General features: G+C 38.0%; 2 protein-coding genes across 3 annotated transcripts; one reads left to right on the top strand and one right to left on the bottom strand.

Annotated features, from left to right (window-relative positions):
• Positions 1-5,800: 5,800 nt before the first annotated feature.
• Positions 5,801-21,793, top strand: COPB2 (COPI coat complex subunit beta 2). The gene is made up of 22 exons (XM_080410340.1): positions 5,801-5,936; positions 7,539-7,676; positions 8,300-8,386; positions 10,144-10,270; positions 11,332-11,480; positions 12,618-12,764; positions 13,305-13,404; positions 13,538-13,680; positions 13,899-14,098; positions 14,654-14,764; positions 15,037-15,125; positions 15,213-15,319; positions 15,610-15,753; positions 16,437-16,567; positions 16,871-17,078; positions 17,311-17,421; positions 18,237-18,451; positions 18,727-18,819; positions 18,900-19,080; positions 19,218-19,286; positions 20,934-21,026; positions 21,445-21,793. The coding sequence occupies exons 1-22, from the start codon at positions 5,934-5,936 to the stop codon at positions 21,538-21,540; spliced, it is 2,742 nt and encodes a 913-aa protein (XP_080266466.1). The 5' UTR covers positions 5,801-5,933; the 3' UTR covers positions 21,541-21,793.
• A 484-nt stretch (positions 21,794-22,277) lies between these two features.
• On the bottom strand, positions 22,278-28,125 carry MRPS22 (mitochondrial ribosomal protein S22). Of its 2 annotated transcripts, none has more exons than XM_080410341.1 (8): positions 27,967-28,125; positions 27,583-27,737; positions 26,655-26,819; positions 25,308-25,451; positions 24,743-24,826; positions 23,665-23,810; positions 22,714-22,822; positions 22,278-22,453 (listed from the first exon to the last, which is right to left on the bottom strand). In XM_080410341.1, the coding sequence occupies exons 1-8, from the start codon at positions 28,085-28,087 to the stop codon at positions 22,361-22,363; spliced, it is 1,017 nt and encodes a 338-aa protein (XP_080266467.1). In that variant the 5' UTR covers positions 28,088-28,125; the 3' UTR covers positions 22,278-22,360. The 2 variants fall into 2 exon arrangements, with proteins under 2 accessions (XP_080266467.1, XP_080266468.1); XM_080410342.1 differs by having other exon boundaries at positions 27,887-28,012.
• Positions 28,126-72,089: the final 43,964 nt, after the last annotated feature.

Raw genomic sequence — 72,089 nt, forward strand, 5'->3', positions numbered from 1 at the left:
CAATCCCATAAAAGTAGTTTTAACATCATTACTGTTCCTTTGACACAGATTCTAATGTAGCATATTTAAACATTAATACTGTTTTGTTCATTTTAGCCAAATAAAAGACATTTTGGTTCTGTATTGTTATGTACATTGTATATGCAGAGATTATATCAGAGGCTGAAACCTCATCTCTGCATCTGGAAAACACAAAACTGCCTGATCAAGAGAAAACAACTTTGTTCATTCACAACTAAAGGTCAATTATTAAAGTCTGGCCACTAACCTTTCACATTGACTAAGTGTCCAGAGTACTGTTCTTAAACTCCCCTTTTTTACCACTTTGTATCTGGATAAAAAATAACTCTACATCAATCATGCCTAACATCAATAGAAAACAAACACAGTATTTTCAATCCAGAGTGCTGACAACAGATCATTCTGATGACTGGTAATACTATGCAATAAACATTTTTTGCAAGTTTATGGAAAACCCTATGCTGAATCATTTTCCATGCGCGCTCCAACACTGTGGTCAACAGTGATAAGGTAGTAGTATATAATGGCAATTCAAAGTGAAAAGGAATCAATAGGTTTGTCCTAAAATCATGAATATTGCTATAGAAAATTTTAAGTAGCTATTGGTCTGACATTCCTTAGATAAGAAGAAATCATTTTATAGGTTTTCTAATTCATGTTATCTCAAAACTATATTCAGGGCAAACTAAACTGCTTGCTGCATCAGATCTTAGAAACAGTTTGACAGATAGGTTTAAAGAAGAGCACAGAAAATTGAATAAGTTTATCTGGAGCCTCAAAACTCAATAAAAGAATATTAATACCAACATTCAACTATAGTGGAAGGCATTGTAAATCTGATAAAAAAACAAATTTTATGCTCTGAACTTGGAATACCTGGGAGGATATGTACTGCTGCATTCCAAACCACTTCCGTGGTTTTAAGGCCTGCCCTTTTGCCACCAATCTTAATGGAAGTGGAACCATGTCAGAATTGTGCCTATGGCCTCCAGAAAATAAAATGCATAGAAGAAAGAACTAATAAATCAGAAATATTAGCAGGTCAATCATTCCTGCTAAATGATTACATAAGTGACATAAAGACAGCACTTACCTAATGAATCAAATGTACTCAAAAAATCTGTAGCATAAAAGGGTAGGAACTGGAACCTTTATGTCACGTACACCACTTTGTTCACTCTCAATTATAAGAATTTTTTGTCAGAGTTCCCTGGTTTTGGACATCTCTCTCCTCATTATTAGCGTGTGGGCAACTTACTGTGCTATCATGGTTAATATTTTATGTTGTATTTTCTGCTTAAATGAAGTCCATATCAGATGCTGCTAAAAATATTGATGATTATCCTGTTGATGATTTTAAGGAAGTTGGTATTTTGTGCTCCCTTAATACCTTTTTAGAGATGACTAAAACTGTCTAGTGAAACTTGAAAATACAAGCTGACATAGGTCCCTTGTCCAGATAAAAACTTCTAATACAAAAAAAAATCTAAACCCACACAGCTGAAGTTTGGCAGAATTATAAGTTGAAAAGGCAGGCCTGTAATGAAAGTGTCAGGTGATATTATTTTAGATGACTTCAAATATAAAACTTCCAATCCCTTCTTTACGTACTGCAGTATCTATTTTCTCTGAATGTATCACATATGATTGTATTTGAGACAACAACCATTTTTTGAAACTATCAGTTTATGCACTATCAGGCTGCTACTGGCAGGTTGCAGGTTTTGAAGAGAATGGGATTGTTTCTTTCTAATATGAACTCTATGGTTTTGACAGTTCTGCTAAAAGTTCTAATTTCTTTACTGACATTTAATTCATCATTATCTTAGTGAGTTCAATACTTTGATCTCTGTATGCATCAGGACTGTATCCAAGGTTAGTGTGTTTCCAAGAGAGTGAGAAGAGACAAAGGCTGGGCATCTCGGGCAGAGAGACAAACTGCATTCCCCAACAGCGCTGTATCCCTGATCAGCAACAAAGTGAAATACTATAGTTTCAAGGGAGCTTTTAATTCAGATTTACAGTGGGGTTTGTCTCACAGCTCTGCCACCTACATGTTAATAACACTTTTTCTTTAAACCCACTGTGTTCCATCAGTCTTTACTATCTTCCAAGTTAAGGGTGCAATGAGTTTTACTTCAGTTAACTGCACTGCAAGTATTAACTCCTGGCAATGAACAGCACTTCACATTAATTTTGCATATGAAATAAACACTTTATAATACTATAGAGGTGACCTAAATACATAAAAGCCTCTGTATATTCTAAAAGAAAGGATCTAATGAGAACAATACAGCAATTCAGGATAAAGATAACACACAATACTTAGGGAATTAGTAAGCCATCCATAATACTACCTCAAGATAATAAAGTTAGTCAAGCTCAGAAATGCTGGCAAACTGAGCCCCAAAGTGAAATGCAGTGATCCTGGGAGGTGCCATATATCCCCATAAAGAAAATAAGCCATGGCTGAAGCCTGGAGAAACAATTTACATAACAGGGATGGCGTCCTGGGTAGAAAAATCAAGGCAAAGAATTACTGGACCCTCAGGACTGAGCTGCCTACTGCAACAAGAGCAGCACACACTATATTTATTACACCAGGTATAGATCTAAGAGCATCTGTTAGATTTTTGCCTGAACATGAATTTCCAAGCATATAGAATGAACCATATGGATATGGCTCTGAATTCCAGACCTCTAGTCTTTACCTCAGACAAAAAGTAAGTGGACTGATGTTTTATTGTTACCTTCCCCTTCTCTGTTGAAGTTAATTTGGTACAGTGAGGATAAATTATAGGTGCTTGTGATCGGTATCCTAGACTACTTTAACCTTTTCTTTGGAAGAACAATATTGTACTATTTTTTAAATTAAAATGCTCTATCCTGTTTCCAGGAAACTTTATATTGCATACAAATTCAAAACCTGCCAATAATTTCATAGCTAGAAGGATCTAAGCTGAAATCTCAGAAAAATAAGGTCAAATGGATTGGCTATCCAAAAAGCAAAAGCCTTGCAAAGAAGAAATTACCAGTAGGCTGAAACAGTACCATAGTTGCTTCCTCCTTACAACTGTCATATCTCTTGCTACAGTCCCATTATAGCTGCTGTGTTTCTAACTAAATCACCAACAATAAAAATGTGTAGAATTCCTCTACTACAAACTCCAGTTCATTTTTTAGCTTTCAAAATTTAATGTGTTAGAATGCAATTTCTCCAACAACCAGCGCTTAGCTGGCCAGTTGTTTAGAGCAGCCTTTTCTTGTAATAAAAAAGCTACTTTTTAATGCTTTGTGTTGAGATGTTTCAGGAGATTTAAAAGTAGCTTTGCTACTTTGCTACAGGAAATGTGTCCTGCAACACCATATTACCAGTTCCTTTATTATACACTTCATACATGTGCATAACCACACTTCACAGAAATGCTGTTTTTTTTAAGAAGGCAGTTGTAGAACAGTACTAGATACTGCATTGTAAATATTCTGTACAGCTTTATTCTGGTCTCTTAAGGAAGCAATACCTGTGATTGCACTCTACTGATCTTTAGCCATCTCATCATTTGCCCTACATCATTCTCTTCTCCCCCCTTTCCTTTAGTTTTAAACATAACAAGTAACTACAAAAGTAACAGGAGATAGACAAACCCAAATTTGTGTCCTTCATCCAAGATAAAGAAAATGCTAGATTTTTTTCAGGCCCAGGAGGAAGTAGCTAAATGCCCAGCATGCATGTATGTTGCTCCAGGTAAACTGCAGCAAGTGCTACTGCATAGTCAAGCAGGCAGCAGCATGAAATGGGCAATGAGGAACTTAGAGAAGGGCAATACCCCCCAAGAAGCAAAGTTTCCTCTGTTCCTACTCTGGAAGAAAATTTTGTGTTGGGTTTTTTACTTGAAAAGTATATTTCAGTAAATAGGCATAAGAATAGCTGTTGGGTCACATAAAAGAAACCAAAGTAGAGATTTTGGTCTTATTTAATGTCTGTATTGAAATTCTTCTCAGAGATTCCCCATGGTTCTACCTACTTCGTATATAACCCCCAGTGAAACAGTGGCTAGTACAGAATGTATAGCAAAGAATATGAAAGGAAAAACAAATACATAATAATATTTCCTCTGTATGCCCATTTAATTTCCAGTAATTTGTGGATCATTGTTTTCTCAACTCAGAACTGGTATCCTTGCATCTAACAACTGTGAGGGATATTTCTTAATGTCATTGCTTTATTTCATTGCTTTTCTCCTACTCTAAGGTCAGCCTTGGCTTACACCCTGTGCCTCTTTCCTACACTTTAGTTTTTCTATCATTACATTTTCCTGAGAGAGGCTAATAGCAAAGTAATTTCTTGACTAAAAAGCTCTATTCCTTCATCCTTCACTTACCTTCCTTGCTGTCTTTGATTGCCTTGTAATACCCTCATGTACGTCTGAACAGGCCCTCATTGAGTGTTTTAAGCAAAAACATATGTGTGCTGTTCATCCCGACTACCGACACTCTCTAATGTGGATATCCTCCCCCTACATCTCTTCTTTCAGTGTTCTACTCTGTTTCGCTTTCAGTGTTCCGCCTTAGCTGTCTAAAAACCATGAATTAGACTCAAAAGTCATAAATTTTACTCAATTACTTTTAAGCTTATCCAATTTCTACATCCTGAAAATCTGTACTCAAACATTTTGTTATTCTACCGTCGTTAATATAATGAATTCAATGTGAAAAAAAAAAGCCTTAAAGAAAGCTGAAAGTCAAAACTCACCGATAATGGTTGACAACATTGTGCCCCTTTTCTTGCTTCAGGCATTTCTCTTCTCCCTTATTTTCATCAGGCTTGTCTTTTTTGGAATTTTAAGTATCTATCTGTTCTGTCCTTGCTGTCTTGGAGTGAAAAAGAGTCACCCTTTTGTTTGTTTATGTCCTTCAAACTGTAAACACTACAGGAGGATGTAATCCTTCTTACTGTGTTGTAGGATAGAGCACATGGGGCTCCTAATCCCCAGGTGAACACTTGTATCAAAAGGAGTATTTTCTTTAAATAAATCCCTATGAATACAAATATTTTCTATGTTATTCCTTTCCTTTACACAATGAAATGTGGGGGTTGCAATTTTTAATTAAAGATGGGACTTCAATCTGGCCGCAGTGCTAGGAGAAATTTTCTCAACCGTGGTTCCTTGTGCTTTGGTGCTTCCCAAAGTCTCACATTCCCCGTAACTTTTCTGCTGGGTGCTGTTTGGGGTTGCAGTATCTGTAGCTTTAGTTGACAAAAGGATGAAGAGAAATGTGTCACATAGCCTTTCACATCCACAAGGTCTGCAGGACTGACCAGGCTCCTGTCTTTCAATTGAGCCGGAGAGGCAAGCTGGGCTCCTTCCAGAAGCGTGCCTCAGGGCTGTCACCTGGCCAATGTCACCATTACACACACTGAGCAGGCAAAGGGGATGGGAGGATCCGACCCTTCTCTGGGTCACTCACAACTGGGCAAAGGCCGGTAGCTCTCCACCTCCACCATCACCAGCATCATTATCTGCATTATCTGCATTATCAGCATCACCATCTAACTGAGAGGCCGAAGGTCGCGCAAGGCGCTGTGGCTGAGGGCGGGAAGCGCCTCACCTCAGCTCACCTCAGCTCACCTCAGCTCAGCTCCCGCCCGCCCCGCGCGCCCCAGCGGCCACTCCCCCTCCCTGAGGCGCGCGGCAACTACAACTCCCAGCCTGCCCCGCGCCGCACCGCCCAGGCGCAGCCGACTACATATCCCGGCACGCCGCGGCGCCCTCTGTTCCCGCGAGACCCGGGAGCTCTGGCGTGGCTCTCGCGAGAGCGGCGGGCCCGGAAGTTCCACGTCGGAGGGTCGGAGGCCGCCCGAGCGCAGCGATACCTCAGCCGTCGGTGCTGCCGCGGGGCGACGCGGGGCCATGGTGAGTCCGTAGGCACCTCCACGAGCGGAGCCCGGCTGCCCGGGGAGTGCGGCGGAGAGGAGGTCTTGCCCCGGGAGCCCGGCCTGGCCCGCAGCGGGCGGCGGCCCGTTGTAGGGGGGATTGGGGGCTGCCCTGGTGGGCGCCGCGGCCGTCGGTGACCGGCAAGGCCGTGCAAGGCGGCAGTGCGAGGGGCCGGGAAGCGCCGTCCTGAGGTGTTTTCGTGCGGGCTCCCTTAGGCGGGGAGCGGGGGAGCGATCGGCCCGGCGGGGTGGGGGCCCGAGCAGCCCCCAGCAGCGAGACAGCGCTGGGCCTGGCCCGGGGCGTGGCGCCGGGCGGGGCCGGCCGGCGGTGGCTGGGCAGGCTCCGGGGCCGCCGTGTGCCCTGGGCTGCCCCGGCCCCCTGCTACCTGAGCACGTCGTAGTGCTGTTTTGTGCTTTCAGTTAAGTAACTTAGTAAGAAGAAAGCAGTTGTAAATCCCCTGGCATCACTGTGCCTGAAGTAACGGAGCAGATCCCTTGGGCGGTGTTACCGCTGTGGTGCTCATCAAACAGACCCAGCGGTTGTCACAGCATTTTTCAGTCGGGGTCGCAGTTAACCTTTTCGATCGGCTGTAGTCTGGGCCTTCGTACCAGTAGGTAAGAGCAGTTCCAGGGATAAGCTGAGAAGCCCATGGAATTGTCCTGCCAACTTTTCCGGTATTTATGGCAGGAGAAATAAACCGCAAGTTCATTCTACTGTCAGATGTCACATCTATAAATCACAGGTACTACACAATAGCTAGGTAACTCTTTCTTCTGCCAGTGTCCAACATATGTAACTGCAGCAGTTATTATTGTTCTGCTACTAAACACATGCAGCGTTCTTTGATCAGATAATATTCATTAAGTTCTCGACAATTAAAACGTCAGCAGCATTAAGTGAGCTCAGTGGTCTCAGAGTATCTAAACATATCTATAATGGCTCTGTTAATTTAAAAAATAACTCTGCTGTACTTCATGCCTTTTAAATACTCTTGCTTTACATTGCCTGTGATGAAAGCGGAAGGTCAAAGCCTTCTTCATAAGAGAAAGACTGAAAATTTTCCCTCCTCCCAGTTTTTACAATGTAGTGTTCTCGTCTAAAACTTATTATTAGAATTGTGAATGGAAATAAATTTGTAACTGTCAAATGTTGCTTGTTCCATTATGATAACTGGCTTTTACACTTGTTTATTTTGAGGTGAAGTAGCGGGAAAATTCATTTTCTATGGTTGTATCAGAAGCAAATTCTTGTTGCTTTGCTTCAGTAGTTAGGGACACCAGGAATATGTGCAGCATGTTTTGGTTTTATTTTTTTACTGTGCTGGAGATACTTTTTACAGTATGAAAAAATGCTGACTTTCACAGAAGTAAATTAAATAGACCCATTGCCATTGGTGGCATTGCAATGTTTCCAGAAACCCCTACAAAACCAGGTAAGCAGATGGATAGATAATAGTAGTAGTCTTCTGTTTGCCTGAAAAGCAGGATTGACTCCTTTTGTTTTAAGGTTTTAACTTCCATCATATTTCTGTGCCAGTTTCATGTTGAATAACTTGTTATTCTCAATTCTTTCCCAATCTAGCCTCTCCGACTTGATATAAAACGGAAACTAACAGCTCGGTCTGACCGAGTGAAGAGTGTAGACTTGCATCCCACAGAACCATGGATGTTGGCTAGCCTTTACAATGGTAGTGTCTGTGTTTGGAACCATGAAACACAGGTGATGCTTTTGGTTTTCCTTTATTATGAAATCTTCATAACTGATATTGTGTAGATGTATAAATTGTATTTTCAGTACTTGATGTACAAGAAGAATCTTAAATCGCTGCCACTAATTGTACTCTGTCTCATTAAAAAGTCACTATAGTAATAGACAAGGAATATCTTTAGCTGTGACTTTAATGATGTTTCATTTCCTAGAGGTTTATTTTTCAAGGACTGTCTCCTTTGTGGATTCCTTGCAAACTAATGCCTTTCCTTCTGAAGGATTAGATGCCTCTGTCTTGCACCAACCTTCTGTATTTGTGAAGGTTGTAGGATCTTTTAGACCTCTACTTGTCTGTCAAGTATGATTGAAACTGGGCAGCAGATCCAAAAAATATTTGGAGGTGGGGCTGGGTTAAGAATGAAGGGAGAACATAAAGGTGATATTAAAACATCAGAACAAGCAAGTATCTCCCTCCTTGGACAGGTGTATTCTTTTTAAGAAGTGGACATGTAGTGTTGTAGGATTCTTGGGGAATTGCCAAAGGCAACATACTGGACACTTTTAAGGAAAGACAAAGACCTGATTTCAAATCTCGTATTTTCACCGTGCTATAAACTTACTATTTTTATCTTTAGACTCTGGTGAAGACTTTTGAAGTGTGTGACCTGCCAGTGAGAGCTGCTAAATTCGTGGCAAGAAAGAACTGGGTTGTTACAGGAGCTGTAAGCTATTGTTGTCTTGTGATTTCCATATGCAGTAGTACTTTAGTTCATTTTCATGCCATTCCTTTGTGCATCGCATAATAATATGATTTTATATGAATTTGTAGAAGAGAAAGGAATACTTCTCTACAGTTTCCCAGAAATTTTCTCCTTTAAATAAAATTAAAATTTAAACTTTCTTTCAAAGGAAAGCTACCTAATGTGGTGACTAGTTCTGCATGTAGTGCAAGGTAGATCTAGATTCAACTTTTACTGTCAACTGGAGAACACTCAGCACCTAATTTTGACTATATATTCGTAGTGCTACTTTAAGATGAAACTTTTGACTATCCTAGGTAAGATGACTTACAAGTTACTTTCTACTTGTGTTCTTGGTTATATCAAAGAAGTTTTTTGGAGTTTTACTTGTCTCTAGAAAAATACTCTGCTTTTATTCAGTGAGTCTACTTTGAGAGAAATAGTTTTATTCTAATCTTAATAACATGCTTTTCTTGATGGAATGAATAGGTTTTGTTGAAATTGAGGTAATGCCTAAAATTTTTTGTCTCAGATTTTTTTCTAGTCTGCTGCCCTATACGTGGAGTAAAACATTTATTGTCACTTCATTGTCTTATGCTGCTGTGACGCAGTTACTTCCAAGTGTGCATAAGTTAGCTGTGTTTCCCAAGAAGTACAACACTGCCTCTTTGGCAGCACAAGAGTTCAGACAGCTGTATGGGAACTGGTGGAAATTGGTCTCAGTTTTTATTTTTATGTGCTTAATTTCACCTGGATTAGTTTCTTGATCTGATTCAGTATGCAGCTGTTTCTGTCCTAGCTTTCCCATGAGAGGCTGCAATGCAGTGGCCAGAAACGGTAAGGAAAGGGCCAGAAACAGCAAGGAAAGGGCAAGCCAACTGTTTTCTGCAACAGGGCCAAGTCTTAGTGACTATGAAAATGTAATGTTAGTCATTGCTTATTTGTGTTTCATGTTCATCATGCTGATAGACTGGTCTCAAAAGAAAATAAATTTATCTTTTTCCACCATTCTAAACAAGTGTTTTCTGTAGGTGTTGCTACTTACAGGCACGTGTTTGAAAGAGGAAAAGGCAAGAGTAGAAAAGTAAATGCTTTGGATAAAACAAGCAGTGCAGAGTTTATCACTGTTTAATTTACTCTGATGGCCTTGTAAGTTGTCACTTCTGAAAGCTTTACCTCATGTTTTATTCCTTGTCAGATAGTTCTTCAAATAACTTTTTTTTAAGGGTTTGGAATAATGCTTTTATTAATACTTTATCTGAAATAACTGTATCACACACACACCCCAAAAAAAAAAATCTCAATTCTAAAAAATAGTTGAAATCACCTATCCATTTGACTTTGAGCTACAGCTCCTTTCCTTTTGGCCCCACAGCATTAACGTCATAGTAAATCTTATGTTAGAGAGCCTTGCTTTTCATTTCATATAAAGCATTAATAATTTTAAAAGCTTTTTTTCACTTAATTTTAAATCAAAAAACTATTTTTAAAATGAAATTTTAGTTGAAGCTTTTTCCATTTCATAAATGCCTTGGAATAGGGTTGGGTAATTTATAGACTTCTGAATCAAAGCAGAATCTGTATCAGTAGCAATGTACAGAAAATACATTTTCTTCTAACAACACTTTGTTGTTAGAGGCTCTTAAATGATCAAATGTTTTTTCTAGCTACCCTGCACTGAATATAAGGTGTATTATACGAAGTCCAATTTTAATTTTGCCTTTTCTTCCCTTTCATAGGATGACATGCAAATTAGAGTTTTTAATTATAATACCTTGGAAAGAGTTCACATGTTTGAAGCACATTCAGATTACATTCGTTGTATTGCTGTGCATCCCACACAGCCTTTCATACTGACGAGCAGTGGTAAGAGTTCTTTGGTATATTTTTATATTTATTAACCAGCTATTTTTAGGCTTCAATTTTCTATCTAGTAAGGGATTGCACGTTCTTTTCCTTTTTCTGCTGAAACAGGAGTCCTTGAGGTTATTTCTTTGCTGCATGCATTCATGTTTTGTAACTGAATAGCAACTGTACTTAAAATATAATATCTTATGTTCTTGTCAGAGAAGAGCAAAGTATGTTGTTGTTTAATATCTGCCAGAGGAAAGATTCAAATATGTGTGAATCGGCTGGTTTTTGAGTTTGACACGCTGAAATTCTGTTTGTGTTTTAAAAGAAAAATGCATAATGGAGTGTTTTCAGCTGGCAATCTGACTTGAAACAGCAGGTAACTTTCATGTTTTTCCAAAAATACTTCTGAGTTCTCTGTTATTTGAGGCAATCTACATTACTCAGGGTTGGAAGATCACAGTATCCCAAAGGTCTTGCCCAAGGACACCTACAATGTGCCACTCAGTACCTTTCATTCCTGGAAACCTCATTAATGCAATCAGAGCTCTGCAAGAATGCAGAGAGCCTTGTGAGTCAGAAGCACCATGTCTTCTGTGTTTTGCAGTTGAAGCTAGTACACTTACACTCAAAATAAAGGTATTAGGAAGCCAGCTTGGGTGTCTGGTTCCTATTCCATAGTGCTCATCAGAGTAGGTGCTGCAGAAGAAAACGTGGGTCCAATTCCTTAATATCTGCCCAGTATTTTAAGATTAATAATTCGATACCTTAAATCTTAATCTCCATTTTTAAGACTGATTTATTTCTTCCTTAGTTTTATCGCTTTGTCATTTTACTGGACAATCTTTTTGCGAAACTTGTACTCCTTGTGGTCCTTCTGCAGGGAAGGACTGGTGATCTTACAGATGAAAAATATCTTGAGTATTAGCAGTGCCTCCCTTCAAAGGGGGATGGATGAGTGAGCCTTTAATGTGAAGTTGTTAAGGATTATGTAGTGTCAGAAGGTAGGTATCAGAATATACTCAACTAATGGAAGCTGGCTTTTTTTGTTTCTTGGTTGTTTTTTTTTTTTTTAGATGACATGCTCATTAAACTCTGGGACTGGGATAAAAAGTGGTCTTGTTCTCAGGTGTTTGAAGGACACACCCATTATGTCATGCAGATTGTTATAAACCCAAAAGACAATAATCAGTTTGCCAGTGCCTCTCTGGACAGGACAATCAAGGTAGAGAAACTGTATTTTGTGGTGGTTTTTGTCAGTTACTAAGTAATTACCAGAGTACAAAACACAGTAATACTCCATGGACAATGGGTCAGAACTTTTAAAAGTAGGTGCAATAATAGAATTCTTATTGAATGAAGACCTGAATGTTAGTCGAGTTACTATGCACCTACTAAGTAAATCAGTAAATTTACAAGATTACCTGTCCTCTCTAATCATTGAAGTGTGGTTGTCTAAGTGCTGCATTTCCATTTGGATTCCATTCAGAAATATTGAGGAGGAGTAATGGTTACACTATCAATGAGTAGTTTGGGAGAATTGAAACTGTATGTATATAGCGTGTAAATCTTTTAACTGTGCATTTAAAAAAGTAAAAGCATTTTGCCCATTATTTTCCTGTCCTTGGCTTTCTATCTAAAGGTATCTTCAACCTTCTCATGGTAGACCCTGATGAGTCTTATTTGCTGTGAACTACTACTAAATATCTGGGACTACTGATTTACAGTTATTTCAGCAGTGAGACTTCCTCGCATTCCCTATAAATTATAAGCATATTGGCTGTAAAAAGCCAGTTTTGATTTCCTATGTCCTCAGATGTTGAGATTAGGTGCATATGAATGTTGATTTGATGTGGTAATCGTGGGAAAGTAGCAGTCCGTCTGTAACTTGATTTGATTCATTTTGAGTCCTCATTTAGCATGAGATTTGTTCATTTAATGTAACTGGAAAAAGTAAAATTCAGGACACAACTGGGGCAACCCATGTATGCACAAATAGTTGACTGCTTTTCCTAGATCTAATAGTTAATTGTATAAACAGATACTACTTCATATAGTGTCTTACGTGGTTTTTTTGTCCTTAAGAAAAAAAAAAATAGCTCTGTAGTTTTGAGCTGTAGAGCACAGCATGTACAACTCCGTTATTTCTGCTTATTTGGCAGGGAGGTGAGGATTAGTAGTTTGGTAAGCAGTTCTTTACCTAAGAGAACAGCAGTGTCTCTGGAATTCCATATTGTATATCTCTGGAATTGTAAAGTAAACCTGAATGCCTACTCTGTTTGGCAAGGTTGACCTGGATGCCAAAGATGGATAACTACATGTGGCTGGGTTTGATTGGGTTTTGGGGTTTTTTTTCTGGCAGGTGTGGCAGCTTGGCTCTTCTTCACCCAACTTTACTTTGGAAGGGCATGAGAAAGGAGTGAACTGCATTGACTATTACAGTGGAGGAGACAAGCCATACCTCATCTCAGGTGCAGATGACCGGTTGGTTAAGATCTGGGACTACCAGGTATGTGTTCAACTCTTCATAAACATTTGTGCAGAGTGCCATAGCAAAACAGTTAGTTGTGTACATCAGTTATGTAGTCTAATCTCGGTTGTCTCAAGCGGAGTAAACTTTGTTCATTCGCAAAGTTGTGGAAGAGTTCTTAACAAAGACAGTATTAGGTCTGTCTTCACCTGTAACTAGATTCAGTTGTTCTGACTTTTTGCAGTGAGCTCTGCTTTCTATCTTGCTTTAATCTGTTTCTGCTATATAACTCTGAGAGAGTGTATCTTCTAGGCAGAAACCCATCTGAAAATAGGAAAACGGCTATGTCAAGGGAAATAAATGTTTTCTTCTGTGGAGGAGATATCAACTCTACAATTATAGTTTCTAGTATATCTAATGCTGTTGTTGCAGCATCTTGGAAATAAATGTTACTGGAAGAAATCTAGAGAAAGATGTTTTCAGGTCTATTTTGGATATGGGAAGAAATTTTGGAAGAAATGAAGGTGTAAATTTAACAACCTTTTTATTATCTGTACCTGTACTTCTGACTCTTTGCAGAATAAAACTTGTGTACAGACACTGGAAGGACATGCTCAAAATGTGTCGTGTGTCAGCTTCCATCCTGAGTTGCCTATCATTATCACAGGCTCAGAAGATGGTAATTTTGTATTTTCTGATATATAAAGGACAGGGGAAAACCTTACGGGAGAACTCTTCTTGTGGTGTGGCTACACACCTCCTGCCCTTGCACGGAGAGAAGAGATGAAAGGCATGTGTTTCTTTTCCTCTAGGAACCGTGCGCATTTGGCATTCAAGCACTTACCGCCTGGAAAGTACCCTCAACTACGGTATGGAGAGAGTGTGGTGTGTGGCCAGTTTAAGAGGATCCAATAACGTGGCTTTGGGATATGATGAAGGCAGCATTATTGTTAAGGTACAATTAATAATTTGAAATGAGAAATGGTGATTCATCACTGTCCCATGTGCAGAGCAACTGATTTCTGATTCTGTGATACATAAAATACTGGAATATTTGGCATTTAACTGATGTTTTCAGACAGAGCCAGGGTATTTTACTAGGTATGTTCAACTGAAAAGAAAATCAAGAATGTATTTTCTCCATCTACTGAATTTCTATGCTACACTTTCTAGCTTGGTCGTGAAGAGCCTGCCATGTCCATGGATGCAAATGGAAAAATTATTTGGGCTAAACATTCAGAAGTCCAACAGGCTAACTTGAAAGCTATGGGAGATGCTGAAATCAAAGATGGAGAAAGATTGCCGCTGGCTGTAAAGGATATGGGGAGCTGTGAAATCTATCCTCAGACAATTCAGCACAACCCTAATGGACGGTAATAGATTTTAGAATAAGATACTTAAGCATTTCTGATTTCTTTTTTTTTAATATTTGAAAAGTTTTGATCAAAAAAAATTTGTTGCGTGTGTGCTGGTAGAGAACAGGTATATCAGAGCCAGGCACTGTAGTCGAGTAATAGATGGGCTGCACCTGTAAGAGCTCACAGCTTAAAGAGAAGTTGGACACTGTAAGTAGGCAAAAAAGTATGCAAACAAAATGTATACGGTAATAGCAGCAAACAGCATTCTTTGATCGCTTCTCTTGAGTTGTTTTTTGTTAACAGATAAGCTAAATAAAGAGAAAAGTTTAAGGCAGACAAGGTATAAGAGCTGCTCAGTGGAGACCAGAAGGAATAGCAAGTAGCTAACAACATGACACAGGGAAAAACTGAGTTCTGTGACATTTTTGGAATATATGAAGCTTTTAAATTCTGTTGGATTTGCAGTCGCTATATTGGTCTAGGGGCCGTTTAACTGTTAATTTGTATCCTTGATCATACCTGTGTTCAGTTCAATAGGCATCTGACAGATGCATCTTTCTTATGCTCTAGGTTTGTCGTAGTGTGTGGTGATGGTGAATATATCATCTACACAGCTATGGCTTTGAGAAACAAGAGCTTTGGTTCTGCACAGGAATTTGTATGGGCACATGATTCTTCAGAGTAAGTTTTGCAGATTTTTTTTTTCTTAAATTTGCTGATGATGATTTTCAAGCTGTACAGATAGTAAACTGGCCTGAAGATATCCACATACACCTGTGTGGATAATGAACTTTCAATAACTGTCCTGCTTCAAAATTTTCCATTTATAGCACTGCTAATTTTCGAAGACAAATCATATGCAGTTGTCTTGTAGTAGCTTACAATTTTAATAATCTGATACTTTGGAAGCTGAGTAATTTTATTTTTTCTTGTACAATGCAATCTCCATTTAGATATGCAATCAGGGAAAGCAACAGTGTTGTAAAGATCTTCAAAAATTTCAAAGAGAAGAAGTCTTTCAAACCTGATTTTGGAGCAGAAGGTGAGTATTTACTTACAAAATAGATGTGTTGGCACATATTTTGTACAATGTTGAAGAAATTTTATTTCCACCTTTATTTTCTTGCAGGTATCTATGGTGGTTTCCTGTTGGGGGTCAGATCTGTTAATGGCTTGGCGTTCTATGATTGGGAAAACACAGAACTGATTCGCAGAATTGAAATTCAGCCCAAACATGTAAGTGAGACTGAAGGTGTTTACCTGTCTGTGCGTACTGGTTTGTTTTTTTGGTTTTTTTTGCAAGGCTGCTGATTTTCTTAAATGAAGCCAACCTGTCAATCATAAAGTAATAACTTATTAAGTTTATCTGCCATGTAGCAGAAGGGGGAAAAAAAAATCCCTGTATGTGTTGGCTTCTCAAGTCCTAAAGCTTTTTTTATATTTAGTATGTTTTAACCTTAATGTATATGTCCTTGTTTCTTAACCTGGTGTCTCTAAAACTGTTGTTATTAATTCTGATGATGCAGATTTTCTGGTCTGACTCGGGTGAGCTTGTCTGCATTGCTACAGAAGAGTCATTCTTCATTCTGAAATACTTATCAGAAAAAGTTGCAGCAGCCCAAGAAACACATGAAGGTGTCACTGAAGATGGAATTGAAGATGCTTTTGAGGTACCTTCTATTTTAAAAACGGATTAGGGTTAGTGGTCATGTAAGCAAGTCTTCCCAGAGTATAGCAAACCTAATCCTTTACATAGTCCTATTAAATTTTAGTTTCCAGAACATTGAGTACCACACAGTATATGTCTGCCTGAGGAGCACTTAATCATTTTATTTAGGTTCCCTGGGGAGAGTATCCCTGTTGAATCCCAGCATGACAGACCTTGATGCCTGCGTTTCTCTTCAGACGTATTTACTATTCTTAGAGTTACAGAGGTTATTTTTAAAACACACTTGTTTGTAGTATGTTTACATAGCTTCATTTCTTCTGTAACTCAAATTTTGAAATTATTGAAGTTTGAGAAGTGAAAAAAAACCCTCATGCTGTGAAATGTCAGAAAGAAAAATTTCAGAAGGAAGGTTGTCTTTGATTATTTTGCTTAATGCTTAGTTTGGTGCTTGTTTCCTAGTTTTATGATTGGTTTAGTTAAGAATTAAGGTAGAGATTTCCTGTGTTACAGGATTTTTCTAATACTAAAAGCATTATTTATGTATTTCAGTCTGTATCTAAACTTATAGTTGGGCAAGTTGCAAAAATTTACTTACGTATGGAATATTGCATTTTCAAATTAAATGTAATAGTCTTACCGCTATCTAGAAGTACCTTGATATATCTACTTAAACTTAATTTGCAGGTTCTTGGTGAGATTCAGGAGATTGTGAAAACAGGCTTGTGGGTAGGAGACTGCTTTATTTATACCAGTTCTGTGAACAGACTCAACTATTATGTTGGAGGAGAAATTGTCACTATTGCCCATTTAGACAGGTAAGTTGCTGCGTCAGGTTATAAGCACATGTTAAAGGTTTTTTCAGTGATGTTAGGACCAGGTGAACCTCATCACCTGCTTGCTGTGCATCACTGCTTTTTCTTAAATATCATGCTAATGTATTCTGAGGCAGTAATACAATCTTGGAGGGAATAAACAGTGTTATGTGAAAGTGTACATAGTAAAAGTAGAATTTTCTACCTGAGTATTGTTGCTACCATAAGAACTACTGTTTAGGTGGTTTTGTGTAGACTCTTTGGCAATTAATATATTCAACGTGAATATTCTTTGTTTTGTTTCAGAACAATGTATCTTTTGGGGTATATCCCTAAGGACAACCGACTTTATTTGGGTGATAAAGAGCTAAACATTGTTAGCTACTCTTTGCTGGTCTCAGTGCTTGAATATCAAACTGCTGTGATGAGAAGAGATTTTGGTATGGCTGATAAAGTTCTTCCCACAATTCCGAAAGAGCAGAGAACCAGAGTTGCACATTTTCTTGAAAAACAGGCAAGAAAACTGCTTATTGGTAGTAGTATTAGTATCAAAAACTTGGTTTATTCACTTCTCTAATTGAGTTGCTAAGCAAAACACAATCGTCATCTGTAAGCATAAACTCTTGTTAATCATCTGTATTTATTTGAGAATACTGTGACTTCCTGTTCAGGGGGGTTTTGTTAGAACATCTGGGATGCTGGTTGACCTGATGGATCACAGCCTTACTTTCAGATTTATATTTTAGGGCTTCAAGCAACAAGCTCTTGCAGTATCTACAGATCCAGAGCATCGTTTTGAACTTGCCCTTCAACTTGGAGAATTAAAAATAGCATATCAGCTTGCAGTGGAAGCAGAGGTAAATGCACAACTTCTAGTGATTTGTACTAATTCTTAGTATTAGCATGAATCTTAAGAGACCCTCTAAGAAAAGACAAGGGTATGTGGGGACAGCTCCCTGAACACCGTATAAATGCCTCCAACTTCCTTGATGAGGCTCTTCTGCCTGTAATTCAAAGGAATCTAAGGTGTGGGATGGGGACAGAAGAATGTTGTCCCCTCAGAAAGCTACGGGAACTCCTGGAGAACACAAAACTTGACCCAGGAACCAAGCCTTTATCTCCAATATTTAAGAGTGAGAGGAGGAATGATAGGACTTGAAGCCTGTAAGCCTTTGTTCCAGCTTTGGCAGACTTAGACTGGTGCACTAGGAAGACTGACAGGTAGTGATGTGTCCCGTAGCTATTATGCAGACAATTGATGTCGCAGTTCCTGTTGTAAAATAATGAAGCTAGTGATGAGGAATGTTAACTTGGTTACAGACACAGATGCCTTTCTTACATTTTGATGGTTAACTTGGGAGCTTAAGAGATGATTACTGTTTAAATTTCCAAAGTTATTTCTACCTCCTCCCTCCATGTTTAATGGAAAACTATCTATTTTATGTAATGGCATAGCTGTGTAATGATCTGCGTATAACACTGTGTCATGCTGTGAAGTAGCAGTAATTGTACCTCAAAGTGAAGACAAGCGTAATGATACGGTACAGTACGTTCACAAGTAAACATGTTTTCATATTGAATGCTCTAAATATCTTTAAGTGTTGTTAGAAATGTGAGGGTTATTTTTTGTGGGTTTTTTTTCTCTCTCCCTCTCCCCTTTTCATATGATCAGTCAGAACAGAAATGGAAGCAACTTGCTGAGCTTGCCATCAGTAAGTGCCAATTCGGCTTAGCCCAAGAGTGTCTCCACCATGCCCAAGACTACGGAGGACTACTGCTTCTGGCCACAGCCTCCGGAAATGCCAGCATGGTGAATAAGTTAGCTGAAGGAGCAGAAAAAGATGGCAAGAACAACGTTGCATTTATGAGCTACTTCCTGCAGGGAAAGTAAGTAGCAAGAGAGAGATTCGGTTGTGTTCTTTTCTGCTTTCCCAAGTGCAGGGAACCTCAGGTTCTTTAAATGGTTAACTACAGCTAACAGAACTACGGGGAGAAAGATTGTGGCAGGTACCTTTTCAGAAAAGCTGATTCTATTTTACAGTGGCTGCTACTTTTAAAACCTGAAATGAAAGCACTTTAATGGAATAAACAGGTGATCTGATATGAAATTTTGTCTTTATTTTTAAATTTACTGGTTAAAATCACACTTTAAAATCTTTTAGGCTTGATTCGTGTTTGGAGCTCCTGATTAAAACTGGGCGTCTCCCAGAAGCTGCTTTTCTTGCACGGACGTACTTGCCAAGCCAAGTTTCAAGGTAACCTCAAAGCATTTGCAGAGCATGAATAGTGTTGTCAAAATTTAGCTGTACGTAACAAATATGGTTTGCATCTCCAGGGTTGTTAAACTCTGGCGGGAGAGTCTCTCTAAAGTCAATCAGAAAGCTGCAGAGTCCCTTGCTGATCCAACAGAATATGAGAATCTTTTCCCTGGATTAAAGGAGGCTTTTGTTGCTGAAGAGTATGTTAAACAAAGTCTTGCTGACTTGCGGCCAGCCAGGGAGTACCCCCTTGTCACTGTAAGTCAGAAGTGGGAGTTCTTATTGTCTCTAGAAAAAAAAAAAAAAACCTATGTTGCTGTGTAAAATCAGCTTTAAGCAGATCAGTGCAACCACTTAAACATTCTGTGAACGTGTTTTGGTCTTTTTACTGTTAGCCAAATGAAGAAAGAAACTTACTTGAAGAAGCAAAAGGATTTGAGCCTTCTGGAGTAATGGCATCTCAGGTGAGTGTTACTACTAAATGATAAATTCTAAGGAAGAGGCAACTCCTGCCACTGTATGGCAACATCTGCCCTGGAGAATACTGCAACAATGGACAGATCATTGCTTTTATTGGCTCGACTGTAAGCACTGCAGTGCGGAGTTCCATGTTGTTTTGCCTCGGACTCTTCTTAATCTACTTCTGTAACTAATAATGACTTACTGACTGTGAAGTTGCTTCTTTGGCGTGGTTATTGGTTAGTTTGGGTCATCTTTTGTTACTGTGAGTAGCCATAGAGTCTTACCATTTAATTCATCCTGCAGAAACCAGTTTCAGTTGCACAGACAAATACTAGTTTTCTAAAAGCTCAGTAGTTAGAACCTGGAAACTCTAGCATATTACAATTAAAAATGCTTTCTATTCTTTGCTAGTGTGCATGGTTATGGAATAAGTATTTCATAAGTAACGGACTAGGAATCCTGCTCAGTTACTTGCTGATGTTCCAATCAGTATCTGAAGTAGCTGAAACTGAATTTTTTTTTTTTTGACCACCTCAGTTGTCCAAGTATTATGCAGAAAACACATGACTTGGTATAAGGTATGCACATAGAGAATGAAACAAACACTTAAAATGCTTTTCAGGGCTTAAACAGAAGATGACAACTTCAGATTATTGCTTATGTCAAATACACTTTATGTTTGAACATGAAAATCAGAATGAGAGTTCCTTAAAGACAGTCACGTTGGTGCAGCTCTTAGAGGCTGTAAGCTTCTAAAAGAACTGCGCTGGAAGAAACGGTGACAACTCTCCATTCTGTCCCTGTACTGTTTCCTCATAGGAGATGTACTGCAAAACTTCACTGACTGCTCAGAGAAGGTAGCTTACTTTCAAGTAGCTTTAGTCACTGCTTTGTGTGTATCAAAGCAAGTATCATTAAAGCAAAATCAAACTTGTGTGCACATTTGTTGAAGATACAGAAATGGCATTGCAAAAGTTACCTAACCAAGTTTGAACTCGCTTGTATTAGAAGCTGAAAACAAGACCACAAATGTTAGAAGCATATATTTGCATTCAGCTAATGATTGCATGGAAGCCCTTAAAGCAATAGCTGTCTTACAGCTGAGGCTGAATAGGGCAAGTTTTGCAGGAGATAATTGTATAATTAATTTAAATATGGTTAATTGAATGGTACCATTGCTTTGGTACCAACTGATGAATTAACTGTCGCACAAGTTTTATATCAAGATAAGGGAAGGATGTTAAACCATTATAGGGTATGGAACACAAAGCCCAGCAACAGCATTTACTGACTTTGTCACAGCAGTTTCAGCAATCTCAAGTAACTTGTTTCCTGCTGGGGACTTTGAAAGTCACCTACTTTCTAACAACACTTCAGTATCTCAATTGAACAAATACAATGAAAACAACCTTCAGGAAGTATCAGTTGCATTATCAACTGCTTCAAAGAAAGCAGGCAGGGAAACTGTAGTCTCCAGTGGAGCAAGGACTAGAGTGCTTACTGCCTGTGAAGGTGTGGCTCAAGAATTACTGAGGGCAACATTGAAACAGAACCACTGGGAGAGGGGGTTTAGAAGTCTGCTGCTGTTACTTACTTTTGTTGGAAATACTTAATTTCGTAAGAACTTAAGGAGTTTTCTTTTTGATTAGAAAAAGACTGAAGAACCAGTTCCCTCTCCTAAACAAGAAGTGATGAAAACAGTTTTGCAGAACTCTGATCTTCTTCCAGTAAGAGATCAAAAGGTACTGAAATACATTCTTATGAAGGGAAATACAAGCACTAAATTTTGAATTAGACTTCAGCTAATAATGTGATTGCTGGAAAATATCGCCTTCTGTACTAATAGACCCAGACAGCTTAGAACCAGTAGTGTATGGATCCCTTCCACACTGCACAGTAATATAGACCAGTTCCTGCAGCCTTGTGGACTTACAAGGAAGGAAAGGTGAAATCCATACACAGCTGCTCAGGCCATGGTAAAAAGTTGCAGCTCCAGGGTGCTTTCTTACCAAGAAGGTAGCTTTGCTCTACAGCTTATTTTAATATTTTTTACCCACCTGACTACCTCTGCTTGGTGTTATGCAGAATGTACAAATACATCACATGGAATCATGTCATAACTGTATCATATCCCCTTGATGTAATCATGTCTTTTTCTAGACACTGCTGGACTTGGAAGATGACTTGGACAACTTGGATCTGGAGGATATTGATACCACAGATATCAATCTGGATGAAGAGATCTTAGATGAGTGAATGTACTTTTTAGATGACCACATCAATTACTCCAAACAGGAAGGAAGTTCTATGGACTAGTTGTTTCAAGTTATTTTGATTTTTATACTTTGTGGACCATGTACATTTAGAAAGAAGGGTTAACCCAGCAACTGTACAAAAAAAAAAATCACCTTCCATGAGGTTGAAATTAAAGATGTAGGCCTGTTCCAGTACATACTAAAAAATGTTTTCATTTATCAAGCAGTTCAATAAACCCTCTTAAAACATTGTATTCCTCTGTTCTCCATTTATTAGCAATTCTACTGTTCTTAATTCAGTACTGTATATTGCAAGAATTTGAAAGAGGAGCATAGTAGCTTAGGCTACTGGGAAATACACAACTACATACCTAAGCCCAGATGCTGAGACTAATGCTGTTGGGCTTGGATCTGTTAAGCAGTAGCTGAGCTCCTCTTAGCTCTTTTCCAGACAACACTTTAGCTATTAAAACAGTAATGTGTCTCAAACAATAGATGTGGTGTTATATGCTCTCCTCAGTGAAGCTAAAAAGACCCTGCTGACCCTGCCTTTATTTCAGTAAGGGAATTGGGGGTAGCTCCTTACAGTGAAGGAATTCAACTAAGGGTATATTAGAACCTGAAAAGCTAGAAGTTGTGTAGTAAGTGCTGTAAGCTCACTCACAGAACTTCTGAAAATAACAAGCAACTGTACTGATCCTTATCTGTTTTAGTAAAAAACTTTTTATAGAACAGTCAGTTCTTTAAAGCATTTATTGTAGAATCCTACAGAGAAAATGTTTATAAACAGACTTGAACCTTAGTTCAGCATAAGCTTTATTTCATGAGCCTGTAGAAGTAGCCATTGCTTCTTCATAAGCCTGGAGGGCCAGTTGTACATAGCCTTCTTTCTGTGATTCAGTTTTCACAAATACCTGTAAACATGGCAAGAGAGTGATGTACAGTTAAGAGCACAGTTGCATAATAAGAGTTCATCATCCCAATGGTAGATGAGCCAGCTACAACTGAAATTCCAGTACAGCAAAATTATGAAAAAAAACCCCACAACTCTGCACACGCAAATTCTAGGTAAATACTTGTTAAGGTAAGGAAAAATTTGATCTATTAAATAGGCTTCTGCTAGTTAAAAGCCTTCTCTTCTGTAGTTAAGTAGCTCTAAAGTAGAAAAGCATACCTTGATCAGATCAATTCCTTGAAGTTTCTGTACTTTAGCTTCTTTTGCTGATTGACATTCAGGATGAAGCATATGATACAGTGTAATTAAACTTGTAGTATCATCCAGCCTAAATAAATCAAGCAGATTATACAATGTAATTAAACTTGTAGCATTACCCAGCCTAAACAAATAAAGGCCCATTTATAGCAATTACTTTCTCTTAATACTTGGACTATTTGGAGAAAGTGTACTTTGCACACCACACTTTCATAAACATCTGCTTTCACTGAGTGTACAGTCAGAATATACAGCTAAACAGGCATCCCATCAGCTATTGTAATGGCAACCCATTCATAAGAAAAAAAGACAAGAAGCACACAAGCACCAAGGTGCACTAGGTAAAGGTATGTAAACTTATGCATACTACAGTTTAAGCCTGATGTTCAGCAGTAATAAAGTAATGATGAATGTTATATATAATATATAAACATATGTATATATAAAAAAGTAATAAAAAAATTGAAGCTCTGTAAAGTGAGTGTTTAGCAGAAATCCATCCATTTAAAGTGACAGCATACCTATCTGCTCCTAAGCTACACTAGGAATTGCTCTTAAACCCAGTGTGTCAATCTTAAAAGGCAGAACTGAGCTCAGTAGTACAAAATTATTGGGCTTTAAGATTAGCACTGCCCAGAGCTGGAATTGTATTGAGAATTACATGGGGAAACAAAAATACCCAGCAACCGCAAGAGGCTCATTTCTGCAGAAGCCTAATTTAATACCCTACAAGTTCATAGACTGTAGCTGATGCTTCCATTCAGCACCTATATAGCTAAAAGTTACAGCTAGCCTAAAATTTGATGAAAATGACACTTTTATACATCTTACAGAAATACTGTTTTTAATTTCAAACAGTGGTACTTGTTTTCTGATTAGACAAGCAGAATTAATGTGACAAACACCACTTACAAGTCTCTGTGGATCATATCTATTAGTAAGCCATCCGTTTTCTTTCTGTTTACTAGATACCATACCATTCCTCCAAAGTGTCTTGTTGAACGGAGCAGATCATATTTGGCATGTTTCTCAATATCATCATATGTCCGATGATGAACCTATAAACAGAAAGGGTTTCTGTTTTAGTAAATACAGCTTGGTAACAGTTTCTCCCTTCTACCTCTCACTTGAGTTTTTAACCTATTTCCAGACCTCCCTGATGTGCAGGAGTGAACCAAAGGCTGAACCATGCTGCCTGAAAACTTTATACATGATTAATTGAGGGATAACCCAATTCTTTGTACTTAAGCATATACATTTTTATGTTAACAGAAAGCTAAATACTAGTATGTACTGAAAATCTGGGGAGGAAGGGACATAATCTCTGAACCTTCATTTCACTCACTGCTTTTCAGTTGTAATCTATTCTTTAAAGAGAAAAATGCTAGAGCAAAGAGATGAAATTGTGCTTTGAACAAGAGGTACTTGAAAAACCACGTAACAGAAGTTACATTCTCAGTGACTAGAGAAATCATCACAGTTTAAAGAGAAGTAAATGTTTTAAAGGCAAGTGTAGACTACCATGTTCACCAGTAACTACAGTTACTAAATTTAGATTTCAGCTATAAGTGTATCTTTGTACCTGCGTCTTTGTCAAAAATAATACTTTATATACAGTGCTCTCAGGTGCACTTACTCAGTTATCTACCTGGTCCTTTCAAATTCTAACATAGTTAGCATGACTGTAGTAGCACAACTCTGGTTGGAGCCACTTATGGGCATTATCATCAATACCTTTATAAACACTATTTTTATGTATCTGTAGTTATTTCTGTACTGTTGGAAATTTCTTAAAACAATCTTGTTTTACTTCTTGGCAAGAAAAAAGCCTATAAAACTAATCACAATGATAGCAGGTGATCTATATGGGAGGGAAAAAACACATATAAACGCCACCTTTGATCCCCATATAATACTTACATTTACAGAACAAAACTAAAGTTCTTCACAAATACTATTTTTTTGCTAGAAAACTGAAAAGTAAACTCACTCTGATATAGTCAGGTGAATCTGGCTCAAACTGAGCAATGCACATGTTAAGGAGATCCTCGTGACGGTCTTGCCGAAATACATTCTAAAACAACAGTTCAAATTCAGGAATAGATTCTATATCACACCATTCCAACACCAAAATAAAAACAGCAGCCACATTTCTGTTCCGGGCACCACTTAACCGTGAGTATCCCCTTAATCACAAGACAAAACAAAAGTACAGTAAGTGCTGTGATAACATTAATACAGTGTTTCTTTTGTTTCTGAAAGGCCAGCTCACGTTTTCAGATCAAGCAAACATTTTCATCAATGCATAACAATTAAATGTTGATTTCTAGTATGACAGAATATTTACACCAACCCAGGACTGACCTGGCCCTAACCTGGAACTTCACTGTAAGTATTTTAACTAAGTCATAATGATAAGCAATTGTTCAAAACAGATTTCAAGCAGCTTAAAACATGCAAGCAGACTGTCTTATTCAGACCTACTCTGTCCAAATCGCATTATCAGAGCTCAATTCAGTAAAAATGATCAGTTTTCAAAACCAGGAAAACCTTACCGGAAGGTGTTCATCCTTGAATATCACCGGGGGAATAACTCTGCGCCCTTCTTTCGGGAAGAATATTTGTATCATCCTGTCTCGTTCATCCCAGGTTGCTTTGCGTAATACACCATTTGGTTCTCTAACTACAATGAAACGTTCCTGGAAAGAAGGTAAAAAAAGAGCATTATGTCCCAAAGGGTTCTCTCTTCATAGCCAGAACCACCATGTAAGAGATGGTTACTTAGCAAAGTCCTTCTACACCTGAACTCACACTAACAGTAGCAACAATCAATTAGAAGCTGGTATGTGCTAGATTCATCCTTTCTCCCTTCGTACCTGCTAATTAAGTGCTACATTTACACCTTAATTTTACTGTATGACACAACTGCATGCGCCTACACTGAAAGCTACAGCCCTGTGAAGTTTAGACAAATAACTAACACCCAGAGAAAGGAGTTAGCATTGCTGCTGGCCTGACTTTATGCATCTAATAACACATACTAAATTAAGAATGCAAGTGTCTTGAACTTTTTTATTTCAGAGGTAGGTGCTAGAATCAAGTAAGGGCAAGTGCAAAACAAAAAATACAACAGATAAAACAAGATAATTAAACAATATACTCAGATCTGTTCACAGGCATAGTTGATTTGAGGTGGCAGACAGGAAAGCTTGATGGGATGAGGAAGTTTTTAATACATTGAGGCAGAATAATAAATAGCAGGTTCCTGGAGAAAGCTCTCAGACAGTGTAACAGGTGGAAGACTGGGCATTTCATTGCACAGGATCATCACTATATGCATATTTGAACCATGAAGACTTCTTAGAATCATGAATATTTGTCAAGATTTTTTCCAGCCTCTTACTACTGATACTTGAGACAATCTAGATGTTTCATTATACAAAGAAATCTTTATCCCTATACTCCACAATTCTATTTGACAACTGTTTATTCAGGTTTTTTATTAATTCATTTATCATTTCCTCAGCTTTCCACCAGATCTTTACCGCTGTGAAAGAGCTCCATCTTTTGGTCTATGCACAGTACTAAGTAATCCAATTCCACATAAAGCTTTAAGGAGTAATGAACCCAGCACTCCTAGCACATCACAAGCATCTGCTTTTAAAATAATTATCTCACAGCTTACACACACACCTGCTTTTGAGTACTGGAATGTCATTTATTGTTATCAGTCAGAAGCAAACATTTAGAAATAAGTGTCTTTGTACTACTTGTACCAGCCTGCATCTACAACTCCTCTGCCTTTTTACAAACTGGTGTAACTACATTTTATTAAAACCTAAAGATTATTTTAAAATTAAAAATTAAAAACTCTTAAAATAAATTAACGCATTGTTACTTACACGATGTGGAACAGAGTAAGTTAAGTCTGTAAACACATATTTTGTAGTTTCAGTTCCTTCAAGGAATTTATCTTCTGCTAACACATCATCAATTGGCTCTCGTTCATTCAAAACAGGGGGCATGACTAGTTTTTCTTTAGCTTCCTCAATGGCTTTTCTTGTGGCCTTGGGGAAAAAAAATAGTTTAATTCTACAATTTTTTAAAAAGTCATCCTATTGGAAAGCTAACATACAATTTGGGGACAAATATTTTCATTTGGACAGAAGTTTTTTGAAATCTTTTTTTCTCCTTTTGCAGTTGAGAAGTGAAACACTAATTCAATCTCCAGATAAATGAATTGCATGCAAACAATATACCACTACTGGAACTTGGGCAAATTGCTGGAGGAAGCTCCAAAACTAAAGTTGACATATGCTACTGCAAACACCAAGTTTATTTCAGGTATTTTTCCACCATACATTTCCCCCAAAAGCATGAACCACAAGCAAAGTGTATCTATAGCTGCGACTGTGGTTACAGAAGAACAGGCTTAGGGCCCCTTCATCATCCTGAACCACGGCTAGACAACAGGAAAAAAAAATAGTAGTCAAAAGGATTCCCAGGGCTATCATTTAAATACCAGATGAAGGCATTTAACACAATTAGGAAGCATAAGAAAAGGGGATATTAAAGAAAAGCTATCACTACAGAAAAAGAAAAGCAAACAATTTCCTTCCATATTTCATAAAAATAGAGAAACATTGGATAAATAAATCTGGCTCTTTAAAATGAAGAAACACTAATTTACACTAATTTAGGAAATTACCTGAAACAAAGTAAATAAACCGAAGTGTTTCCAACAGCAGCATTAAAGGAAGGGGAAAACGGCCTGTTACAGGCTGTTTGCTAAAACCAAAACTTGACTCAAAGCGAAGCAGAGCAGCCTACCTCTTCCAGCTGAGCTTCTGTCATCAGCTTGTACTTGGGCGGTTTAAGCTCCATTTTCACCGGCCTAAACACCTTCTGCAGGTTGAGCCCCGTCATTTTGCAGAGCAGGCTTTGAACTACTTCATCCGTAAAGGCGGGCCTGCCGCCTTCCCCTCCTGCGGGGGCACCACACCGCCGTCAGCCGCCCTGCCTGGGCCGGGGGGGGCCGCCCGCGGCCGAGCCGCCCCCTGCCCTCACGCCAAGGCCCCGCGGCAGCCCCCCCCCCGCCACCCCACCCCCCCCCCGCCTCCCCCGCTCGGCCCACCATGAAGGGCACGGGTGGCCCAGCGGGCGCTCCCAGTCCCTACGGCGATGCCGGGTGTGGGGGCGCCCCCCCTCGCGTACCGCCCGCGGCTCCCGCCTCCTGCCCGAGGCCCCGCCGCGCGCGCCAGCCCCACAGCGTTCGCGCCACACGCCGGAGCCGCGCGAGCCCCGCGGCCGAGCCGCCCGCGCCGAGCGCCGCCATCTTACGCACTGGCGCCCGCCCCTCCCGCCGCCGCGCGCGCCGGGACGCGCCCCGAGGCACGCCGGGAAATGGAGTCTCCCCCTCAGCGGCCCGTCGGCGGGCGGGGGGCCGGCTCAGTCAGAAAGAGCTGCGGTGCCCCGGGCCTTTTCCCCAAGGGAATAAAGCGCAAAACCGCTCCCAGCGCGTTTGCGTTATTAAAGTGCTGCTGAGGCGGAGGTGAGGGCCAGGTTAGGGCGGGAACCCGTCCCTGTGCTCCAGTCAGAGCTGGCGGCGGGAGCGGGAGGGAGGTGGCGAGGGTAGAGGGGATAGAACAGGGCTTTTAGTGCGGCGAGAGGCTATTAGGAAAAGAGGTACTGAGGCCACCGTGCACGCTTACCGCTGGTAAACTGCAACTGCTTGGAGACGAGGAAGGGTGTGAGGTGGAGGCGGGTGCACCGTACTGGCAGCTGCCTGGCGGGATGCCCCTCCAGCCTGCTGCCTGCCCTGGCTCTTGGGCAGGCTGCCTGAGAGGGAGAAATACAATGGTAATCTGTAAAAATTCAAAACCTCACGTGTCTCTGTCTGCTGCTTTGGCACTTGTGTGGTGACTGAAAGGACAGTCTCATTGTCAGGTGGCAGGTTTTCTGTCTGGCCCATAATCTGGGGGAACACCAAAGGATACAGCAAGTATTCCTGGCTCAAAGTACTACCCCTGGCCTCCTGAGTCTGGTAAAAACAATCACTGCCTTTGGTGGTGGTGAGTTCAGTCGTCTCATGTTCAGGTTTTTGTAGAGGAGGGAAAACACATAATGGTATTCAAGCCTAAAACCAAAATTAGATCTTCTATCCAATAGATAGAGCAGAGCAGATCTAATAGCTGTGAAGAGGGAGCGTGCAGTTGAAATGTGTATGTCATTTCGTTAAAATACCTGACTTCTTACAACTTAAGTATTTCAAGGGGTTGGAAGTTTATTATTACTTGACGTTTATTTTCTGTAGCTGGTCTATACCTTCTATTTTGAATTTCAGTCTTACAAACTGTGGTTAGGGGTGTGCAGAAAGAAAGCCTATTGTCAGCTGGCAAGCCTCTGTACAGGGACCCTGAATGCTTTAAATTTTAAAATGTTCAAAGCCACACATTGATGCAAGCTGGCTGATTTCTTCCTGTTGAAACAGTAAATATTTCATCTCCAGGAGGGAAGGTATGGAAACACAAGCAATGAGCTTAAATTCTGTAAATTTCCAATTGTTTGAAAGCTTAGTGGGTTGTTCATTGCTTTGCCAAATCAAAGTCTAAATTATGTTAGTTTTGAAAATGGAGATCTGGAGAAAAGGAAGACTATAGCATAGATTGGTTTTCATTAGAACAAAGTTAAGCATCAGCTGAAAAATATATTTGTTTCTAATAATAGATCTTCATTGTATTGGGGAGTATTCCCATTTTCCTCAGCCTTATTCAATATCCAATCCCTGTGCTGGATTGAATTTTATATTCAAGTTTTTCAATATCGTGGCCTTTGCATTGTCATAAAAGCTGCATGAGGGCATACTCTTCTCGTATTTGTATTGGTACAATTAAGTTGAAGTCACTGAGAACTGAAGAGTGGAAATGAACCCTTAATATTATTTTCATGTAATTTTGTGCATAATTTATTTAAATAATGCTAAAAAAATGAAAAATATTTTTTAGGAAATGGAGAAGATGATGTTTTTCAATTCTTGCTTGGAAGATCTCTGGAGTGAGAGCTATACCCTATAAGGGAATTGGGAAGTTATTTGGCGACTTGCCTAAAAGCCACTTCAGACCTGTTCATGAGTTTGGATGGCAAGCCAACATCCATTTTAATTCACAGAAGTGCTTAGAAAAACAACAGAATTTATTGGGCTGTATCCAGGAGAGGTTAAATTCACATTCATTCTGTACTGGAGTAGTAACAGCTGCTGTGAGGATTAGCCTTTTGGCTGGTGGGATGAAAGGAAATACTAACTAACTATACTGTAGATGGTAGTATAGCAGGTCAACATAATTTATAAAATAATATCAATTTATCTATGATATATATATCAATAATTGATTATATTTTATTTATGGTTTATATTTTTACTGAGGTAACAGTTTTAAGTAGGTTGTTTTATACTGGTATACTTAGAAATACACCAGCTTGAGGAATCAGTGGTGTAAAAATTGATAATGAAATAAAGAATATTTCTTAGCTTTTGTTACTGTTTTGAATCCTGCATCCCAGGACAGTTGCTGTTGGAAAATTACAACCATCTGATGATGGGTGGATGTCCCCTGTGAAACACATTGGTGGTCTAAGTCTGGATTCTATTGGAAAAGTGTCAATACGAAATCACCTCCACAGTTGGCATTAATTTCCTTTTTGTTGGTAGTTTCAAGAGAGCAAAAAGATCAGATGGCTGCTGTGAGCGAACCAGTTTGGTTAACATCTCAGGGAAAGTGAAGGCAAATGGGGAGCTTAGGAGCTTGCATTGTTGCTTTACCTATTTAATTGAAGAAATAAGGGCCTGTAGTTTACGAGTTTTTCTGAATAATAAATATGCCAAATTAGTAGCAAGAACTAGAATTAATAGTGGAAGTAGAAGGAAGAATTCTTTCTTGGGAAAAATACAGTGAAAATGCAAAATGTAAAGTTTGGTAACTGTGCATCCAGCTGCTGTAAGAAGAAACAGAATGCACCCAGTCAGGCTGTGTACGTATCCACAGTCGATGACATGAACTTTTTAAAATTAATGGTTGGTTCTGTTGTTCTCTAAGAAAGAATCTGGCAATCCTGTGGAACATTTTTCTGAGGAACACAATGGACCAGGTTGGAAGCTTTTTTTACTGAACCTGCATGAATTAGTCTGAAGAGAAATTCTTTTTCACAGAGAAGGCAGAGAATGCTGAAGTAAGAGAGATGACACAACCTTATTGTATCATCAAATTAGTCTTTAAAAAAATAATATATTCCATATGGTTGGGTTTTTTCCCCATGTACATAGGTGGAGCGGGTATTTTTTTGCTAAAATTATTGGAATGATAATTTGCAATATGATTACCTATTTTCAGGCATCTTACTTGCAAGTATCTTATTTGTCAGATTCTTTTGTTTAAGGGAGAGAGTATTATTTTCTCTGGAATTGTTTTTTAAGGTTTGTAGCCATGGATTTGCATTGCCATCCAGAGCCCTGGGCAGCTATTTTGATGATGGTGGTGATGACGGTGTATGAGCCTTTACTAATATAATACATTAAAGTGGCTATTTTCTATTGTAAAGACCATATAGATGTGTGAAACTGTTTTATTTTCAAATATCACTTTGATACTTGACAGCAGAGGCTGATCAGTGTGGCTGTAGAAATCTATCCCAAGCTGCTGGGCCAAACTTACCTGAGGCAGAGTTATGGGTAGTTCTGCTGTACAAAGATCATTTTTACAAATAATATCTGAGATACCCGCTGAAAGCTAAAGTAATTAAGCTCAACTGTAGCCATTATTATCCTGCATGAACAGCTGTCTTCTGTTGCCTATATAAATATCTTTAGTGAGAAGGAATAAGTGAAATATTATACAAAAGTCTTCTGAGTTTTTTTGGTGCGGTCAGTTTTAGCAAGTGCTAATAGTAAGCATAGGTTGAAGAGCAAATGTCTCTCTAGATTTTATTTTTGCCTCGACTATTTGACATTTGTCTTTCAAATTTGAAGGAAAAATGACAAAACGAGAAGGTTTATACGTGCTTTTTATTTTTAATTTTCAGGCTAGTTTTAGACTTCTACTGGGCACGTGTGCAATATTCCTACGGGCCACGGGGGGGCAAGATTGAGATTTTAAACATGAAGAATGAAAGTGCCTGAGTAGTTATAGCGGATAATGTAAATGAGCTGTTTTCATTAATGACCCAGATTTGCCTCTGTCTCACATAAAGCTGCCATAATCTCACTTTAATAATGATAAATTAGATATATCCAAATACTGTCTCCAGTAATTAAGATTACATACATTATTTATAGTACAGATATAAATCCCACTTCAGTTTATATTGTTTTCTTTGCTACACTACAAGGGCTTGAGCCAAAGCCCATTAAAGCCACTTGAAGTCCTTCCCTGACTTCAGCAGACTCTGAATTAAGAGTCCATATTTTTAAAATTTTATTGTTCCTTTCTGCTTTTGTAATACTTTTTAAAAATGAATTGTCAGGGGAAAAATAGTAGTAAATATTCAGTATTATTCAAAGTAAGGTAGGATTTGAGTAATTGTTGTTTTCCTCTTTCTTAATAATTTTTTAACCTTCTTCTCATTCCGTCACTATTTAAAGTCCTGTCCATCTGAATCCAAATACTCGCTAGGGCATTGTGAACTAAATCTGGTGTCCAGCACAAATTGTTACGTGTGGGCAGAATGGGATGTATCTAATACCTTTATTTCCACAGTAGAAGGACAGAGCAAGGATCCTGGCAGATTTCTTTATTTGTTTCGTTCTCTGAGGACAGGAATGTTTGGAGGAGATGGCACCCTCCAATTCAAATGTTAATTGTAATTTTTCCCTTCTTTACTGTTGCTAAAACAAGCAGTTAATACCTTTCTCCCATAATTGTACTTTTATCTGTTTTTTGCTGAAACATGACACCTGACAGAATATTCTGAAACCTAGACTGTCAGGATTAAACCTAGATGTGTAGTATGCATATTGCCTGGCCTGCTGTCAAAGGCTTCATAAAAATGCAAATCAGATGTGTCTACTTGTTGCACTTTGTCAAATTTTGTCACTCTGCCGAAGTAGCCTGGAGATAGGATTTTCCTGCTTTATTTATTCAAGTTTCATCAGGACTATTGTATCATTTTATGTTTTTTCATTTAATCATTTTATCAATTAATTTACCTGACACAGAAGCATATCCTCCTAGTTATAAACTGTTCTAATACCTTTTCGATGGTAACTGCAAAATTTTGTTCCTTCGAAGGTACGTGACGGGGCCAACTTTTTTTAACCTATTTCTTAACCACACCAGACTAAAGAATTTTTTTACACTTTTTAAAATAAAATCCTCTCTCTTTTAAAGGTGGCACTGGAGGGCAGTGGAGGGGGGTGTGTGTTTTGTTCAGGTGGGCGGGGTTTTTTTCTTGCCTTTGGATCCAGAATGTAATAGAAATTAAATTTGCTTAGGCAAACCCACTGTGCATTTAAAAAAGTCATTATAAAGACAGCATTCTAGGGATCTGACAGAAAAGCCAAAACAGCTGTGCTCTCCAGTACAAACAACACATAAATTTACAGTATCTTCTCTTCATGATCAAATAGGTGAAAGAAAAGGCTCAGAAAGTAGGAGATATTTTTATCTCACATAAGCAGAGCTAAAAGAATTTAGTGTCAGTTTAGATCTCAGCCATTTTTGTTAGGCTGTTAAAAATCTAACATTTTGTCATTTTTTTTAAGCAGAAGTATTTTGATTTGCCAGCCAAACAACTCTATTTGCCCATTTAATATGAAGGTTGTCTTTAGGTTCAAGGTTAAATGGTTATTCAGCTCTTTAGTGAAGAGCGTACCTCAAAAGAACAGTTTCCAGTTGTGTTTATTCTTCTACTTTCTTTCCATCCAAGCAAATCAAGAAAATCCTAGAAACAAAAATAGACATAGAATTAATTTTGTCAAATAGTTATCAGATTGTTTTCCCCATTTATTTCCAAGTAAACCTCTTGACATTTATTAGGTTACCCGCTAGAGTTAATAGGAAAACTCCCATCCATTTTTGAACAAACTGTTTGAGTACGAGATGTCACTAGATGATTTCCAGAACAACATGGACAAAAATTGGTTCAGATGGTTCTGTATCTGCTTAATCTGGGGTAAAATATATATGTATATTCTTTACAAACTGTTGTAAAAATGTGCACTGAATGAATAACTGCATTTATGCCTCTTTTGGTTATCAGAGTATGTATATGGGTAGAAGCCTGTACACTGTGTTACCGCAGCTCTTTCTCTTGTGTACCCATAATCCCTGTATGCTTAGCCATGCCATTTTACAATACATGATATGATCATTAACATATGTCAATGTTTGTACATTTGGACTAGAATAAGTGCTTGGATCTTTATGAAGGCATATATTACATATCTAAATAAATAACGTAGCCGGGCAGCTGGAGAGATCTAGTAGTGGCTTTATAAAATATTTCAATGGAAAAAAAACAGCAGATGGCCCAGCATGCCTGGAGAAATATTAGTGACAGAAACATAAAAAGCACAGGCCTAACTGTGCCCCACGCACTGTATGCAATGTGCCCCCATTCATCAGCGGGAGGAGTGTGTGAGTCACAAAGTGTGGAATTCTTGCCTTGTTGGGGAAGGGGATGAAAAACAACCATACAGCAAGCAAGTAGACTGAAAATTAAGATGAAAAGCTAAAAGTGTTAGAAGTCCAAATGTTTGTATCTGGTTAGATTATTTTTTTGTTTTGTTGGGGTTTTTTTGGTGTTTTGTTTTGGGGGGTTGTTTTGGTTTTTTTCTTTGACAACTGCACAGCAAAGGGGGAATATCTTGGTCCTCCCTTTTATTCACCCTGTTCTGGGCTGCCTGCTTCTGATTCCTTCCCTTACACCCACTCCATACACACACATCATAGCTTTTCATAAACAGTCTCAGCTTATTATCCCAAGTGGAAACAATAATTTTCTTTTAGCTTATTAAGCTGAATCAAGTCACAGGGGGTCTAATGAGTGCCAGAGCCTCTGATGGAGAAAGAATGGAAGCAGGATCTTCTCATTGCATTAGCAGCAAGCCTCCAGATTGTGTCACAGCATTTCAGGTAACTATAGCCTCAAGATGCGGTTTTATAACTGGCCAAAATTGATCTAAGGCCATCCTGCCCCTTTGTTCAAGCCCTCGCTTGGGCTGTTTAGCTTGCTGGAAACATTTTGGCCTTCATGACAGTCATTAAACAGAGTCAATAATTTTCTTCTGAATTTTGAATAAAAGCACAATAGTTTGGACCACATACAAATTCAGGAGCCGACTCTGAAAGGAAGCTTATATGCTGCATGGAAAAGCCAATCAGATTCTATTCCCTTTGCGTCTCTGCAACAGCACAAAGATTTCCTAAACCTTACAAGGTATTATTGAGATGCAGCCAATCCACATGATATTTTACAGTAGAATTTTGCAGCACTGAGATCATTTGTCCTGTGTGCTCCAATGCAGCAGAATTACTTCCAACCCAAGTCCCATTTACTTTGTAAGTAGGCAGTGAAATTTTTGATTGATACTTACAAATTAAGTAGGCTTTTTCTTGGAGGGATTTAGTTTAGATCCAAAACCTTAATGGGCAATTTGAGTGCTGAGGCAGCAGAAAATTAGGTCTGATCCTGTGAGCAGGATCAGTATTGTATAGTTTGGAGTAACTGTGCTGAAATTAACTGTGCATTTGCTGTGCATATTCATCCCTAAAGACTGAATATTTGCCCTTAAAGCAAGGCATCAGTTTAATTAGTTATTCGCTCTTTCTCCCTCTCCTCTCATCTCTTTATTTATGGTATACCCACTCAAACCTCTAAATGCTGGTGCAATATGTGATTTTGTGAAGTATACTATATGCTCTAAATATGATTATATCTCCTACTGATGACATTTAGATGATGCTTTACTTTATAGTTACACTTTTTTGCTTTCTCCTAGTAATTTCCACAGTGCTACTAAAAAAAAAAAAAAAAAAAAAGTAGTCCATTACAACATCGGCTTTGTCAACTATTAGATGTGATTATTTTATCACATAGTACTGTATTTCTTAAAAACAAACCTAATCCATGTTTATTATTGTGAAATAATTTGAAATATCCTTTCCAAGTTCTTAACGTGGCTCCCTGCGTGGCCACAGAACACTAGATGGCACTGTCTGGCTGTGTGTCACACACAGCAATGACAGTAGCAGAAGTCTCTCCAACACATGAAAGAATCCTTATCTTTCAAAAATATTTGTAATATTGCCTTTTTATTATGAAAACAAAACGTGTAAATGCTCTGTTTTTACACTCTAAAAGCATTGCAAACCTTTTTCCTGCATTAGGATCACATGGGGAACATTTCTTAATAAGGTAGATCGTTGAGTACAATATTTGCTCCTTTTTTTGGTCTACTGTAAAGCTCTCCAATCGATTATCTACCAAAAGGGAGAATTTTCAGTTCCTGATACCATCGGCATGCTCCTTACCATAGAACAGGAAGGAAGGAATGACAGCTAATGTGTTGCCCTCTTATACCTCCTCAAATAACCTTTTACTCAGTGCCATGGAATTTATGAGAATGGACATTTTAAAAATTAATAAAAAGCAAAGGGTGTTAGGTAGCAACAGCAACCTTATACCCTTATTTTGAGTTGGGGTCATCTTGAAGACAACCAGTGCAACAGTTGTTATTTTGTCACAACTATATGTATACCAGGTATTTGATTGGTTTTGCATGACTTCAAAACAAGTGGTTTCAAAAGCACTCATTGTACACAGCTGACCTGTTACTCAAAAGGCCACGATCCTGCATAGGCTCTTTAAGAAAAAGATTGATTGTGGTTTTGTAATTTAGTTAAATCACATGTAGTGATTTCCATGTCATATCCTACCTGTGTGTCACTGCTTTGGATCTCTGTCTTCCCCAGTCTGTGTGGGTCACTTTTTATCAAGATAAAAACAGTTCCTAGCAAAGAGCTTGGTTGGGTTCTGTTGAAAACTGCCACAGACGTCTTGGTGACTCGGGGTCAGTCACTTTCTCATTTGGTGTTTCTTTATTCCCTTGGCTTTAAAATAAAGACTGATTGGGTGGATAGTAAAAAGGAATTATTATTGTATGTATTTCTACTTTCAGTTAGGCCTAATGAAATGTATTCATTTTAAAAAATGATTAACATATTTCATGAGTAGCTGTCATGTAAGTTTGAGGGCTTTTGACCAGGTATTATTTTAACTTCTAGTAGAATTTTGCAATAACCATGCAATGTCTTTTCAATTTTTCCAAACAGACTCACTTTTAAAAATGCTTCCTCTTTATCCAGCAAGTCTCACTCTGACCTATGTTTGGCAAAGTTAATTATCTCACTCTACAGGCATGTAGGCAGAAATACTTTTTAGAAGAAAGAGATGACAATGTAATTTCAATTTTGCACACAGTGTATTATTGCTGTACAAACAAGAGGGAGATTTTTAATGGTGAAGATCCACCAAGAATATTACAGATCGACATTATGCCTAAGACACCACAGAATTCATTCCATCTGCCCACTGGTGTATTTTTAGTGGGGCAGGAAGGCTGTGCATCTGCCTCTTGGGACAGGGGGATTAAAAAGCTGCTTCATGTTCTACTCCAATGAAACTGATTGACTGTCCATGGCTTGTAGTTCCTATTGGATCGTAGGACTCCATGATAGTAGGATGAATACAATGCTGTTTCATTTTTTCTCTTATTATAGGCAATGCTGCTTTCTATGCTGAAAAGGAAAGACATAGTATAGAGCAGCCATTTTATTTCCAATTCCTCTGCTTGCCTTTTCCATCCTACTGCAGCATCCAATTCTGTCTTGTGGCAAACACCAGCCGTCATTCTGTTTTGGAAACCTGGCTAACTGAGGAGGGAGAATATGGGGGACGGGAAGCCTGCATGGGAAAAATAAGTTGTTTAGGGCCTTTATTAATGACCCTTCTCCACCCCCAGTTTCTTTTTTATGTTGGGCGCTCTGCTCCATGTTCCCCACTGGTGCTTTATTTTGACATTTTTGACCTCTCATGCACTTCCTTTTTTCCACCCATTGTCCCTTTCTCTCCTCTTCTTTTCCTGGTAGAAGAGCATACCCCTGTGGCGTATAGTTCTGTCGGGGTGATACCAGTCCCCACCAAAACCATTTTTTTTTATATACTCCTCTTGTAATCACTGTGCATAAGTGTGAACTGTTACCTCTGGTAACTACAAACCTTTATTTCCAAATGAGGGACACAAACAAGGAAAGCCCTTGCTCAGCACAGATGAGATTTGGGACTTTCTGCAGTTTGCAGACTGATCAGCTGTGAAATTAAAACTCAACATTTTGGAGAGCAGTACTAAAGTGAAATAAATATCACCTATCAGTCATGAACGAATTTTCCTGAGGTTTGAACTTATTGGGTATTTTTCAATATTTCAAAATAAAATTAAAATCCAAACTAGCCACAGAGCTGCCTCCATCCTCTTACAAAGCAACCAGTCTTTTAAAACAATATATATTATGAGCAGATGCTAACCCCAAATTATGTCCCCAATCCTTTAGAAGCCAAGGATCTCTTTCTTCCCTCTGAAGGGGAGGAGTATGCATATATCTTGCTGGGTTAGAGGGAGATGAGGCCCACCTGCTTGGTGGACCAAGGCACTCAGAAGTGCTGCTGCTTTCTGCAGCCAGCCAGGTCAGGGGAGGAGCTCAGCCCAACCGCTCTGCCGGAGCACCACTGCCAGTAGCCCACAGGGCCTGGCTGGGCTGTGTTATGGTTTGGATTGAAAGACAACCAGGGACACAGATATTGCTTGGGAACAACAGCTGTGTTTGGAGATTATCTCAATGACCAGAATGTATCCCATCCTTACAGAATGATTTTTTTCCCTTGTCCTTCCCATTGACAACACCAGAACAGAGGATACTGAACTAAATGTGCTGTGTCTTAGGAGGTGTTTGTGCCTCAGGATTCCCAGCTGGTGCGGAAAAAACCTTCAAAATACCCTTTCCAAATCAGTTTGGTTTAATAGCAGCAATATTAAATGCTTTCAAGTCTCCTACTGACGTTTTCAATGAGAAAATGGCCAAGCAATAACCCAAGTCCTTCGCAGAAACAGGACATCCTGAGCTGTGGCAGATGGGCTTCCTTTACAAAATTTTAATGAAAGTTTTCAACAATAGCTCTGTGTATGTGCTTGTGGGGGTTAGCATGTGTATACACTTTTATACACTGTGCAATGCTACGCAAGCTTTTTAAAGCAATATACAAAATGCTATGGGATGTGTATGTTTTGTGGGAAGAAACGTATCTTGTAAAAAAATAAAATAATATTTACTGTGTTATGGCATAAGGCAGGATTAGGTTGAGAGAAAATTTCAGTATGTGGGTGGCCACAGTTGAAGGTCTTACAATAAGTGTTCAGTAAAATATCCTTGGAACACAGAATTAAAATAAATGAAGAATAAACTTAACCAAAGCATCAGTGAACATAAACACATCTTGATGCTAAATAAATATTCAGAGGAAGCTAACGTACAATAATTAGAAAGGGATAATTATGCATTCTCTTCTTCCTAGAAGAGAGAGATTTTTTTTGGATTTCCTAAATACAAAGCAAAAATAGCTAGCATAAGATGCTCGTGAAAGGTGACAAACTTCTGTTGAAGTCTCTGATGTACAGTTACTGCTGTAATTTAGACAGGAATGGTGGTAAAGTATGTTATCATTATTGATTAAGTTGTCTTTAACTCATAGCTTTTCACACAGAAATAATGTATTGCAAGATGCAAGAGGGAAAGATGATACATGAACACAGTTTTTCAGAAGTTTTTAGTTTTTATTTGCATTCTATACCTGGGTTCCAGCTCAGGCATCATTTACTACATGTGATGCTCTGCCACAGAGGGCCAGAAAGCCAGGATGAGCTTTCCTGGGCCATTTAGTCAGCTATTGCAGCAAAAGTATATCTTCTGACACGAACAAAACACCTGAGTACCTGGGCTTCTGTCACTAAATGATCAAACTGGTGCTTATCTTTTCTCAGTTCTCACTGCCTTTTTTTCATCGAACAAATGGTACAAATCAGTGAATAATTGTAAATGATAGCGATATGTCAAGGGCAGTACATACTGCATTTAAATGCAAGGTAAATGCTTATAAGAGGACTTTTAGTAGTTGTCACAGAAGCTTAAAAGTATTCAGTTTAAAAAAAAAAAAAGTTTTGTTTCATTCCATTCTTCATCCAATTTCAGATAATTTGACCTTGTCGTGTTTCACATGAAGTAGTCAGAGTTCAAATCATAACTTTGGCAGTAACCTGTATGGTCAGCACTTCTGGCTCAGCGTGGCTGTTGGGTGCTGACCTGGCTCTGAGGGAAAATGGTTGGCAGCCATATCCCTGTGCAAGTTCTTTTGCTGTAACTCAACTTTGGTTGTAAGGAATGTCATGGTGTTTCACCTCTGGATAAAATTTTGCAAACTGGTAGAGGTGAACACCAAAGAAATGAAAACCCTTTTAAGGTCAGTTCACATAGAAAAGATGTTTAAATGCAGGGGCATCAACCCACACATGTGCTCGTTATATGTCAGTACTTACTGGAAAGAATTAAACTGACAGTGCCCTACTCAGGCCTGGCATCTTTTCAGTGGTCAGGTAAAGAAGCTCCAACAAAAAAGTTATATTGAAGACATCAGTATATGGCATTTTTTTCCATTTTGCATTTTTGTTAATAAATAGCAGGCTGATTCATGATAAGAATATTTTATTCCTTTTAGAATAAGTACAATTACTTTATTTTACCTGATGGTATTTAAGAGTATCATACAAAATGTATATAAACTCTCTCCTGATTAGTATGCTGACTTCCAGGAATTACTTTTGTCTCTTCAGAGCTTAGAAAAAGCACACAACCTTGTTAGAGAATCCTATGTTAAACAGCAATTAAGAGAAGTGAATTCAGGAAGGCAAAGCGTAATTACTACAACTGGAATTTGGCCAGAACCTACCCCTCTATGATTAGACCTTATTTCCTTACATTAATCAAGATCATTTTGTACCCATATCCACACTGAATCAATATGAAAGCCAAGACTGTCAATTGAACGTGTCATCTGAGACTCAGGCACCCCTAAATAGCTGCCCTCCGGATCTGGGAATCAGATCTGCATGTAGAGCAATAACATGGTTTGGAGGAGATTTTTATTTTTTTTTAATGTTTGTGATTGTTAATTTTAGTTCATTTCTGAGGTGCCAGTTTTCTAGGAAAGACAACAGATGAATACTGTTGTGGTGTCATTATCTGGTACATCTCTGGAACTCAAGAGAGTTTAGATTTTCAAGGAATGCTGTGAGATAATAAACTATTCTTATGATATTTTAATAAAATGGTATTGTTGTCGAAATCCAGTAACAGCATGAAAAAATATTCATTAAAAACTCTTTTCATTTTTGTCTTATATGGTAAACAATTTGGTTTTCTAATCCTTTCTGGATGAGTTTAGATTCATGTTCATGCTTGCAATACCCTAGTCATAGCCACACTGGCACCTTCACCCTCTCTTTTAGTTTCTGATGTACCAAATTCCCAGAATTAGATGCCCATTGTGCTGTACGTTACACAAGCATACAATAAAAAAAAAAAAGACAAGCCCCAAATTCAATATTACTGTAGTCGAGGGGCTCTCCTATTGTTCCTATTAGCACAGTATGCTTTACACGATGCTTTAGACAGGATGACCAAAGCTAAAAAAGAACAGCACTGAAAGGAATGTTTGGTTTAGACATTTTGTGTCATCATTGAAACTACAATAAGGTAAAGACTTCTTGTTTTTCTTCTTTTAGATGAAGACAAGTCTTTCTCATTTTGTATTTGCAAGCTGGAACCTAGTTTTCATATTCTTGGGGGACAATGGAATGTGAACAGGAAGTGTTTGCTTTTGAGGAGAAATGCTGTGGTGTGCCACATCAGCTGGAATCCCTAAGCCCTGAAGGTATAAAACTGTGTAAATTCCACTTACTGTAAGCCAATAAGACTAGCCCCAGGTAGGTTACAATTCATTTAACACAAAATGATATAAAGTAATAGGGAGAAGAAGTAGCAATGCTAGTGCTAGAAAAGATGGATATGTGTGAACGAGGTCTATGTAAAGATAGATGGATTTGAATTCTTAAAAAGAGAACATAAAAACTTAAACAAAATGCATATCATACAAAAGAAAGATTTCATAATCTCATGAGTTAATTTTTCTAGAGATTTGACTGACTTGCATCTTACACTCTCTGAAACAAGGGAGTTTTACCATTAACTTAAATTTCCCTCTGAGAAGATTCGTAAAAATTCTGATACTACACCAGAGGAAAAGAATAATTGGAACAATAAATGGCAATCAGATACATTTCACTGGGACAGATATTTACATGATCCATGCTATGTCCAAGAGCAATAGAACTTAAACTGAGACATCAGGAAGATGTTGGATATATACCTTGGATCTGATCTCTGTTTATTATTGACCTCTTTAGGGTCATGTGGATTTAAACAGAAAACTTATGTCCAGAACATTTTTGTTCTAGTGTCCTTAGAGCCCTCAGGAAGAGAAAAGCACATTGTCAATTATTTTGGTGTGTTTTAAGTGCTGTACCTCTTTAGAATCAGGGGAATGCTTAATGCCTTCTGATGGATTATTTGGCCTGACTTGTTATTACTCAGAATCTTCCTGTAGGTATATACATAAGAGATAGTTAAGAGGAAGAGGGCTGAATGCTGGGCCCGAACCAGGAGAATGTCCTGTTTGGCATGATGTTGGAATCTTCTTCGTGACTGCCACCTGGAAACTGGCTGAGCTCTTGGAGAGTCAGGTTGCACATAGGGCTGAGGAGAGAGGGTGAGTGTGAGCAGACAGATGCAGCCATTGCAATGCAGTGAAATAATTTGTAGGGATGTATTTTTCTTCCACGCCAGATGGAGGAGACTTAGTGGACAAAAGGCATGTGTGGCCCGGTATCCTGAGCTTCCTGTTATATTACAAAGCTTTGATTTTGAGGTTTGCATTTACATCTCTCTTCAAATCTGATTTCAATCCTGAACCCAAAGCTCAGGACGCAAGCCTTTATCTTGCTTCCTGTATTATTTTAGAGTTGTGCTTCTTATGGGCCAGAATAGAACCAGCATTCCCTTGTTTCCAGTTAGGACTTCTAGTGAAATGATTGGTTTCTCACAATTGCCCTGCAGATCCTGCTGAGAGCAATGTTGAAGAATTACAACTGGATATCTGTGAGAAACCAGGTGCCTTATTTCCAATGGTTAAATGAGGTTTCAAGTCTACTAGAAATACAGTCACAGTCTAAAAAGACAGTTTGTTAACAAAAGTCGTGATTTAGGGTTACATGGATGCTGCTGTATGTTGCCACATCTTTCATTTTTTAGGACGATTTAAAAGATTGGGATGAAAGTATTATATTATGACCCTAGTGTCTGATTCCAGTCTTTTCTTTCCCTGAAAATAAAAAGTTGATCAAGTCATTCTTTGATTTAAGATTTGATGTACATACTAAAATAAACCACTTCATTAGTTTGGTAAATTCTTCTTTGCATGGATCAAATTCAAAATAAGGCTTTTTGAGATAGCATTTTCCATTGCCCAAAATATTGGTTTTTATTTGTTTACTGACTATAAACAACCAAAAGTTATAAGTGCATTGGGTTCTCTGTTAGTATCTGAGCATCTATCAGCATCACTGAAACAAGTAAAATACCTACTGTGATTTAATAACCATATTGACTAGTTGGTAGGAAATTCAGTTGAGTGATGCCTTGTTCAAGGTGTGTGCCACTAACATTGAGAACAGCATTGAGCAGTCTTCTTGAGGTTTTATTTCCCTTGTAGGTAGCAACATTGAGTAGAAAGAAAATAGCTCAGAACGTAGGAGATAAAAACGGATCATCTGAGAGCACTGGACAAGTGACCTAAAAGACAAGATGGTTGATTGTTGTCAGTTAGTTATTTTGATGTTGGGCTAGTCCTCAGAGAATGGGTGGAACCCTCTCTCCAACCAGAAGAACCCAAAAGCTCACAACAGGAACACATAGGATTTATTCTATTCTGCTCAAATCCGAGATGCTAAGCCACCAAGGCCTGATAAATAAAACTGACCTGTTGAAATGACTGTAATACTTTGTGTAACTGCAAACTCTGCTGATTTTGTAAAGTGAAGTATCTTATAGAAGAATGAGTATCTTGGATTCCCACCACTGGAGGCTAGATTTCATGAGGAGAATGTGAAAACAGCAAAGGACGTATAGTTTAAGAAATTACAAGCCCTGTATTTTCCCCTTAGGTTTTCTTCTTGGAAGGAAGCAGGGAAATGAAGTGTTGGCTTCCAGTGAAAGTAAGTTATTGCTTCCAGGTTCCACTTATGTAACAACTGCACCAGTCAATGGTTGGAGTGCATGTTCTTTTTATTCCCTCCCTGCTAGCTCCTGGGAAGGGGTATGTTGACTGCCTTAGTGTTTGTACTTCTACTCCCTAGCCTGCTTTTGATCCTGTTGTTTCACCTGTATTAGATCCTGACTTTGCTGTTGCTTCTATACAAAAGTTGCACTGGTAACATCTTACTTGTTGTGTTAATTAGTTCACACTATAAAGGGGTTGTCAAGATGTGGGTACAAGCTGCTGTCAGAGGAAAGAAAGCCTCATGGCTGAAGTTAACCCCACAGGACTTTCTCAAAGCCACACAGGAAATCTGTGACAGATCCCAGAATAAATCCCAGATTTCCTGTCTCTTCCACTTGTGCTGTAACTACAAGGCCCACAATTTCTTAGCTGAGGCAAGTGTCGTACAATATCATCTTTCTTTTTCTGGCATACTGTTGCTTCAGTTTACACTGGTTGCTGCCGTATGTTAGGCTGTGGCAGTTCATCCCTGTGACTCTTTGTTGTATTTTGTGGGATATGTATGCATACTATACAATGAACAGTATTAATGCCAAGTACCAGTACTGTTCAGCATTTAAGCAAATAAAATTAAATAAAAGAAGGCATTATGAGGTAACTATGGAGTATTTATAGGTACAAATAATTTATTGTCTGATTCCCTCTTCAAAATAAACTGCTCACATTTTTTCTAATCTAAGTAGCTTTCAGAGAAGCAGGTTTGGTATGTATCAAATGACAGCTGTGCTAAAATAATACATTTTGATAAAGTTAAATTATTTTAATAAATTTTCATTATTGCATAACTAATTTGGAAAACTGACATTTCTTAAGCATCAGTCTTTAATGAATTATGAAATGATAGGTTTAGCATTATTAAGGGAAGGTAATTCATTGTGGATCTATAAGTGAATGGGATGCTCTTTTCTACCTTTTACTATGGCTTGATAAAATAGAAATAAGAGACATTTGGCGTGTTCATTAGGTATCTTAGATGTTCACGTATTCAGATGTATTACTGAACATCTAATCTTTTTTTAGATACTTTGCCGCTAGGTTAAACTTTAATAGTTTTCATTCTGTGCTTTCTCAATTTGCCCTCATATGGTTCTTCTTTAGATAACATTACTTGTACAAATTCCAACTGAAGTAGAATCAGTAATCTTCAGCCAGTCTTGACAGCATTTCTAATGCAGTACAGCTATGGAATTTTATTCTCTCTTCTTTTCTAAATTATATCTAAATAACTGAACAGAAACATGGGAACAAATAAGCTTTGCTAAAGACCTTCTTCTTAATTTAAAGAATGACATTTAGAGCACTTATTAAATGTTTAGTCATTTTGAATGCAAAACCTTTGTAGACTTCAGTGGGAAATTCCACAAGCAGTAAGCTGAAGGTTCTTGCTTCACAAAAGCAAAAAGTAACTTCCAGAACATTTATTAGTATAAGCATTCTCTCTTTCTTTCTCAATAAAGAAAAAAACCCAACCATCCCATGTCAGCCATTGGCACAAGCTGCATCTGTCTTTAGAAGCAAAATAAGGGCTTAAAATTCTCTTTCTGCCCAGTGATGTCAAGGTCAATTTTGTTATTGAATTTGGTGAGAGGAAGACTGGGACCTAGAGGTGCTATCTTAGTAAGGTCCTTAGGTGTGCAGCAAACTTGCAGCATATGTTTAGTCCACTTGAAGTGCTGATACTGTACAGATGGTAAAAGTTGCACATACACCCAGGTGCCAAACAACAGGTACTTAACACAAAACAGGCTGTAAAAACATTCTGGGGGGAAAAAAATGACACTGTTGAGCTTAGAATAAATAGAAACATGAAATGGCTGTACTTCTAAAACCAGTTGTTGGGTTTTTTAGAAAAATACTTTTTGCCTTTTCTCATAGGATTTTAAGTCTCTTTCTTTCTGCTGTGAAGCATCATGATATGGTATTAGCATGTAAAACTTCGAATGCCCAGGTGCGAACACCACCACCCAGCTGCTGGATTCCACAGATATGTGAGATTTAGAAGACTCATTTTTTCAGTTAAGTTGCAGTAATGTCAGCAAAACTTGCTGCTAAACAAAGGTTTCACTGGCATGCAGCAATAGGCTAAAAGTGACACAAAATGATAGTTAATATGATTTTCGGAGAGGCCAGAGAGTATCTGAGAATGAGCTGCAGTTTGGCAATTAATTCCTATAGGCATCTTTGAATATCCTACTCTTTAAGTCTAGCCTACTAAGTTTTTCATTAAGCCCACTTAAGAATAAAAATGAACAAAGATTGTGAATATATTAGGCAGCAAATCTGAACTTATAAGTATTTGTATGTTCCTGTAAAAATCTGCAGGTAGGTTTTTTTTCAGATTACGGTAAATGGAGAAGCAGAAGCATGCAAAGTTAACTAGGCCTTTGCTGATCACACAAACTATGCCGTGGTCATCAGGAGTCCAGAAGCAGTATAGCTGTACTTGCACAACTTAAAGAGTTATCACACTGCAAACTGGATCTGACTTTGTTTAGAGCAAGTCTTACCAGTGTTTCTGGAACGGTCAGCCCTGTGAAGTGCAAAAACAGTCTGGTGCCTTTGCAGGAGTCCTAAGGGACCATCAGTTTATGTCCACTCATGCTGGACTTGAGTTGGCCTGGGGTGCCACAGAAACCTGAGCAGCCCTCTGGGGGTTCTAAGACGATTCAGTACTGCCAACTCAGCGATGCTAAACCAGAGCATATGATGAGCGGTGCAAAGACTGACGCAGAGCTCTGCAGGGACCTGCTCTGAGTGTAAGCTAATTAGTGCTAAGCCAGAGAGACACCCAAAGAGAGCTGCCTGGGCATCTGTGCACCCTTCCCAGTATTCTGGGTCCCGAGAAGCTTGTCCATGAGGCAGACATGGTTCCACAAGAGGGATGGTGCTCTGCCACATCCACTGGTTTCTTCTACAACCAGGAGCATGGCTGTGCAGAGACTTTCCTCTGCAGGAGTCGTTTCAAACCCAGAGGGAGTAGTTGCCTCCAACTCTTCTTTATCCCTGTTGGATCTGGGCTGGCTCCACACAGCTGTGTCTGCACCATTTTACCTATGTTTTTTTCCATTACTTTTACTGTCCTAGTTCCTATTTCAGGGATGGTGGAGAATCAGCTGTATTAGAGTTTTTTTAATGTAAGACTGGTTACTGTTTGTGGTGGGAAGACTTATTCTTTGGGGTGGGTGCCACCACTGGTGGCAACATGCATGCTGATTCTGAATGTACTGCCTTGCAAAATAAAACAGAAGATACCATATTAAGGAATGACACTGCTCACTTAAGCTCATTGCAAAGGAAGAAGGATAATGAAGATTTAGAGGATGACGGTGTTCATTTTCACACACACACACAGAGCTTTAATGAACGTGACAGTGACATGGCACAGATCCAGATATTGAACTCCAGCTTATATCAAAGTGGAAGGCTTTTAAGCCAGGTGGTTATCAAATTATTAGACTGTAACAAAGCATTAAGAGAGTTATCACACAAAAGATAAAACTTTAGCCTGAATATGCTTTGGAGAAAGGACTGTAGTTCTTCATTAATTTTTCATTTTATGAAGGAGAAATCTGTAGATATCCTACCTGTCATCTCCTGAACAGTGCTTTATATTGACCGCAGTGTTTGCTATTCATCTTGTATAAAGGAGGCTAATAGTTCACAGCAGTCTCTAAATAAGGTGAGTGTGAACTGGCACCCAGTCTTTGAAACATTTTTCCGCAGCTGCTTAATTTCTGAGCTGGGGATGCTAGACAACATGAGCTACCATGGAAATAACCATGTTAGCCTTTCAGTTCCTCTTATTAGGGTGTCTAGGAAGTCAGTCCTGAATGGAGGCACAGTTTACAACTGCTGAATATGTGGTTCTGCACGCTGAGGAACTTACAACCTAAACCTTTGAAAGTGGATGCAGTTGGGAGAGGGATATGATAATACGCTATCTGGTAACTGGTTAAGAAACTATGTACTTTCTACTTAAAGGGAAAGATACTTACCTTAGCACTTCTATTTACTTTCCTTCATCTCTCACCCCAGATTTCTATGTTTGCTATAACATGTAAAATACAATATACTAGCCCTAGAAAAGGATAGAATAGTCCCAAAAGCAAGGTCTGCTTGTGTGGAAGAAGTTCATCTAGTGCCAATACTAGATGATGTCCCCTAGCACATGGGACAAATCAGTACTTGGTCTGGAAGCAAGACAGTCTTGCCAATAACAGGCCTTGAAAATGACTGAAGGCATTTGTCTCCCAGCTGCTGATGCCCGGTGCCTCAGAGCCTGGGCACCCACGCTAGCAGAGCTCTGCTTACACTGAGCTCCTGAACTCGATCTATAACCAAATTTTCATTCAGTTTTCTAAATCAAGTAATTACATTTACAGGAATGGAACAGTCTGCTAAATGTCTGTATTAATAGGATATTGTCATGAATTAGCAAGTAAGATTAATAGGAGCAGAATAATACTGAACTAATTGTACATGAATTGACATGACCTTTTTTTTGTCCTCTAGCACTTAGTGTTTAGCTTAGACTTTGAATATGGAAATGTATTTACAAGCTGTTATTCTATGTGAATAAGGACATGCCTCTTTCTGGGTTGGAGATTTAAATGATATCAAAAAAATTTTATGACCTATAATAGTCAATTCTGAGATCCGTTACTTTGCTCCTTACTCACGATGGGCAAAGCACTACCATTCCTCACACTGTGATGGTACATTACCCCACAGATTAGTGCCAACTTCTGATTGGACTCTCTAATGTATTAAGGAACAACAGGGGATAACAGGCTGGTCAAAGGTGATCTGGAAGGGATACCGAAGTTGCAGAGAGACAGAGGATTTTCTCTGACAGTTTAGAGCTGAACTGCTTTGTGTTCATTTGATAGTTGTCTCTAGCATCTTTTATCTTCATGGTTTAAAAATACTTGCATGTCTCTGTAGCTACAGAATTGTTCTTAAGGTTGTGGTGCTTTATAAATCCAAAGTCATATGATTAGCAATTTATATCATTATTTGGATTGCAATTAAGACAAGTTAAAGAGAATACAAACCAGCTTCAGCTGGAATGTTACATCTTTCACAGAAAGTATTCTTCATTTAATTTAGTTGTTTACAATGGTTCCGCCTGGTTAATGAAACTAGATGCAATAGTGATGTTACCATAAACCATTAGGTCTTTTTATGCTGTTGTTTTCAGTAAGTCTGATTTCTTGGTGAAAAACAGCTGTTATGTACTTTGACTATCTGAGTTCAAAGACATAATCAACAAACCTCGTAGATCTGCAGTCAGAAAGCCATTTAGTTCTATGACACTCAGTACTGATTGCAGAATTAGAAATATCCCTAGTAACAGCTGGGCGCATCTGGAGAGTTACACAGCCACACTTTTTTCATCTCATTACAGTTGTTGGTTTCTATCTTTATATTTTCTTTCTAGATTGATTTGAGATGCAAATAATTTTTAAATTTTCAATTTAATTCCCCAAATGAAACTTAACTGAGATGCTTTTCAGAATTAAAGAAATATATTAAAGAAATATAACCATCATGTAGCCATATGGACTTTGCAAAGTAAAAGAAAACTCAAATATTACTTGCTTTGTATAGGGGCATATGCATTAGTAACGCATATTATAAATTGGTATCAATTAAAATTGTAATCAGCCATGTTTAACACAGGCACAGGAGTTCACTTTTCTATGTGTGGTGAAGGACGTATACCTTAAATTAGTATAATAGTTGCAAGCAGAAGTACCACACCACCTAGTCAGTACATATAATAACAGCCATTCTCAATTTACAGGCTAAAATGGCTATTTTTCTCCTAATAGCCCTTTGTCCTTCATGTGCACTCAATCATTTGGATGCCTGTTTCAGAGATGAAGACAGACTGTTGTTTTAATACCTTCCTGATCTGCAAAGCCAATTCTGCTAGGCAAGATGGAGCCGGGTTGGTAATGGGTTTCTGCAGTAAACATGAATCTATTCAGAAGTTGTAGCAAGTGATCACCTGAGTAGCTATATAAATGAATTTATATATGCTTTACAAATAAAGCAGGTGGCTGGAGAGTCACCTCTAGTAAGGCCGTTCCACTTTGTCAGAGCATGCTTTTCCTATATGCAGAACTATTAAGGAAGAACACCAGTTTACTGGGTAAGGGTTCTGTCTTCTGCAGGTGGATGCAATCTCTGAGCTGATGAATATGGTGTATTTGGTGGCAGGAAGGGAGGCAGGATCTGAGGCAGCGCAGCTGCAGTGCTTTATCAAAAAGCTTAATAATCTACCTACTGCTTGAGCTTACTAGTTTGTGAATTTGTTTGTATATCAGCACTTGCAGTTTAAGATTCCTTAAGTCCTTAATGGCATGAACGATATGGAATTATGGTGATATTTTCCCCCCAAATAATACATACAGTTCTGCATTCTTTGTAAAGCAATCCTCTGAAGCCATCAGGTAGGTTTTCTTTTACTCAATGAATGTATTTTACTCATTTAAATACTAATATGTAGTAAAGTCCTTTGATTATGATTGGTCTTCTTTATTTTGTCTAATAATTCCTTTTAAAAATGAATTGTTAATCATAGCACTTAAATGTTTTTATAAGGATTTATCATTAAACCACGTATACCCAGTGGTTTTATGTAGGCTGATTATCATTAGCATAGTATCATTTGGAAAGGAAAAGGAATCACTCCTAAAATAATCTGTTATTGTGTCACTTTGTGAAAATAGTTGAATTAAATTAATTTCTCAGAAGCAAAGGTAAGTGTTAAAATTAACAGTAAATAATCAAGAAAAACTGCTTAGGTTACCAGCTGTATCCCAAAATACCTTAGGCAGACAACAGAAGACCACTTTGCTTGCAGAGCTTTTTGGCTTAAAACTCTTTTTAATCTTCCGAGACATAGAAGCAGTGCCCCTTATATATGTTTGAAATAGGTAAGGACAAAAAAAAATAGTATTTTTTTCTTCCTATTTGTGGCTTTAAAAGAAATGCTGTGTTGCTTGACTAGATGCTTTGGAATTACAAAAAGCATTTTTAGTTTCATTCCAGTGGATGTTTTCTTTTGGCAACGTTTGTTGCTTCTAGCAGACTGACCCTCTCTTGAAAATCTTCCTGAAACTTTCTTGATCAAGAACTGAGTTCAGAATTTGTGCAAACTTAGACAACAGTATTCACAAGTGATAGCTGTGGTAGCAGCAGGAGTAACTCCTGAAAGACTGTCCCTTAACTGGAAGGATCAGTCTTTAATATCTCTTCACTGTGAAGGAGAAACTAGATCAGAAGCAAGGCAAAACAAAGCTACTAGAGTTATTTTAAGATATTCTTTCCACTGAAGCCACCGCTTTCCTTTACTAGAGAAAAGGCTGTTTTATACAGCATCCCATTTCTCTAAGCTTCTTAGAACGATAATGAAAAGAGTAGGATGTATCTGCTGAGTCAGCAGCTGCTTTATTATAAAACTAAGGGGGGGGGGGGGGTGCAGGAAGTAAAAATACCCTGGTGTAGAGAGTTCACTGCAGAGTAAGTTCAATAAAACTTGTGCTTCCCAGTTCTGGCAATGCTTTTGGACATTTCAAAGGGCTTGATAAACAGCAATAGCCTCATCTCCCACACATTAAAGCTTCATCAACGACATTATATGAAAAGAAGAAAAACCTGGCAGAACAGTAAAGCAAAGGGTAAGGTGTTCCTTGGATGGGTCAAGGTGCTCTGAGTTCTTTTGCTTCAGTGCAATAACAGCATTTTTTTTTCTGGCAGCAGAACATCTGTAACCTCTGTCTGTGTCGAAGCAGCACATCTGTTCACAGTTATGGGTCAGTACCCATACAGGAAGCATAGTTGTACTGCACCCAGAGATGCTGGATCGTAGCTCACAAAAAGCATTTTTATAACTTTAATTAGTGAAGGGACAGGAGGATAAAATAAATGCGAGTCAGATCCATGACAGTTAAAACACCCAACAACTGCCTTCAACCTGATGAATGTCTAGATAGAGCTATAGGCAAAGATAGTAGATTTTTCATTCAATGCTGTATTTTTTAAAACTGATTTTAGTTAAAAGCCCTGATTCTAAAAAACCCCCAAGGAATAAAATTTGTATCAATAATGCAGAAAAGCACATGATAAGCCTGGTGGGCTATCTGATTGTATGGACTTCATGGCACAATGTGTTTTCTGAAGTTATTTCTGTTCTGTCAATCCACAGCTGTTGTCAGTGTTTCCCCTCTGTCAGGTAGCTTCTTGGAAATATTTCTAACTTTAGAAGCAATATTGAACCATACAGTGCACAGTTTGCAGTAACGTTAAAATCAGCTTACTGTTGCTAGGGTTGCCCTGTAAAAAACACATTTCTCTTGGTTCTCTTACCTCTGAAAAGATATTTTGAGAGGATTAAGGTGTTTGTTTTCAGTCTTAAATATGTAGGCCTATGTAGATGCAGCTGTAATCATAATATCAGCCATGAATCATGTTGTTCTGTCTGCTTAAATTTAAAAATGCAAGTATATCAGAAGAATAATAGCATCAAAAACTTTTGTCCTGTGGCAGGAAGGACTTGTTAAAAGGCAATTAAGAGACCTAAAATTTAAAATACCGTTCTATTTCATGAAATGAACAAATGACTTTGTTCAAAAGAATTAATAGACTTGTTCTGAAATACACAAACATTAATAAAAAGTAGACAAAGCTGATGTTTTCCCTTTGATAGGTTCTGCTTGATAACACTGACTATGAGGCTGACCTTCTTCTCTACCTTAAACCCATTTAATGCAGTCCAGTTTTATTGCTGTAAGTTAGAATCAGGTGATAACATTAAAATTTGACTAATAGTTGCCCCGCTACCCAGCTACCCAGCTGTTGGAAGTCTGGTGTTAATCTTTTATTAAAAAGGAAATTACACTTCTATTTTCGTAGTTCCTCAAAGCATCAGCACACCAGTATTTAAGTGTTATAGCAACGTCTTTTTTTTGAAGTCTAAATTCCATCAAAAAGTCCTTGAATTAAGGTCACTGCTGTAGAAGAAAACTTCTAACACACCAAAAGTTGTAATTACTAAAACAAATTAATTTAGTGACTGATCATTCTTAACTGATAATGGTAACTTGTAACAGGAATAGTCATTGTGATATTGCATGCATTCAGTTGTGTGGGCAGTAAGTGCTGTATAACTTTAAGAAATAATGTGTAAGATATGACTAGGACATAACCATGTCTAAGTTATTTACATAATGACACTTGGGACATTTATAATTTACTCCTCTCTGGCTTAACTGTCTTCTAATTGCAGTTAATAAAATCCCTGCCCTTCCCAAAGTTTGAAGGGCAATAATGTTCATGCTGAGTAAGTTGTAGCTGAACCTCTACCTCCTGAGAGTTAGGTAATATACTATCCCTGCAGTGAAAATTTTCTTTCTTTTACTGTTGTAGGAATAGTCTTGACATGTCTGTCCACTTGCCAACCACATACTAGACACTAGAGTCACTATCTTGCATTAGATACATTCCTGCTCTGATTCAACAGAATTTTGGGATTCCCTCACCCATTTAAGCAGTTACTGCAAAAGTGCCTAACTGTGAGACAGTGTACTCAGTCATTGGGAGATAACATGATACTGGTCTTATTGTCAGAGAGTCTGATGTTTGTGTTTATAAGACATCTAAACATTGACTCTTATACATTTGAAGACAAGGCATATTCTAATGAATCTTCTTCTGGATTTTGTGATAAATTTTTATATAAGATTTGTGTTGCCACCTTCTCCACTGGGGATAAATTCTACAAAAACTTGAACTCAAGCCCAAAATTTATGCAATTACACATGGAGATATTCTTCAGATATTATTGAACTATACAACTCGGTCCTTATAAGATGCTTGAATATCAGCATTTTTTCCTGTGTAGTTTTGGATACCCTCAAAGTGCATAAAAAGAAAATTAATCATACTGAGACATGGTATAAAACTAGAAGAAACATTTGCAAATATCTAAGTATTTGTACTTTTATTAACAAATACTAGCAGTTTATTGCAAGTATTTGAATAAGAACAGGTTAAGGTTTCAATTGATAGAGCTTTAAATGGAAGACAGTGCAGTGAGAGGGAAGAGCTTTCAGCATAGATTCTACTGTGTTGCATGTATTTTGTTGTTTTTGTGAGCTTGAGAAACAAATTTTCAGAATAATTTGTCACTCAAAACTGGCTTCAGACATCACTTTCCAAAAAACTTTTTGCACAAGCCAGCTGAACCTATATATGGATTGCTAGCTTGCACTGGAATGCATACTCTGGCATCTCTACTATTTGATGATTAGTAGTTTTTCATGTCTCACCTGCAGTGCAGGCATATTTGAGCATGTTCAGTTTTGCATGTGTTGCTGCAGTCATGAGGCATTCAGCAGCTAAAGCTGACCTCGTGCTTAGGCTGTGGGAAGAAGTAGGTTGAATCAGTCTGCTTTTATACAGCTTTCCACAAACAAGCTAAGATACAGGGAGACTTTTCAAAAGCAGACACAATTGTATTTCTCTTACTTCCCAATTTTTTTTTAAAGTAACTACATTAAGGTTACACTAAGTACTACAGAAATAGAGGCTATACAAAAAAACATTATATACTTACTTTCTGGGCATAGTCTAGAAAGCAATAGCCATGATAAGTTTGGATTTTAGAGGATAAGCAGAAACACAAGCATAACAAATGTAACTGCAATTGCTCTTATGGCAGCAAGGTCAGAAAGCTACATAAGAGGCAACAAGTGTCTAGTTATATCTAGTGATCGTAATAGAAATCAAGCTTGTTATCTGCATTAACAAGCTTATTTCAGAATCAGTAAATACAAAATTCCTGTGGGAAACTAGGCAAAATTTATCAAAATATTTTTGAAGGCTGTAAATCAAACTGAAGGGGTTTCCATACTCTATGGAGTGATATTCAAGGCTTGTTACAATAGCATGTGTAGCTTGAGTTTCCTCTTAAAATATAATTTCGTCTGTCATTGACTAAGTGTGCTGTCTGGCAGGAGAAGCCAAAATCTCAAAGTACATTATGGGCTGCAATGACTAAAAAAGATCAGTGTAGTAGGTTGTTTCATGTAAGTGTTTCTTCCAAAATATTGGGAGCAGATAAATTTTCATGCTTGCTTTCTTAGGAATCTGGAGTGTAATAGTTTCTATCAGACATTTAGCAATGTTCTTATTTATCAGGTTTAACTAATCATCAAATAGAACTGCATGAATAACATTATATGGAGTGGAATCATTCAGAAAATGGAATCATAAAGTTTCGCATAGGTGAACCATGCACCTGTATGCCTTGTATGTCATTGATGCTGCATGTTAAGCCTGTAAAGATTTCTTCAGTAAACATGGTAGCATGTGAAAAAGAAAGCTGGCAAAAGTGTTGAAACAGTTAAAACACTGGGGACTATGATTTATATTGATGTTAAAAACAATCCTATGCTTCTCCAGCTTTATCGAACATTAGGAGTTTTCCCAGAGAAACTTTGCTGGGTCTGTTGATAAGTGTACAGCTGACCAGTTGCTTTTAACTCTAGTAAATTATTCTGTTGACTGATTGCTCAGTTAATTTCAAAAGTAGCCTTCTTGCTGCAGATGCAGCTGTGAATTCTAATCAACTGAAGCAATTAACTGCTATCTCTGTGGCTGCAAAGGAGCCAACTGGAGAATCAAATGTACTGAGAACAGACTTTTGCAGATAACAGAGAAGAGTGAATTCATGCCTAACATTTACTCCCTATAACATTCCCTTAGTTTCTAATATTTAGTAACTGGATTTGTCTCTATTACTTGATCAAGATTTCGATTTTCATTATATTTAGTTCTACTTAGTTTCACAATTGGTAAGTGGGATTACACAAGGAAGACCTTATGTTGTAAGTAATAACTGACTTCCACATTTTTAGACCGGATAAAACTTAAGCACTCTATCCTGTGTCCCAAGTGGACTTTTAAAAATAGTCTGCAACAGGCTTCAGTGACAGGAAGCTTGATACTAGGAAAAGGTAGAGTAGTTAGTGTCAAAGTGAGAGAGAAGAGTAAAGAAACATGTTCTAAAGCATTTGTTTTCTGTGAGAGGAGAACCAAGGGTCCGACCACATGTCATCACTTTATAGCCCCTGGCAACTTTTTAAAAGCGTGTTAACCTTAGTGTCCTGACCAGAACTCATCTTTGTTAAATAAGACTTGCCAATATCAACTACTGCTATAGATTCAGTTTGTTATGATGCGGGTTTTATTGCCTTTCCTAGGCTTTTAAACTGTAGCCATACTGCTTTGCTTTTTTTTTTAATGTAAAGCAAAAGAGTGGCCAACTTCAGGATTCTTTACAGTTCATTTAGTTTTGATGACCAGGGATCTTAATGGGCCTTCTCCTCTTGAGAATGACTTGAGACCAGTTCTCCAGACTATATCAGTCATATAAAGCCCAATGTAAGTATATCAAGCCATACTGGAGTAAAAACTTTTCAGGGCTGCATCTTTATCACTTGGTGTTCAGATGCAGAAGTCTTAGTATTTCTTTACACAATGTAACTGCTAATACATGACGTGAAAGTCACATGAATAAGAAGAACATGAGAGAAGCAGATGTAGTTTTTCAGAACTGCTGAACTACAACATAAAAATAGTAGCACCGAGTAGAATAGTTAACCTGACCTATAATATTCTTATGCACAGAGATTTTCACTAAGTGAAAAAAAACAACAGTTCTAAAAGAAAAGAATGGCAATCAGTTATTTAAGAGAATGATGATGTAAAATGTTTATTTTATATGAGCTTGATATAGTAATATGCCTTCTTTTTATATCCTATATAAATAATATTTTTTCTATTAAAAAATCTATATATAAAGAAGTCAGGTTTTGTCAACAGGCATTGTACTTACCTCTTACAGCTGTCACCCTTAAGTAAAACAAAGACCCAAAATAACTGTCACAACACTAGTTGTTTCTCATCCTATATATTGATTTTCATTATCGCATTTGCATTTTGCATTTACAAACTGATAAAGGAATTGTGCCCATGTTTCAAGAACTAGGGTCTACCTGGCCTCCACCGGTTCCTGTTCTTGAAAATTGCAAGGTTGTAAACTAGCAAATTAAGATTTACCAGACTAGCTGAATTGTACTGGCTTAGAATTGAACTAAAAGAAATTGATGCTGTTGCTGAGTGTTTTAATCTGGAAGCAGAAAGAAGTGGTTACTAATTATTTTTTTAGCAGTCAAAATTTTAGGAAGTGTTCAGTGTGCTTGGGACAATTCAAGAATGTATTCTACAAATACATTCCCTGACATGCTTATGGGTAATGTTGCTTGGTGATTTGCTAAAATTGCTTCTCAAATACGTATTAGATTATTTTTCCCTTTTTTCAGAACAGGGCAGAGTTAAGGTTAATAGGGACATTTTGACATGCTAAAAGCACATACCTTGATATGTGGAGCTAATCTTGCTTTTGGAGCAGAGGTGAGGGAGACGATTGTGTTTTAATCATTACCTCCTTTCTTTTGTAAAAAATAAAGCCTATGCTTAGACTACTAGAATATACCTACTAATTAAAATATAGTTTAGGATTGCCTTAATGCACATATTTAGCTTCAAGAACTCAATGGAGTATTTTTCTGGATCACACATACCTGTTCCCTTTCCAAATATCTTAAATCTCACCTTCTTTCAATGGCATGAAGTCCACCATTCCTGTCAGGGTCCTGAGGGCACTAATAGTCTGAACAGCCCTGGTCAGCTGCCTCTGGGCTATACAAGCACACACACACCCCTCTCCCCCATGGGGCCAGGAGGTTATTCCAGCTCAGCCTGGGGCCTTTCCTCCATGCCTGACTGTGTTGCAGGAGTGCCTGTCTGCAGCTCTCTTGCCTGTGCCTGTGTCGAGCTATGGACCTCACTGATGCAAATTCTGATCTGAGGACTGGTTTCTTGGTTTCACCTTGGCTCTGCCTTATCACTTTGCCCTGCCCAGCAATCACTAAATTACCAGCAAACCCTGGTTACCAGCATCGGGCCTGATCCTGATTTGTTGACTTGTGTGGCTGGCTAAACTTCAGACCTGCCTGTCACCATGATCTTTCTTGGTGATCTGGACTTTGTGCTGTGCCCGTGCCCATGCCCTGAGACCTGCATTGCGGTGCTCAGCTCCATGCCTCCTGCACAGCAGCTGGTCCTGCTGCTCCCTGACAGTTCCTTTTAGCAAGGCAACTATTTCATTTGCATGCAGGATTCATACCTGGGTCACCCAGTAATTTTAAAGGTACTTTCTAATGACACAGTAGGGAAATTATAGTTTTAAAAATCCATTCATCATGGGCAAGAAATGAAAACAGCAAAATGAGCTAGAGAAGCAGTTGAAGACAGCTGTATTTCATTCAGAGTAGTCCAGAGAAGTTCTATTCTCTTTTCTCTCACAGATAGCAAACCATATAACTTCCTTTAACATGCATTAATACCCATCCAAGCTTCAGTGTGCGACAGATCGTATGGTATCAGTCACATAGAGGAAAGCAAGCAGTGTGGGAAAAGGCAAGCTTTTAAAATCTGGCAAACTTATTCCTCATTCATCCAAAGTTAAAATTAACTGCTGTTGGATCAGTACTACGTTATTTGTAGAGGTAGTTTCTCTGTTTTCAGCTTTTAAAAATCAAGACAGCTTTCCAGGGGCTGACTAATCTATGCATCCAGCTCTTTCATTTAGTTCAGTTTAGAAAACTAATTCTGGAAAGACTCAGAGTTCTAGAGCCAAATTTATATTGGGCAAGTTCCACTGATGGCAAGAGATTTCCTCTGGTGCAGGTTTGACCTAGCTTTTGAACTGTCCCTTTATAAATAGCTTTGAGTATGCCAGCCCACTAGCAGGTTCACTGCTGGTAGACACCCCAAAAATGGTCTTTTCATATGATTACTTAGAATTATAAAAAGCACTAATATTTTTTAGACACATAGACACTGTTAATGTTTATGATAAATTTTGCTTCCTACTTCATGTGACTGATATTTACCTTGTTTGTTTTGGTTTTTTTTAAATAAACTACATCTCCCCTTCTATGCCCTAAATCCATTATGTTTTGTTTACTATCGTGGCATAGAATAACCTTCAAGAGGGTAGAAATAATTTCAGGATAACTGAAATGCCACTTTTTTTTTTCTCCATTAAAAACAAAAAAAAAAAAAAAAAAGAGAGAATTATTTTAACTTCAAAATATTTGGTCAAGATGTACTGCTGTACCCAAATAAATTCCCTGTGTTTGCCAAGAAAAAAACCAAGCCTGTAGAACAAAAGAAAGTTTGGAATGAATAAAAAGTTCAATAGGAGTAGATACTATCAGAACTGCTCTTTTATTTGAAGGGAACATGAAAAACCTTTTGTAGTGCTCTTATTAAACTCTTAGAGGACACTAGCTTCTCAGAAAAGTCCTCCTGTTTGCAATATAGGTATGCATCCTCATTGACTCGCAAGGTGGAAGAGACTTAGCATCTCACTCTTAACCTACCATTTTTTGTATAATTAGGGGTTTACAGGTCTACAGCAGTGGTTCAGTGAAGCACTGTCCTTGCCAGAGATACTGCTGGAAGGCATTCCTACCCTTTCAATTCCAACATTTTGCTCCATGCCACAATCACTCGTCCCTCAGTTGTCACAAAAAGCACAGCCAGGTTATGAATAATGCCAAAGAACTGTGTTTAGGAATAAACACGTTAGCCTGATTTTTAAAATTACTATTGAATCTGCATCTGACTTTACCCTCTTCTTTCTAGACATCTGGATCTAGAGTACTACCTTTATCTCTTGCAGTTGACAAATTGCTAACAGATATGCAAAAACTGGAGCACCTCTCCTATAAAGACAGGCTGAGAATTGGGGTTGTTCAGCCTGGAAAAGAGAAGGCTCCAGGGACACCTTTTAGCAGCCTCCCAGTACCTAAAGGGGGCGACCAGAAAGCTGGAGAGGGACTTTGTACAAGGGCATGTAATGATAGGACAAGGGGGAATATCCTTAAACTGAAGGAAAGTAGATTTACATTAGGTGTTAGGAAGAAATTCTTCCCTGTGAGGATGGTGAGGCGCTGGCCCAGGCTGCCCAGAGCAGCTGTGGGTGCCCCATCCCTGGCAGTGCCCAAGGCCAGGCTGGACGGGGCTGCAAGCAACCTGGTCTAGTGGAAGGTGTCCCTGCCCGTGGCAGGGGGATTGGAACTAGGTGATCTTTAAGATGCCTTTCAACCCAGACCACTCTGATTCCATGAACTCTGTAACTTAACTTCTGATGTTCTGAGTTACAGATTCCCTTTTAATAATGAAAGGTTCTTTTGTATTTTGAATAGAACATTAGAACACTGACATCTGTTCTGACAGTCTTGGTTCAGTGTTTTCATAGTAATTATTCTCAAAAGAGGGACAAAAAAAAGTTTGAAGTGCTACTCTAGGCTGAGTTCCAACTGGGATAATTACATGCTACCTCCCTTTAATCCCCCTCCAGCATTGCTCCTTATGATGTTCCTTAGCTGTTGTCTTTTAAACTACCATTCACTGCTGCTCAACAGAAGCCACTGTTCCTTTCAGAGATGGAGATGGTTCTTCCCTGACTGACACAGTGTTTGTATATCATTATATTTATCGAGGAGTCCTGGAGTTTCAAAATTGCTCAGTTTTGATCTACATTCCATCAGGCAGACTACAACTGATCCAGAGCAAATCCTACTTTAGCTCTTCACACACAGAATCTTAGAATATCTCAAGTTGGAAGGAACCCATAAAGATCATCCTATAGGTAGTTGGTATACTACCACAGGTGGACTTTACTGCTTTTATTAAGGTGAGAAGAAACTGGAGTAAACTCTTCAGCATTTATTGGAGAAATCCAGATAGTTTATTCATTAGCTGTGGTGACTTTTTCTAAGTTGAAGACCTGTGAGCCTGCTTTTTGCGTGAATGTGCTGTCCAAGAAGTAAGACAAACTGCTGATGGCTCACAGTGTTATTGACCCAGGGCAGGTATACAGTGTGATCAGAACTGATTTATTCTGTCTAATCAAAAATATCAGTCTCTCTCTCGCCCTTGCTTAATCTGACCAACATGTAAAATATCTTCTTACCACACTAATAACAAATGTATTTTGAAGAGTGGTCATATTAATCCTAACTAGCATTTTATAATAGCTCTTCTTTTTAAAAGACAAATTATTTTGAATTTTTAATCCACAAGGAATGCAGGAAAAATGACACATCTTTCTTTCAGTGTGATTTGGCCTCTGTATCTGTAAACGGTCCTCCAGAAACTATAATATCCTTGCTTTTGTGGCACCTCCCCTTTGTTTCATGGTTGAGATGAGAGTCTTGTAGCTATCTCAGAGAGGGAAAGGCTGTTTTGTTTCCTTTAGCCAAATCAGTAGCCTTGTTTTCAGAACAAAATGTCACTGATGGGAATAACAGTTCTCTTCGGTGAGAACTGAACCGGTTCACAGTGTAACAACTGTGATAAACGTCGCCTCTGTGGTTTGACTGAACCAAAACAACCTGGCATTTCCAAGCAATTAAAATGCAAGCAATGAAGATTAGACTGTATTTAAAAAAAAAAAATTAAAAAATTGAATGCAGATAATTAAATTGCAGCTGGAACAGGTCAGATTCACAGTATAAAACCTGGGCCAAAGTCCCATGTGAATGTAGAAGGGATGAGCTAGTGACTGATAATGTAGGAAAAAAGAGACACAACCTTCCTCTTTGGAATTTTCATCCCACTGATGTGGCATGGGCTCACCTTGTCTCTTCCAGAAAGTTCAACCACTTTACTATCTTTTTTCCCTTCCTATTTATTGAAGGCAACAGAGAACAAAACAGACTTGAGAATTGTGTTGCAGATGATGTGGTGGAATTTGGAGGACATGCTGTTTGAGTTAGACTGTTTGCAGTATTTAATTCCTTTGTAAGTAGGCAGTGGATTCAAAAGAAAAAAACAGCTTCCTCAATATTGTGCCTTTTTACTGTCTTTTAGACCCTTCGTTGGACTTGCTAACATCTAACAAGTTTGTGAAATCTTCACAAACTGTGATTGATTACTGGTTATTGTGGCACAGCCACAATTATCAGTATTATAAGGTTCTGCTGCATATCTCTCCCATTTTTTTCCCTCTCTCTCGCTTCACTGTAGTTTTGATGGCATAAAGTTTCACATGGATTGAGCTTTAAAGATGGGAGCATTGATATAAATCACTCTTATGTTCCAGTGACTTCCATGGAGCTACACTGGTTTTTATGTCAGTTGAGGTCTTGGTCCACTAAGGTGATAAACACTGAAGGATGCAGGAGAATAATCCAAGATTTGCTAAGGAAAAGGGCTAAGGAAAGAGAAAAATGGGAAGGAACGTGGAAGATGTGATATACTGCGTTTCAAGAGTAGCTGACTGAAGAATCATATCTGGTACCATTGAGAAGGGAATTTAATATAGACAAAAATCACTGCTGGAAGACCACTGAAAAGTTTAACCACATTAGTGGTCAAATTGGCAGGCTGTGTAAGAAAATGGGAATTTTCCAGAGAATATGCTGTCAAAAGAGAGGAGAAGGTAGCATGGACGAGGAGACAAATCCAGTTCCCAATATAAATGCCATAATAGAAAAACTCCTTGGAGAAAAAGACAAAGAATGTTAAAAATATATAGTACATGTAACAGAGGAAACCATTAAAGTAATAATGCTGTCAATCAAATGAGTGTGTGATGACTGATTCAATAGCTGTGAAGTTAGTGACTTAATATAGTAAAAAGCTTTAGCAGCTATTGTTGTATTTAAGTTTACTGTATTTTAATATGTTATTAAGATGTGTAATTTACTTGGGCTTTACTTCTGCTTAATTTAAGATGTTAACATGCCCTAACAGAAGTTATCCAGAGAATGTAAAATGAAAGTTTTGTTAGCTCAAATCATAATGACTCATTTGTAAACAAGTATAAAAGCTTAGAGAAATAAATACATAGCTTTAAGATCAATGGTAAGGTTGGGACTTATTCTTTGGTAAAGTTCTTTGGAACTTATTCTTTGCCCAGTCCTAGTTTATGTGGTCTCGGAGATCTAAGTTTTACTTTTCAGTCAGAAGTTTATGGGAAGCATTTTAACAAAAAATAAAGCCAGAGGAGTTTCACTTTAAGCATAGTGTATCTTATATGAAAGGTATAATCTTCATTACAAATTATGTAGCTTCCCAGGCTTTGATAATGGACATTGTGCACCAAGAAAAAAAAAGTTAATTTTGCTTTTAATTCATGGAGAAGATAATGTGTTTGAAATCTGGGTGAATTTCCATGTTCAGAGCAAAACTGGCAGATACATACCAACATTCACATATGTCTGTGTACACACACCTCTGTTTAAAATAATGAACTGAAAATTTTCAGGCTTCCAGAAATTTCATGAAAGTAATTTTGATATGCAGAGCTGGTTCAATTATTTTACTTTTTTTAAAATACAAAAATCACAAATACAGAATATATTTGCCATTGCAAGCAGGTCTGCTGTACAATTTTAAAAATTTTTGCAATAGCCTATTTTGATGTTTTTTGAACCAAATGACATTTTTTAGGTTGAAAGTACTCTCATAGCTAATGATTCAATTAAAATTATTAAAAATCTGCATAGAATCACTCAAATTTCTATCCCAATTTCACATGGGGAGAATTTCTGAAACCTCAAGCATAGTCATATGACAAAAGATAGTTTTCCATCTACCCTTTTTTGTCATTTTGTAATTTGAAATTGCCCTGATTGGCTACACTAGAAATACTTTCACATAAATTCCTTGAATTTCAGTATTATGGGAGATAAGTCTCTTAAATGTAAGCCTTACTGAATAGTATAATATCCTTGATAAGTGTATCAAGGTGAGCATCACTATATTGAGTTCAAAGTGCATCTTCCAGTAACGTACCTGAAAACAAAACTAAGACACGAGAAATAATGTTTTTGAATTGCTCCTTTATATTATCAACTTCAGAACAGAGGCCCCTTTACCCACAGCCAATATATTTTATCATCTGCATAAAAAAAATGCAAAATCCTATTCAGACTAATCCAGTCATCAGGATACAGTGAACACACTGTGACTAGTACTAGACTAATTGGAAAAGGAAATAGATTGACTGATTGCATCTTTTGCTCCCACAAATTGACTATGTGACAGTCATGAACTTTTATCTCATTAATCCTGATGTTTTACCCTCCTTGTTGTGTATAGCTAGTGAGGAAATAGTACCCTAGGAACAATAACAAGCAGACAAGCTTGAGAAGAAAATGCCGTTGCTGCAACAGTTCTCAGTAGGAAAATGCCTAAAAAGATGTACCAACTAAAACTAATTTCCAGTATCTTTTCAGTGTTTTTTGATAAATAAAAGAACTCCATGAAGAATGCCAAGTAATAACAATATTTTTAATTCATTAGAAATTTTTTCTCTTTTATGTAACATTACTGTTTCTAGAGTCCTATATCAGAAACCTTTAGCTTTTATAGAGTGTGAACTATTTATGTATTTACAATCTGTGCAGTGTGGTCCCAGTCCCAGAGTACCCCAGAGTTTTGCCTTTGGTTCCTTCAAGGTGGTTTCAGAGAACCTCTACTCATTTAAATCATTTACAGTCTCATTTATCACAAGCTTTATAAAATACTTAGTTGTAGTAGTGTGCAGAGCTACAGATTCCAGAGAATACTGCTGTAATCTTGTTGGTATAAATATAAAACTGGGTTCCTGGTCTTTCAAAAAACTTTTTATAAGGTCACTGTGAAAGTTGGACATGTCTGGAATGCAATAACTGTCCAATTTATTTTCATGGTACTGTCTTCACTTTTCAAGCACAAATAGTCCTTTTGGTTGCATAATTTAAGATCTGTTAAACCCAGATCTCAGCAATGCCCAGCAGCAGTGTTGTGCTGTAGGTACACCAGAAGAAATTGTATTAATCTTTTGACCCTTTAGGCAGACCTATCATATCTGAAAGATCTGCCGCTTTTTGTATAATTTGAGACATTGACTCAAGAATTGAAAGATGTGATTGTAATATCCAGGAAAATGGCCCTAATATTAACAGTGTGAGTTTGGGAAGGTATAGTTGTTGGGGTTTTCTGGAGTTGTTTTATTGATCTTATGCTATTTTAATAAAATATGAAATATCGGGGGGGGGGGGGGGGGAGTGGAGTGTTAGGTGAGGTTTTGAGACCTCTTGTGTAGTTTATTTCTGATCACATGGAACATCATATGAATTACCTGTTTTTCTAAGACCAATTACCCACAAATTCCAGTATTTTTCTGGCAATTTTGTTCCCTTATTATTCCCTTTTTTTTTTTTTTTTTTATATAGATTCCGTAATTATTGAAGGAGCATTGACACTGGCCTTCTAGGGACAGCATAGGGACTGGGCTATCTGTGGTGTACCATCCACAGTAACTGTTACTGTAGTTCCTGAAAGCTAGTACCGGGAGAACTTGATAGGCAGTGTGCCAACCCATTCTGAAAATCTGGGGGTAGCATTTTCTGCAGAAATATTAATGTTAGTGGATAGACATTGACTAACAGAGACAGATGGGTAAATAGAATGTGTAAAAGCTACAAGAGCAGCTATTTAGAAAAGATGACAGCTATAAATATAACACATTGAAAATTAATATACAATGTTCAGCCTGTCTGTCCCACTTCTCTGTCTGGGATCTATGTTAACGTTATACATTTAAGACATTATATCATTATTCTTATTTTAGTGCATTTCATGCCTATAGATTTAATATAAACAGAGGTGCTGACAGGAGCTTCAGTTTAAACAGGTTTAAATGTGAATTTGACTTTATGATTCTCATCAGGGAAAAAGACTAAACAGTTTAAGTTGATTAAATTTTCTTAAAGCTGCAGCTAAATATAATGAAAGCCATTTGTGCATTTTTTTGTAGGAAAATTGAGTGTCTCAATGTTGGTGACTGACAGCTTCATGCAATGAATTCTTTTCTTGTGAAACAGAGTCAAAACAGTTTCTATTTTTCATAAACTTCTGCAAGGTAGTTTCAATTTTCTGATTTTGAGTGGAAGCATAGCTTTGCCATTGACGTGTTGGCTTATTAGACCAAACTATATATGTCAAATTACTGAAAATACAGATCATATTAGATATTCCTTAAATATTATGTGTTCTTATACAATGGAAATCACAGTGATCAATTTTTTCTTCCCTTTTTTTTTATTAAATTGCCCCTTTTTATTGTTATTTATGAAGTGTTCTCATTAGGTAAAGCCTAGAGTTCTAATTCAGTCTGAATACCTCTTTAACTGTGGATCAGGTTCCAAGCATGTTCAGTCGCATGAAAAAAAGAGGGTGTTCTGAACATTAAAAAGAGATAGCTAACTTGGGCTCTGGCTAAATTTGGTATGTGTTTGCTGGAGGTTATTCTTTCACATGAGAAATGGAAGGTGCTAAAAACTTTGGTTAGAAAGGGGAAACCATGTCTCTGACATGTTGAGATGAGTCTTGGAATACGCCTTGTGAAATTTTCACGTATGCTGGGTCAGTTTTTCTTAAGTACTTCAGACCTTGCTTATGGTGATTGCTTGTCCTTGTATACTTTTTAGGCGGAGTAGATTAACAAACTGTGGGGGTTTTATCTTTTTAATCACTACTTTAAATCATTAATATTTTGGGAAGTCATCTGGAAGATCATAGGTGCTTCCTTTTCCTCTTGATTCTTAAGACAGACTAGGATTTTCTGTTAGAGAAATACAAAACAATCATTTTGGTAGAGCAAAGCAGTTGAACATATAAGGGGCTTCTAGGGATGAACTAAGTGCAATGAGCTGTTGTGAGCTCTGCCTTTGAACTTCTCCAAGAGTTTTGCAGCACTTGTCTGTGAAAGAAAAAATTATATTCGCGAATGCAGAAATCCTTTCTGCAAAGATCACATGGGCTGATGTTATCTGAAACAAATGCTGATTTTGATCTGTTTATGCCTTGATGTTTGATCTCTGTTTGCCTAAAGGCTCTATTTTCAGGGAATAGTACTTACCTACCCTTCTGAGAACCATTCAGAGTTTGGGCATTCAACAGTTCAAGCATTCCCAGATCAGTAATACCTTGGGATGATACACTCAGCTGTTCCAAATACAGTCATTCCTTGGCTTTGTACAAGCTGAGAAAAGACATACAGGAAGCATGACGAGTTCTATGTTGTCCAGCTGGTGGCCCAGCAGGCAGATTCAGACTGTGTATTGCTTCCATCCTTCCTGCTGCTTCTCCCGCAAGTTCGTAGAATGATCTTCTGATGTCTGATATGGCAATGGCTAAAGTCAACATAAAGCTTCTACCCTGAAGCAACTTAGCTTGTATTGGGTGTAAAAATCTTCTGGTAAAATGTACCTGTCTATTACAAGATGTTTTCCTTGACCACAGTTTATGAAAAGGTCTAGGAACCTTTAGGTCTGAGTAAACCCTGGGGATTAGAACAAATTCATGATATTGCCAACTCTGTCATTGCCAGTAAATGGCAAACAACAATAATTTGAATTATCATGGCAATATAATTAAAATGAAGTTTTTCATGTCCTGAGTGTCTTCAGTGTCAGGTAATGTATAAGGTCCCTGATCTGCAGCAAAGCAATTTAAACTATAGTCAAGGGGAATAATGTACACAAATGCAGGCTTTTTTTCATCTTGTCACTGGAGCTGGCATTTGGGGTGCACTGTGTGGTAGATGCATTTTGAATATCATTGCCTGCAGTCACTGAATGGAAATAATACCTTTGGTATTCACAGCTGTACAATTGTACAGTATTTTGTAATTGTTAACAAATTGCCCATCACAGTGAGAGAACACCATCCATGTATAGAGGTAACTTTGGAACAAAAAACCCCAATGTATTGGCTCAACAGTGAACATCTAGGAGAGATAAGTACCACTTAGGCAGTCCAAGAGATTCTAGACTGCACCCATACACAAGTCAGTTTTCATAGAAGTGGAAATCTAGGAAAAATTCAGTTTTATTTTTGTTCAGAAAGTAATTCATCCTCTTCCTGTTCTTGCATATTAAAGAAATATGCTTGCTCAAAAACTCGATCCTTTTTGACATGTTCTTGGGAATTATTTAATATTCCTGGCTCCAGTATGCTGTTTCATAGGACAGGAACTCTGAGACAAATGGTGTGTGTCATAGCAAGTTTTAAGTTGCCTGAAATACAGATTAGACATCAGGGACTGTGTCACTCTTCAATGCACATTATTCAATTGCAACATTTTGTTGCAAGTTTGTTTGACGTCTTTTGCCCTGTTCATGTTAAAAGTCATGCAAGACCAATGATGTTAACTTTGAAAAATAGCTTTCTGTAATAAATCAGTTTAACTTATGATCCTGGTTATTTTTTCTACATTTTAAGTGATAACTTGGATAACTGGTGCGTTAGAACACTTGGGCACTGGTTCTCTCATGAGAAATCACATTGTTGCTGTGTGCCTCCATTTCCCTTCACCTCTACATGTACTGATTTTGCCAAATCTTGTGTTTAAAGCAAATTTAGAAATTTAGAAGAGCAAAATTGTTTTGCATTGAGCATGTACATATCAGTTAAAATTATTTTTTTCTAAAGTTAGAGTTATGTGGAAAATAAGAGAGATTCTCAAGTCTAGTGTGTCAACCTTAGTTCTGTTAGTGACCAAGAGTCTGTGTATTTTAAATGTCCATTTAGATGGACATTTAAAAGTCTTGCAGGCATGTTTTCAGATATTCTCCTGATCAACACAACCTGCATTCCAGCTACCACATTGAGCAATAGAATCTGTTTTTTCACCAGCTTAAAAATTTATCATTACCTCTGTCATCCTCTAATATTTTAGGGGATATTTTTGGCATCAGTTCCTTAGGTTTTGGACATTTTTTGAGCATAAAATAAGACTATAGCAGCTTCCATCCATGCCAGGCCTGCCATAGGAAATATCCTTAGGGATAACTGTCTCAGTATTTGGAAACATATCCCTCTTGTGTCTAGATTGCAAGTTTCCAAGGATATCTTTGGATAGCTCCACTATTAGATTTATTCAGAAAGTCAGAGAGGTCAGTGAGTGCATGGGAAAGAGGATCAGTAGAAGCAGTAAAGGCAACCATAAGTAACGATTCATTCCAGTAAGAGATTTCATCCTAATAATAATTACTCTGGAACCAGTGCTTGGACTGTTGCCTTACAACTCTTTAAGGTGTTATAACTAATGAAGTTTTTTGATCCCACTACATATCTAATTCAAAGTCCACCCTGTTTTGCTCAGTTGGGTGCATTTGATAGGAAATTCTTTTCCTTTCTTGAAGGAAAGATTCTCCTGGAAGCATTGGATCCAGAAAACCAGTTCCACATACTTGGTTGGGTAGCATTTAGGCAGTGCTAGAGAGCAGGCAAGTGCAGGGCTGTGTGTCAATGAGAAGTATTGCCCTGCTGCCTGTGCTTTGCTTGAGAGAGCTGCCATGAAACATCATCACATAGTATGAGCCATTGTCTTATATGCACCAGTACAGTACAATAATAATGTGCTTTCTGTTGGAGAATGAACATACTAAATACATGTATTTAATCAAAGCCTATTGTTTAGTAATAGAATTCATTTATACATTTGGTTATTACTGGAGACAGCATGAAAAATCAGGCAAAGTAACTTCAGTGGTAAGTGGATTTTGTCTTGCATAAAATGACCATCTCTCTGTCAGCTATCAAAACTGTGAAAGCGTGCTTGGAGACACACCAAATATAACATTGCTATTAACTTCCTCTTCACTTAGCCGTAATTGCCTCAGGAATGGGAATGTACGACTCAAACTGGCTTACTTGGGGAACAAAAATCTTCTGTTCTTGCCATGTAGAATAAAATAATAAGTAGTAAATAAAAGAAATCTTTTTTAATTATAAGGAAGTTTCTTTTTCTGTGAAGGCTTTCTAGTGGAAAGTAGTAGATGCAGGTTTAAAAAAAGAGAGCTCAGTAGTGGCCTGGGACAAGACATGAAAAAAATATTAGCTTGAATCCAATCCACCCACTCATTTGTGAAACATGCAGTTAACTAGATCTTAAACAAAAGGCAATAAACAGCTGGACTCTTAACAATTAGCAATAAAATTGGTCATGAGTACTTTTTTCCCCTTGTGTGCAAAATTACTTTTATTGTGAAAGAGAATCATCCTGAGTGGCTTTTTTAATGTATATTTGTAAAATGCATTCACAGGAACATATTACTCAAAAATGCTTTGGGCTGCTTGTTTGTATCTGCAGTACCTTCCCTGACGAGCAAAGGCCTCGCAGGCTGCTTTGGGATATGGAGCCGTTCTCTCTAGATATTTTTTTTTCTGTTTTTCTTCTTTTGCATTATAATCTAGGTTTTATATATCTAGTGTGAAGAAGTATAAAATTGGAAGGACTGCAGAGGGCATGGATTTTTAAATTACTTAAGGCTTTTACAGCCATGGATTTTTTTTTTATTTGTACATGTTAGTACATTAGTACAAAAAAATAAAAAAGCAGTTTTGAAATGGCTTGGATAGTTTTGCTGGTGCCCTCCATAAAACCCTATGGCAATTAATGCAAAGACTCCAAAAAATTTCAGCAGAACTGAATTCGATCATAAATCTTTCAGGGATGGGGACCTATATATATTTTGCATATACCTATAGCACTTAGCAGATTATTAATATTCAGAATAATCTCAGACTGCACTGCAGTGTAGGTTATGTCCCATAGCCTCTGCATAGGCCAGGACAGGTGTTCTATATCCAGTGTAATATTTTGGGAATCCCAAAGGGCTTGTTTTACGATAATGTGTAAATTTACACTGCAGGTTGCTTTTCCCTCAGTCTTTTCACATGCTGAGCTTCAGTTGTATCTCACTGCAGAGTAAGCCATCTCAAAGAAAGACAGAGTTAGTGTCTGTGCGAGGTGGGATTCATCTGATCTGTGTTTGAATGTAGGAAGTAGGGGCGCGGGTGCCTGAGCCATTCAGCTGTGTTTTCGTTGCATCTGTGTTTTCTATGTAGTCAGTAGAGAGAACTAGACAGAGAAGTTCATCTGTTTCACTTACCTACCTCAGGGTGAGAGGAATTGTGGCCTAAAAATGTCTGGTTATGCTTGCTCTATTTCCAAGCATCATCATTTTGAGGAGTAAGCCCAGGATATCTGTAGATGTTTGGGACATTTGTATTCTGTGCTTTAAAGAAATATCAAAACGAAGAGGAAACTGAGAAAAAAACTTTCCGATAAAGAAACTTATCTCAGTGTATAGATTTAGAGCACTCCCTGATCCAACAATGAATGCTGCACAGTATACAAGTGTGATAATAAAATTATGTTGACAGCAAAAGTGTTAAAAACAATTTAACTGAACTTTAAGACCCTCCATTACTACGTGGCCATGAGTCCATAACATTATTCCAACAAATGTGGAAATGAAAACAATTTAATACAAATATTCATATTTATGCCTAAAATGGCATCAGAAGTATAGTTTGTCACAAACTTCAGGCAAGAAACCTTATGAAAACTACAAGTTTGTATACAGACATGTGAATCTAGTAACTATAGAGGTTTATTTTATAAGCATTCACTTAACCACTGCACAACAAAAATGTAACACTTCACTATTGCTAGTCTCACATTTCATAACAGTGCACAGAGAATTACATTTTGATGTTCTCCAGAATTTATGTGATGTCTACGTTTAAGAGAATATATAATGCACTGTTCTGCTGGCATGAAGTAAATTGTCCTTTCATGTTTATTGGACTCAAACAACTTTTTTGAAAAGGAACCCATACTGACGTTTGTG

This window comes from Falco punctatus (assembly GCF_963210335.1).
Source record: "Falco punctatus genome assembly, chromosome: 13".
NCBI lineage: Eukaryota > Metazoa > Chordata > Aves > Falconiformes > Falconidae > Falco > Falco punctatus.

Excerpts from the sequence above, each read along its gene's own strand:
- COPB2 (XM_080410340.1), top strand. Across the intron at positions 7,677-8,299 it reads TTTGGAACCATGAAACACAG|ACTCTGGTGAAGACTTTTGA; the intron begins GTGATGCTTTTG and ends TTTTATCTTTAG. Across the intron at positions 16,568-16,870 it reads ACTATTGCCCATTTAGACAG|AACAATGTATCTTTTGGGGT; the intron begins GTAAGTTGCTGC and ends GTTTTGTTTCAG.
- MRPS22 (XM_080410341.1), bottom strand. The coding sequence starts at position 28,087 with ATGGCGGCGCTCGGCGCGGGCGGCTCGGCCGCGGGGCTCGCGCGGCTC. Across the intron at positions 22,823-23,664 it reads GATATGATCCACAGAGACTT|GCTGGATGATACTACAAGTT; the intron begins GTAAGTGGTGTT and ends TGATTTATTTAG. Across the intron at positions 22,454-22,713 it reads AAGGAATTGATCTGATCAAG|GTATTTGTGAAAACTGAATC; the intron begins GTATGCTTTTCT and ends CCATGTTTACAG.